Below are 72089 nucleotides of genomic sequence, written 5' to 3' on the forward strand. Positions count from 1 at the left end.
GGGTTTTCTTGGCAGCAAATACTGGAGTGGGTTGCCATTATCTTCTTAAGTGAATCACATTTTGTCCGAACTCTCTGCCGTGACCTGTCTATCTTGGGTAGCCCTACAGAGCAGAGCTCACGACTTCATCGAGTTTCGCAAGCCCCTTCGCCACGATAAGGCAGTGATCCATGAAGGGGGGAAACTTTCTAGAGAAATGTAAAATTGACTTCAGAGGGAAAAAACATTTTCAACTTTGTTTTCCAGCCCGCTGATCAAACCACACCTGTATCGACAAATGAACATGATCAAGAATTGTACAGTTGCTAATTCTTTCGCTAAGTCTTGCGGGCTGCGCCGCTCTAATGGTGGAAGTCCCGTTTTTCCGTATTTGTAAGCATGCAGTTAACGGACTGGGGTTTCGCTCAGGATTTTGTTTATAAGTGATTAGCAGTTCCCGGCGAAAGGTGCGACATCTCCACACCTTGTCTAACATTTGTTCCGAAACAACTGAAATTTTAAACAGTAGTAATCAATTAATATGACGAATTATTCCAGCCTTTCGGATAACCAAATATAATATCTGAAAATTTTACATATCCTATCAATCGTTTTCTCGTACCTTGAGATAAAACAAAAAATAGGCTTTTTCTTGTTGGATGGTTTGCTTGCAGAAACAAAGAAGAAAATCATCAGAACTGCATTTTCACAACCCGATTACCCCATCTCATGCTGCAGCGCTGTAAGCCAATGCAGTCAATGCAGCCAATTCATTTGTACCGGCGCTACTTCCATGTGGTCTAACGCTAAACAGATAATGAAGTCCTCGGCTGAAATCTTTGCAATAGTTGTGTACATTGTTTTTTTTGGCAAAAAATACAGACCTTAGACTGTGCTCTCTCGCCACGTGATGGGTAATCGTCATTGTGGAAGCGGAGTTGGGATGAGACCGAAGGCAGGAACACACCACAGGTTCCTTCCCTCCCGATACATGAATAAAGACAGCGTACCCACACCTATTATCAAACCGACTAAGATTTTAAAGCTTCGTACTATTTGTGCTTGAGGCACATCTGTTTCTCTTTCATATCAATAAAAGCGTTTTTTTTTACGCCTAGGCTGCTCTGCGGTTGTCAACACACGTGAATTCCTTGGGTTCAGTTTATTGTGTCCTGCTTCTTTTTTCTTTGCTTTTATTTAGACGATGTTGTCATGCGTACATACTGCAGTGACGATTCGAATAAAATTACAGTTTAAGTACGCGCCCTGCTGCCGTCTTTGTTGTTCATATTATGATCTCCTTCGCGCTCTTTCATGATTCAGAATGCTTTCACCTAGGCGCCATCAAAATAATTCCCCTCATGGGAAAACATCAGCGGTTTGACATTCTCCGTAGTTTCTCAGCCACTTCCTCTGTTTCAACCCGCCGTGAGGACAGAGAAACTTTATCGCCGCGAGAGTCGTATACATATGAGTGAACCAGTGACTGCATATATATATATATATATATATATATATATATATATATATATATATATATATATATATATATATATATGTTGTTGTTTCTGAGCCGCGAGAGAGATCCGTGAGAGCAAAGGTCTCTTTTATTTCACGCGGCAAGATGACACAAGCGGCGAACGTTAATTTTAGCTCCTGTGGTACGATAGCCATAAGCGGAAAGGATCATTTACTAGTTGGCCCTGATAAGCTCGAGTCAATGCGCAGCCACTGGCCACATTTTGTGCGGCAGTCACGTGAAGAGGCGAAAACGTCCAGGGCTTACGCATCTCGTTGGGAACGCTTGTGGCCACCTAGCGGCCAAGAAAAGAAATCTAAAACTTTTCACCCGCGAAAAGAATGCCCATCGGAGGTTAATAAGATGTTTAACTTAAATTTATTGGCAAGGGGGAAGAAAACTATTCCCGCAGCAAGGAAAGCCCACTGCTTCTCTGCAGTAAGGAGTATTCCAGTCTTATTTACCTTGATTGTACAAATTTCACCTGCATGGTCAAACCACACACGGGATTGGTATTCGATTAATATGTCACATAAGCAGAAATTAAACGACCACCTCTGAGAACATTTGGTGCTATCCTGACGACAAAGAGTGCATAGCGGTACATTCGAAGCTGAAAGATACCATTGCAGAAAATAACTTTGGCAGAGTGCTATTATGAATCTCTATTTTCTCATCGGCTTCCAAAAGAGCTCCCATAGTAAATGCTCCGCACGTTAAATAAGCGCCGAAGTTAAACACGCCTTCTACAATATCGTTTCGAACTCAGCAAGATGGTGACTGCAGCATTACAGTGTTCACAATATTTGTGAGCGAAGTGAGAACCACTTCTTCACAGCAGGGAATTCCGTGTGGTGGATACCTCGTTTTGCCTACACTTCGGAGCAGCAGCAGCCATTTGCTTTATTGTGTACTGCGAAATACCGTCACATTGTTGCCCGTACTTTGCTCGAGCAGATAGAAGCTTATTTCAGGAGGTCGGGCCTGAGAACCTAAATGGAGCCGTTGGAAGGAAATAGCAGGCATTACAGGGAGTAGTTTCGAAAATTCTTAGAATCAGGGTACATATAAGAGAAAGTCTGTTACATACACATTCTCAGCTACAGCAATCATCTGTTAGCGAGAAAATGGTCTAGATTATCCAGCTAATCAATCATTGTTTACCAACTGATTTTTTAATTATAGTCAACTGGTGGTTTGTGCCAATTGCTATAACTAAGGTCGTAGCCATCGATGAGACTGCCATGTCTGCTTTAAAACAAGAAAGAAAATGCATTTTTTTGAGGCGCTGCAGTCTAGACAGATCAGACGCTACCATCCGACCCAAACCGAAACAGAGGACATGAGGCACCAAAAAGCCCAGGGCAAATATAACTTCCATTGACAATGTGTTGCAGGGACTGCGGGTACCAAATTCAAGATGTCTACTTCATTGTGCTCCAGCACGAACCTTTGCTTCGTTGCCCTAATAATTAAAGGCCCCGTAGCTGGCTATTCGAGAGGCTAATAAGTCGAGAGAAAAAAAAGTACGCGTATGGCATGGTAATCGGGCAAATGGCTTGAGTTTTGCGCCGCACGTTCCCAAAGGACCTAATTTTAGAACTGGGTTTCCTGTCTGCCTCCAGCTCTCAGTTTTGGGTTTGTGTGGAAATAAGCGCATGATTTTGTAACGCTGACCACACTATGTCGCTAAAAAAAAAAGTTAATGCGTTATTTTGAGCAATTTATAAAAATAATTTGCATATTTTAATCAACTTGCGATTACCATGAATGAGAGTGTGTTCCTGAAATTGTTCTCTATTTCAAAGATTTCATTCGGAGAATTTCTGAAAGCGTTTGCTTAACCACCCGGTATATATTTCATGCATCTTTCTTATACTTGCCTAGGTTATGTGGAAGATGCATGACATGCTGGCAAGCCTCCGTTTGACGATGATTTTTGATAAATTTGTGGTACAAACTTCTAACCTCTGCACCGTGTCCTAACAAACGCGTAATTTAAAGGCGCTGCTAGAACAGAGCAGCGGGGTTCGCAAAAGAGTCAGCCAGCTCGGGACACTAGCGCGAGAAATGATCATAGGAAAGAAAACTCATCAAAATTGACTTATAATAGTTTGCACTCTCCTCGCCAGTCATATCGCGTTGTAGGCGCTCAGCCGGTGAGCATGGCGATAGAACGGATTAAAAAGCGAAGGCGAACTTAAACCAAATTTCGAAGGTTTGTGGTTAATCACCATGCCTGTATGCTGCGGTGCGGTAATTATTAAAAATGCAGTAATTATTAAAACAGTATTAAAAATGCTGCTATTCTTTTGTGGTTTTCTTTTTTTTCCGCGCTAGAATTGCGCCTACCATACCCCAAGAGCTGTTCCTTAAGGGTAAAAAGTACTTATTGCACTAGGGCACACAATTTTCATCACAGCTGAAAAAAGGATTGAATAGGCTCATTAAATGTAAAATGTAAAACGTGTGCTCGAAGGCAGAGGATCTTGATAAATATGAACTATACAGGAATGCGAAGCGCCATCAGAAATCACCGATATGTTTATTGTTCCTCGTCATAATCGTACTCCCACCGGGCGCCACAACCCAGCCTCCTCCTGCCATTACCATGCGACGTGAACCGAGCAGCTGCCGCCAAGATAATGAGGATTGCACATCGCATTCTACCGCGCTAACGTTCCCATTTTTTGCCTATGCTCAGTGCTCGCATGTCAATCCAGGCTTCACCTCACCTGATTTCTTTTCACTTTCCAGCCAGTGCCAGCATCCTCTTTGGAAACAAGCAGAAAGCGAAGCTAACGACTGAACCGTTTTTGCATAGCCCAAGCCCCGTGCGGAGTAGCTCAGCTCCGCAGACAGGTCCTGCGAGGAGGCCCTGCGCTCGCCGAGGCCGTCTTGTTCCGCTTCCTCTGATGATGCTGCTCTCCGGCTGTTGCGTGCCGCTTTGTGTCTTGCTACCTGCGCTCTATTTCAAAGAGAGAGGCGCGATGTCCTGCGCCCCTCCTCGCACTATCTGTCCTTGCCCTCCAGAAGAGGCGCTTTCCGGTAGCATAAAAGGGCCCGGTGGCTCGGTCGCTGGGCATAACGCGGCTTGCTCTCTAAGCAAGGAAGAACCAGGAGCAGCATGAAGTCCACGGTGAGTTCGGGACTGAGCGCCGAACGGGAAACCAGAGCGGCTGCTGCTCGAGTGGCCGCACCTAGTCGCGTTCGTTGGTCCAACTGCGCGAGGACGTGAATTTGTAGTCAGGCGCAAGTCATGCGCAGGAGGCTCGGCCCTTTTTAAGAGCCGGAACGCCAAGCAGGCCGGAAGAGAACACGCAAAAGGGGAGTCTGCTTCCATGTTAGCGGCTCAAGCCAATCTTGAGTGCCGAGAGCCTACAGTTATCTACATTCGGAAAGCAGTAGCTATAGCGCATGTCTGTGCCGTGTCATAAACAGCTATGAACGCAGCCTGTTTTGAACTTGGAGGAGAGCATATCTTTGACGGGAGAATAGCAAAAGGTGAACAGCGTTATTCATCCACTTAAATCGGACCCACAATTTTTGAATTTTCGAACTGATGTTCTGCGACTTTGTGTACAGCGATGCATTTCGTGCCGAAGTACGAAGTGCGTTAACAGGCGACAGTGAAGGGAGTAATTGGTATTGAGTATGTCTGCTCTTCGGCTGCATCAGGAAAGTTACCGAACAGCACTCAATAGAACAATATTACCTTTCATAAATCCCGTGTTTTGGTGAAGATCGCGCAATCCCAATGAAGAGGTCTCTGCGGTATAAATATAATGTGTTGCCTGAAGAGCAAGGCAATGTATAATAAACAGCACATATATGACCATATGTGCTGCTTATTTTCGCAGCGCCTAGTTAATTTGCAATAATTTTTGTGTCTTGGCCAAGGACAAGCCTGCAGTCCAACCCCTCCATAATGTTCGGCTCAAAGTTTTATGGTATTCTCGCCATTTATTTTGCACTTAATTAGCGGAGACGCACAAATGGAATAAGAGGGAACCGACCAGAATCTGTTACTTTAAGGAAAATATTGTGCTACCTTAAGAAAGTTCGGTATGGAAAAATGTGCAGGCCGTTGATGGTGTCAAGGGTTGTTTCTAGCGGGCACTCAAAGTTCATTGCCTTCAGCTTCAACAGCAGTCATCGCGCTTGGAACATAACAGTTTGCTTCATTTACTGTCACCGGTACGTGTACTTGCGCATATAACGAAAAACCAGTTGCCCAAGTGCGAGCTCACGTCATAACCATAATATTTGTATAAAGCGAGGTTCTTGGAAACACCGCTACAGCTGTCGCAAAATCATTTGTAGAAAAGGTGGCGCGCTGCAGCACTGCAATACAGTAAACTTCACAGGCGCAGGCACTGTTTTGCGGTCTCCTGCTAGTCAACGCTGTCAAGGCTGGCTTCCTTGGAGGAGGTGGCGGTGGACTCGGAGGAGGTGGATACGGTGGCGGTGGATATGGAGGCGGTGGTCTTGGTGGCTTGGGTGGTGGCTTCGGCGGCCATGGCGGAGGCGGCTACGGAGGTGGCGGAGGAGGCTACGGCGGCGGAGGCCACGGAGGTGGAGGCCTCGGTGGTGGAGGCTACGGAGGAGGGGGTATCTCGTACTCTTACCTGGTTCGCACGGTTAGCAAGTCGTCTGGTGGAGGCCTCGGTGGTGGAGGCTACGGAGGATACGGCGGTGGCTTAGGAGGTGGAGGCGGCGGCTACGGAGGTGGAGGACATGGTGGATACGGCGGTGGACAAATCGGCGGCGGCGGATATGGCGGCGGCGGCTACGGCGGCGGCTTGGGAGGTTTCGGAGGGGGAGGATACGGTGGTGGAGCCACTGGTGGGGCCGCCAAGGTGATCATCATCAAGAGTGGAAGCGGAGGAGGACTCGGAGGAGGTCTTGGAGGTGGCCTCGGTGGCTACGGAGGACTTGGAGGAGCCAGCTACGGTGGCGGTGGATATGGAGGTGGTGGTTACGGTGGTGGCGGATATGGCGGCGGCCACCACGGTGGCTGGAATTAAGCGGTAAGCGTGAAGAATCGGTTCATTGAAAAACTTCGCGGCTTATGAGCGAAACTAGAAACTTTATCATATACTTCTCACCCACTTTTAAAAACTAATGCCTAATTGCAGACTTAGGATACAATGAATGCAATAACTATCACCTGCAAGCCTACTCGCTGCGTCCTAAAGAGAAGCCTTTACTCAAAATACTGGCACTACTCATTCGTAATACCATTCGCTCGGTTAGAAATGCCCTGTTTACTTTAGTTTTCACGAACTGTCCCACCAGGAACAAGTGGCTTTGAAAGATGCAGTGCTTGATATAAGGCTCAATAAATCTGAAAATAGGAATTTTGGGGAGCTACTGAACATAATAAAATGCAATATGTTTTCACCTATTTAACAACTGTTATATTATAATTTTCCTTTATTGAGTAAATCGGTCCGCACTGATTTTCATGCCTCCAACTTTTACAACCTTTGTCCTCCAAACCCGCTCATGTGATTGTACTCTTCTCCCATTTCACAGCTTTCAACGAGACGCTATAACGGAACAGCCATCTAGGATTCGCGTTTTCCAAACAACTGTGGTAAGACCGGTCACTACGAAGGCGGAGTGAGACACACTTTGCGGTAACCACCAGCTTGAAGCGTCCATCACCTTGTTGTTTTTGTTTTTACTCTTTGTTGTTGATGCGCCCAATCCCAGTCATCGTTAACGGGTTCTACCACTTATATTAACTGTACAGCTGCTTCAGCATATTAAATTTAACAGAACACACAGCGGAGTTTTCACCCGACTAAAGGATGAAAGCCTTACCTGTTGAATTGCATATAGCCACATGTTGAGATGTGTATGATTGTGATGTTGAATAAAAGAAATGGTAAAATATTGGTGGCTACGAGACTTTTGCGTATGTTGTTGCGTTAGTGTGTATCTGTAAGTATTTTTAAATTTGGCTTCGTGTCAGTCCAACTCGCCTGGGTACCACCAAGCCTTGAATTTAGCGCGTGCTAGATTTCCTGAAGCGCTGCATTGTTCATGTCCCGAAAACATCAGATCCCTGCACGCCAGTACTTGCCAAGAAATTAGGGAGAGAACAGTCTCACCCAATAAAAAAGAAAATGTATAATGTGGATGAATTGGAAAGCAGCTGAAATTAAAGACGATTAGACGAAGTTCATGGGCGTTAACAGAATCCCTCAAGACGGTGTATGTAGAGTGCTTCACCTCTGCATAGACTGTTTTGAGGGATACAGCTAAGACTTGCAAACTAAAGCAGGCTGACGTGCTAATAAAGAATAATAAATTATTTTACCTATTAGAGCTAGGCCTCTTATTCATAAAGAGGTTTTTAGTCTACAGTAAATAAAATCTATATAAGATTTTGGATTCCCGAAAATATTAGCTGCGCATCTGTAACGTAGACCGTTGGCCGTTAGTAGACAGGAATGACACTCGGCACCCGAAGGTGCCACAACAAAAGGTCAAACAACACATCATCCAATCATCATCCGAAGCCCCCGGAGAGTCCTAGCGCCTTCTGTTGTTTTTTATTCGAGGCAAAGGAAGGCGAAGATCGTACCCGGAACAGGGCCGCGATGCGCCATGAAGGCGGTCTCGGACACTGGGGTTCCCTCTGGTTCGCGGTCGAGAAGTGACTAAGCTGAGCTTCCTGCAGGGGGCACCACCACATATTGGACGTAGGGCTGAGGTTTCCAGGAAGTCATCACTAAAGGTATTGGACATGACCATTAATGGAAAGTTTATTAAATATGAACGACCTGCCATTTCTCTAACGGTATCACTCGAGCATCGAGAAAACGGCCACATAGTGCCGAACGGCTGTGGCAATGCGAAGCGACGGAACATGATTCAAACGGCAAGCACTTTACGCCCATATGAGTGTTCCGCTTCACTTGATCATAGGCCGCTGTGCAATAGTTATCTACGAGGCGCGTACGGAATGTGAAGATACGAAGGCCGGCACTCGTACAGATAATTCTTATTTAACGGTAGGTTATCCGAAATGGGTCATAATATATCTTGCAATTCTTAAAATGGTTCCTGCCATTATGCAAACTATTGTACTGTCTGGAAACCAACATTTCCATATTGCGCTCATAAAAGTATCCCGCCTGCAGAAGAAACTATGTTATAGTTTTTTGTGTAAATCCACTGTTATTCGCCAACCGTTTTCCCGCACTATGTTTCCGAGATAAACAAAAATATGAATCATTGTGGTCTAGGTCCGTGCTGTCAGGGGATTCTTTTAAAAACCTTCTCTTGATTTTCTCCAGACTCAAGGTGATCGTTTGCCTGGTGTGGGCCAAGCTTCGCCCGAAACCAAGCTTACGCCGCCTGTCAGATGTCATATCTTTGCATTTCCATATCTTTGCATTACCACACTCTGTGCGCTTTGAGAATTACTTCAAGCCACTTCCTTAGCGACACATGCGTGTTCCACTAAATTTCAGCTTCAGTTCAATCAGCAAGACTTTATATCGAACATGCCCCCTCGTACTGCTTTTTTTTTTTGTTATGAAATTGAGTTCTAGCTCATTATACTTCACGCAGCCCTTTCACCACACTAAGTTGATTTGCAACGCCACCATAAACAACTCAAACCTATATGTGAACCTCCGCTAGTAGCTAGCATCTAGCGCGCGGGCAGCATAGCACGGATCGCAGCTCGCATTTGGCAGTACTCCGGGTCTGCGGAGATATGTTTGAGCCAGGCACAGGCGGAGTTTCAACGTTCATGGCAGTGGGGCCATACATCCAGTAGCTTCGCGACGTTTCGGCTTGCGGGCACTGTATTCTTCCTTTTCGGAGTAGCCTTATAGCAAGGACTAAGCATTTAAAGGCCCTATGTAACCCTCCGAAAATGTAGAAAATTGGTTACGAGTATGGTCAAAACACAAGATTATTGATGTCCGTGCTTCTTACCTCTTTAGTGATAAACACAGGCAAAGTATGTGTGACGAGGGACAGAAGTAGTGCTATACTAAGTTATAAAACACCTAGTAATAGCTGACAGAATATGACAACTGAAGAATATAACGTTCAGACCTTCCCATTTTTTTTTTTATTAAAGGGTAGAAATTTGCTAATTATGAGTAAATAACATTTAACACAGCGATGCAATATCTCTAGATCCAATGAATGGAAGTGATTAAGGAAATACATGCCTTGTTGAGCAGAAAGGAGAGCAGTGATTTTGAAAGAATAGAAATAAAATTCACTCGTACTTTCACCCAGTTGTCATCCTAGATGACAGTCTACTCGCAATATGACAGTCTACTCGCAAAAAAATTGCTGGAAATAGCACGTACAATGTGATGCTGAGCTGCACTGCCGCTTCTCACTATGGACTATTGAAAGAGCATGGTTCTTTTACAGGAGCTAAACGCCGCCACCTAAAATCGCGGAGAACATAATTTGCCAAATTAGGCGCAAAAGTGCTAAAGGAGTCTTATTCTTATCTATGCTACTTTGGGCCGTGCCATTGTGTAACTAAATGCTTGTGAAAATGCAGATGCTAGAAACCAATTCTAGCATGCCTATGCAACACAGCGATTAAATAAGCTACTGAACGGGCGGCAGATGGTAGAAGAAACTGACCTGAAACATACGCCTTTTAAGCCTCGAGTTTATCTTCGAAACGTACGAGACATTTGGGCAGAAACAAACATTTACCTGCCTTTTTTGTTGAAAGAGGAATTGTGGGTTGTCTCCCATGTGCAGACCAGGAAATGGTGCGATATTTCTGCAAGTATTTATTTGGTTATTTTTTAATATCTTTTTGTTCCGCATCGTCCGTTAAACAGCTTTACCTGCATTACAATAACAAAGTTCAGAAAAACAAAAACAAATAAATTAGATTCGCAGTCCGATAAATACCAGTGTAAGTTAAATACTTCTGCGGATGTAAAGGAAAACAGCCATTTTCTATGTCAAAGAAAGCCTAATATCATCATGTCTGCCACTGAAAAAAATTCCCTGAGCTACCGCAATATAACACAACAGGTGTTTTGTTTAACCCAATATGTTCAAGTGGAGCATCAAGTCATTCAGCCCACCCACTCAGTGCGCGGTCATAGCAACCAAGCCGTCTTAGGCGGAAAAGCCAATGAGAGGCTTCTTTCAAGCATTGCAAACTATAGAACAGAGCTCGTTACTTCTTCCCTTCACGTGGAGCCTATCAGCTCATGTCGACGGCGAAAAGTATACTCGTTTGTCACGCTGGCGAATCAGCCACACGCGTCAGGCAACAGCCGTCTGAAACTCGTAGATTTACACTCCAGTGCATAAAGTAGTGAGAGGAACTGGTATACTGAAATGTCGCCACGCTTTCAGCAGACAAACATTATCTCTGCTTCAAAGCCGGCTTCGTTGGCGCAAGGCGTATCTTGTTCACGTCCCGAGCCAACGTCACGACATCGAATCCGGCCACAGTGGTGACCACATTTCCGTAGCGGCGTAAATTAAAAGACGCCCGTTTGTTCTTCCATGTGAGCGCCCGATAAAGGGCCCCAGGTGGGAACTGAATCTGGAGCTCTCCATAAGCAGCCCTTCGTCAACCATGTCGCGTTTGGATGCTGCACCCCATCATGCAACATTAGCAGGGGCGTACAAATAGTGTTTTTTCCTAAATTAATCGAACATGAAAAGTGTACTTTCGCTACCGGATCAAATACGGACTCTTAAGCTTTTTAGAAATGGAAATGCAATAAAATACAAATAGAAAAGATATTTCGATTATTTGCTACTTGAGCTACTTGCTACTTTGCTACTTGAGACAATTCCAAAATGATTAGGCCATAACGAAATCGTATAAATGTTTTTAGGTTTTCGTCCTTTCTGCGAGCTATTGCAGGATGGAATTTCTCCTGGATGAGACAGTGTGCACATCCATATTTTAATCTGCCATAGAAAACTTCATATGAATCTTTTACACGACAGTTCCGGTCTAATGTTATATGCATGTGCAATCTAATTTCTATTTAGATATTTCACGCTTGGTACTAAATGCGTTGTCGATCAGCTTTATTATGATACTAGTTTATTATGATGTAGTCGTATTTGAAAAAGATGAAACTACGCATAGACAGACGATGAAGAAGGTTTTGGGGTTCTTCGGCTGTCAGCTGTCGCGGCCACTTGAAGCTCGAGGTGCCTTTGTCGGAGCCGTTCTTGAGCTTCGTAACCGAATCGCCTTACGCCGCCGGTTGCCTACTCCAGTCCTCCGGATCTACCCATAAACCCCTCTTCAGTACAACTAATTTGCCGCTGCCGTTCGTGCACATTTCTTTTTAAAGTTTTGTGTTTGTAATAACCTCCCTACGATAATGTCCAACGTGAGCTGCAGGTACTTGTACTAAACAGATAACTAGGAAATTTGCCTTTCGCTATTGTTGACAGCCGAGAATAAACCGGAGCCATATCACATTCCAGCAGAAGGGTGAGCTGGATCTGAGATATGACCTCTGATGTCGGGCCGTCAAGGCACAGTTTGCTGATGGGAAATCTCATCGAAAACTGTCATGTAAAATTCATCATCATCGTCATCATCATCATCACCACCACCACCATCAGCCGGACTATACCCACTGAAGAATAAGGCCTCTCCCATACTCTTCCAATTAGCCCGGTCCGGTGCTACCTGCATCCACTCGAGCCGTGCGAACTTCTTTACCTCATCCGCCCGCTTAACTTTCTGCTGCCCGCTGTTACGCTTTCCTTCTCGTGGAATCCAATGATTTCTCAACTTAAGTGCAACCATCTCCGTTTACCTCCACGTTCCAGCCCAATAGGTAAGTACAGGTAAGATGCAACTGTTGCATACATTCCTTTTGAGCGATATAAAATTAGCGGGAACTTTATGCAGCGAACCCCGTGTCACCTCTTCATACGCACCGATGCTGCTTATTGGCATTAGTGAGTAAAGCTACCTCATTCGTAAAGGTACACCGCCATTCTAGTGAGAGCAGTACCGATGTAAATATAATATTCGTCATTATGTTATAGCCTGCCGCATTTAGCAAAATCCTCCCTGGCTCTTTGGAGTGTTTTTAACAAACTGTGTTTTTTGATTTAAACAGTTTGACTTGCTAGTACAAGCTTCCTTCACATATACGAATCGATGCTGAGCTCAGTTTGATTTCAATTAAGCTTCAGAAAACACTGCACGGACATTAATTTGCGCATAGTATTAATTTGTAGACAACGATCATGGCACTCACTGACTAGACAAATTCTGAAGGGGAGGGGTGCGAGGAGATTGGCCTCCTATTTGGCCAAGCGAGAAATTTAAAAAAAAAATTATGCAGAACCCGCATCTTTTCGGCGAAAAAGTAAATGCACAGTTCAAATGGGTGCTACATATATCCGCCCCTGTGCGTGTTTGTTGTTTTGGAAATTGTTACCAACTTTACGGCTGGAGATGCAAACAAGCAATATTTTTTCAGCCAATCCATAAACGGAAGATTTTGTCTGTGACTTTACTGACACACCTGCGGTTCGCCTTCGAAAATTATATCTATACTTGGACATTTTTTTCACTCCAGATGAGGCTGTTTTAATAATTAGGCGCTATTGTTCCTGTCCGTCATCACAGTTGTGTCTTTGCAAGTGCAGTGGGTAGCCGTGCTGCCGCTATACCAATTCTGAAGAACTTTTTTCTTGCATTTTCGCTTGTTTTTGTAATACTTGTTATGTACTCGTCTGTTCATCTCAGATAAGCTGCTTGTATTTGGGCTCGTTCGTTGACGCAGTGTAAGTTAAAACAAAGAAAAAAAAAAGGAAATTTAACCTCGCCATATCTGCCGTGGTCAGGCAAAACCGCTGTACGGGAGCTGGAAAAAGTATCAGCCACAATGTGGATTACATTTACTTCCTAATAAAACATGATCGGTTGTTTATATACGAAGTACTACCGTTATCACGTTACTTGAGAAGTGGGAACCCCTATGTGGACCCAAGAAATCTGCCCCATGCTGATGCTTTGTCATGCCTGGAGGTGTACAAGAAAACCCCAGCACGGAAAAAGCAAAGGCAGCTCCACCATCGTCGTTCGGGCTGCGTTATGATCTTCAGTGATGGGCAGAGACAATGTTTGTGCAGATACTTTCGCTGACATAGTCAAAGATAATTTACTTTTTTCTCTTAACAGAAAGAGTAGATAGGAGACATGAACAATTCCTATTACCATGATCTTGTCAATTTTCCTCTTTTCGTTTATCAACCAATGAAAATGCGCTGAGAGCTCTGCGCTGATACTCTTCGAATTTGTTAACATTTGTTTGTGGCATGTCCATTTCGCCTAATAAAATCACTCATTTCACAGCTCAATCAATACCGCATGGTCACAAAATCTGCTATCGGCTTCATATAAAAGTCGAACAAGAAAAAAAAAATAGAATTTGTGTGGAAACGTGTGTGGAAACGAGCATAAACGTAATATTTTTTTTTTTAATTTCAAAAGCCTTGTAGCAGTTTTTTTTTCTCGCATTCATGTTGCACCTGACACGGCCGCTTTACGTATTTTCTCAGCATTGTCCATTTCCTGGTCCGCCTAAATACATGTGTTTCTCATCGGCGTTTTCGTAAACGTGAGATTTCCTGATTGTGGCGTAGTATGACAAGACCGTGTTACCTCTCACAGAAATTGCTTCTATGGCCAATGTAAACAGATTTAGCAGCAGTCCGGCAAGCTGCAGTGACAAAGTTGCAAAAGGAATGGCTTTCAGTTATCCGGATTCCTTTAGGTGCAAATAGAAAACTACATACATGGTCGTGTCCCCTCACACTCATCAGGTATCGAGGTCAGCTAGGTATTGGCCCCGCAAGTTCGTGGTACGCAGAGAAAGTAGACCACCCTAACGAACGAGCCATCAGAGGGATTCAGTTAACAATAGAACGCTCTCTTAGTTGTCGGTGGCTTATCTTACAACACATCACACTGTGTTTTTTTTTTCGATTGTATTTAACAGTTTGACAGTATTGGACTATTGCCTTCAGATGTTCAAGGCAGGTGCGGTCAATCGCATTGAACTTCCTGCGCTGAGAGAACGCTAACAGGAAATTTAATTTTTCTTCTTTTCACAGCCTCCGCAGCATGTCGGGAGAAAGGCATGTATAGTACAATATTTTCTAAGTCAATTATATGCAGCAGCTCCGACGTGTTCAACAGGAGCATTGCCGCATATGTAAAAATGATGCTGAGGTGATATTACTCATTTGGCTTATATTATGATTAAGTTTGATAGTCTCAAGGCCGGGTTCAGTGAGCTATTGTAGCGTAATTGTGCAGGAAGTCCTGGAAGTATATGTGTGTTTGCTATTCCAACCATAAATAGGATCTTACTTTCGTCTTGCGTGTTTATTTTTCTCATTTTACAGCTCTCGTTGCAAGGTTGAAACTGGAATGTCATTTGCTATTATTCTACTCTGAATCGTTTGAGCCTATAGCTATTACCAAAAAAGACAGGTGCAGCATCTTTTTCATTTTGTATGAACGCTGACCATTACAACTACCACTACTACGGCGCCACGGCTACACGGCTCGGCGGTATTTGATCTTCAGGCAGATTTCGACTAGACCTAATATAAGATAGACGCGCAGTGCAGGCGCAATTCCCGTCTTCGAAGTCGCCTCAACAAGTGCCTAACGAAGGTGTTCCTAGCGCATGGTGAAATCACGCGCGTGGCATTTTCGAGTATATAACAAAAATACTATGCGCCGGGCGGTTTCAAAAAAAAAAAAAGAGAAACACGCACGTCTTTTTCAAGATTTCCCGGTCAAAAAGACTTCTTGCGATTACTCAAAGCAGCTCAAAGCTCTCAAACGCACACCGCAAAACGACGGGTAGGGACAGGCTCAAAAACGCCTCGCAGAACGAAAACGACTGCACCGCTCAGCTGCCTCGCCCCTCCCCTGTTTCAGCACTCCGCCGCGGGCAGCGCTGTTCCACCGAGGCGACGGTGGCGCCATACAACGGGCGCCCGGTTCCTATAGCCGGTTCAAATGGGAATGGCCTCCTTGCCCCTCTTCTCCTACCTATCCCCCCCCCCCCCCCCCTTTTGAATCCTCCCCTGGCACTGATGTACTGCAACAGTGGAGCATGTCAGCAGTATCATGAACATGCATTTGGTTGTCCTAAACAAAGACTCCATTTTCTTCCCGATGTTTAATCTCGTGATCACACTCAAGCTTCCGGCTCATGCTTCATCCTATGCGTGCCAGTGATTAAATCTGTTCATCGACACCTAAAACGTTTCCAGCGTTGAGAAAACTTTCTTAGATATTTCTACAGTCTACAAGGTGTCTATATACACTACTCTGTACCCATATATTGACTTGGTTTCAAACGGATTAAAACTGGTTCATCAGTAAAGTATCTACAAATCATTCTCCCTTGTAACTTGCCTTGGAATATACACTTTCATGACGTTGCCAAAAATCTTAGATGCATAGTCATGTTATGCAAATTAAGTGTTTAATAACCTAGCTAGCTCTTTCACGCCAGGGTTATTGTTTATAATGCTCTATTCCTATCCAACATTCCCTACTGCCACTAGGTGTGGGTCATAGCAACATGGTCAAATACTAAGATGTTTTAGAAAATACTAAAGAAAGCTTTTCGTATCATTACGAATGTTCCGTTTGAGGCTCATACTTAACCTCTCTTCGCATCATTGGACATCTAACAGTTAGTGCACCTTATATTTATTGTGTTCTGTAAAAGTTATGAAAGAAGCTGGAAAAATCATTACACTTTGTATGAAGACCAGTGAACTTAGTCTAAAAGTGTTTCTTACTCAAAACGTAAAATCGCAAATTGCGACCTTTGTGAACTTTTTATATGAAGCAATGAATACTAGTTGTGGGGGAAATAGGGACCGCGATACAAACAGGACGAAGACGAGAGTGGGCAGGACGAGCGGTATTGTGTTTGTGTCGTGGTCCCAATTTCCCCCACAACTATGTGGAACCAACTGGCCCAAAACTTCTCACCAAGATAATTTGTTGGACGAGTTGGTAAACATCCATTGCTAATTTAAACAGCGTGAACAGGAAGACAAAGGACAAAATAAAAGGAAGCCACAGTACAAGCGCTGACTCACAACTCAGCCTAAGCCTTTACTCCAAGGCCCAGAAAACAACCAACATGAAGAAAATGAAGCAATCACGTGAAACAACCCCTAATAAATACTACTTTATTTACTCTGTCTCTTATTCAAGAATTTGTTCTGCCTTTTTTGCATTTCTGTTCTTTTGTGTTTTTGCCGTCATCACTTATGCAAGATATTTTATTTTTTGATAATGTGTAACTGTGTACGATAATTCGTTTGGCTTTGTTCTGGTTTTCTTGTTTCCACCCATGCTCTGTTGCCGCCGCTTTTCCTATATCTAAAGGTGTATCCCTCTCCCAAACCATGTCCCAGGCTTTTTTGATGCCACTCTATCATCCGTAATGATGTTAAATAAAGGTATTTGCTCATGTATAATACTTTTCTTACGAAGCGCTACCACGATTATCCCGCGAACATCATCCATCTTCGCTCTACCATGTGCTTATGAACTTATCGTTCATTAAAAACAATGCACTTTGTACTCCGCGTAACTCCCCTCTCCGCCTTTTTGTAGAAGCCACTGAGTGAAAACAACCGGATGTGAATAAGGCAGCGCTCCACGCTGACATCTAATCTGTAGCCAGATTGAAGAATTCTGTTTGCCAGATGGTATGCAACCAGGAAAAATTGGCGCAATGCCATACATATTTATCAAACTCAATTAATTGCACTTATAGCTTTGTTGTTTACTGACATTTAAGGTGGTCAACGGTTCCTTTATAAACAGCATTTCTTTGAATTATCGATCCATCATTAACTGATTGCAGAAAACTTCATTATGCATTTCGTGTTCGGACGGATGTTCTAACTCGTACCTTTGTGCAAACTTCTGAGAATAGCCTCTGGCTACTCTTGGTCTAAAGACGCTATTTCATGTGCCGCAGTCTCCTCAACGAGCTTGTAACACCTTGCATGTCATATATACCTAACTTATACTTTTGCCTGTTTTTCTCTATTAATTTTGTATTTTGTACAAGCTAGTACGCTTATCCGCCTAGCCTGCATTAGCCTGTCAAGTTTGATAGCTGTACTGCACTAAATAGATATCGAACAAATGTCGAGCAAAGAGGCCTTGTGAAGGTTATCTTTGTAGTTTTGTTTATTCAACCTATATAAAAGTGACACATCTCTGTACATTCGGCACCAGAAAATTCAGCAGCTTATGACATCTCATTTTAGTCGCGTAATAACTACCTAATCGCCAAATGCTAAATTTTCTATGCATAAAAAGGTGGCCATTAAATGGATGAGGTATAGAACGCCGCGGTGATGACTGCAGGCTTCGGACCCATACAATAACTAGCAATAACAAAAGAAACAACAACGTGGCAACCAAGCAATCTTCGAAGTGGGTTTTGGGCCCGGTCTGCTCCAGTAACGTCGAAGTGACCACTGTTACAGCCGTCGGAAGGGAAATGCTATGACTTTAGTGGCTGCTGCATGGTGACTTCAAGCTCAGGGCTGTGAATGGCAAGGAGAAATAAAAAAGGACAGGACAGTTTTCCTGGAGAGCACGAAGCACCAAAACTATAGAAGTAAAATTCTTCGTGGTGATTTCTGGCTGAAAGCTGCGAAATGCGAGGAAGGAAACATAAACGGGGGGTGAGCTTGAAAGAGGGCAATTAGTACCAATGGGAAGGAAACAAAAAAAGAATTCATCACGGGTAACTTTCGACCTCGCTGTATTTCGCCTGTGACGTTCAGTTTGAACGAAGTTATGAGCAAAACAGTGCAAACCCCTCACCATCAATGCGTAACAGCGTTAGGTAAATGTTTATTTAGAAAGGCTCTCGAAACAAAATTCTTTTAGCGAAAAATGTTTTGTGCACATAAACTTATAATCGTTTTTTAGAGCCAGACATAGCTAGCAGGGAGTGCAAGTTAGCTTAGCTGTCTTAGTGCCGCTACTAATTGACGTCGGAAAGTAGGGAATCGCTTACTCATACACGTAAAGCCTTTAAAAGATATGAACCGTTCGCAGGCGAGAGAGCAGCCATTTACAATCTCCTCAGTAACATACAACGATGTGCATTACTTCTGTCAAAGAAAAAAGCGAAAAGTTTATTACGGTAAGTATACCAGAAAGGAGTGCTTCCAATCAGCGCACTTTCATGTCTTCAGGTTTTGGGGATACTTGGAAAATAATTTCGTGCAAAAGGTGCTTAATAACAAGCTTCAAACGCTATTAATGATGACTAATTGGTAAAGCTTATAAATAAGCAGTCTGGAGAAGGTTTCTCTGTTCTTCGACCGCAACTTCTCTGGGACGAATCGTTTTCTTTATTTGTGGTAGCGGCAAGGATTAGAGGCATCTTCGGTGGAAGCAATGGGATAACTATAGACTACGGTTACATTTATACTGTGTGCAGATGTGTATATATTGAAAAATAGTAACTCAAACTGAATTACTTTGCTGAGGTTTAGCAATCCAGAAAAAAATCCTCGGCGCTAACGAGAACTCAAAACAAAGGGTCATTCTTGACATTCTCTGCCCTCTGTAGCGCCGCCATTTCCCTGCTGGTTTATTTCTGGTGGCATGCAAAAATGTGCCACCCTCTCCTAGTACTCAAGTATCCTTCATAAGTTTTTATAAAGACAGTTATATTTAAACCTAGAGCCAGAACGGCATCAATGAAAACCATATTCAATTATTCAATTTTCGGTAAACGAGTACTCCAGTGGCATAGCTCATTCTTCCATTCAAACAAAGTACACTGGCTGTAGGATGCAGGCTTTAAGCGTAAATAAACGTCCTGGGGCATTGCAAATGGGCTCCCAATCGGTAACTTACCATTTGTTCTAGCCTACATGGTGGGCACCTCCGTATCCACCTCCTCCATATCCACCACCGCCGTATCCTCCGCCATCGCTGCCAAGTCCCTCTCCGAATCCTCCTCCAAGTCCTTCGATGCCTCCACCCTTGATAATGATAACTTTGGCCGCGCCTCCAGAGGCTCCACCGCCGTAGCCGCTGCCTCCGAAACTGCCCATGCCACTGCTGTATCCTGCATATCCCCCACCTCCGTATCCTCCACCAGCGTGTCCGCCCAAGCCACCGCCATAACACCCGAGACCCCCACCAGACGTTTTGGTAACAGTGCGCACCAGGTATGTGGATGTGAGCCCACCACCACTACCTCCCCCTACGTAGCCGCCACATCCGTAGCTACCACCTCCGTCGCTGCCGCCTCCATAGCCACCGCCACCTAGACCATCATGACCACCGATGTCACCAACTAGACCATCGAGGCTTCCACCTACATATCCACCGCCGCCGTATCCACATCCACCAAACCCACCGTCACCTCCACTCCAGGATAAGCACCTCCATTGACCAGGATGAGACCGGAAAGCAGGGCCTGAACAAGTTCAGTCAGTTCAGTCGTTCAGTCGTGTCCGACTCTTCGTGACCCTATGGACCATGTCACGCCACGCTTTCCGGTCTCTCACTATCTTTCTAACATCACATAACTTCATCTGAAGTGCCTCAAGGATGCCATCTAACCATCGCGTTCGCTGCCTACCCCTTCTCCGGCGACCCTCAACCTTTCCCAACATCAAATCTTTCTCCAGCGACTCCTCTCTTCTCATCAGATGACCAAAGTAGCTGAGCTTTAAATTTATAATTTGACCCTCCAATGAGCAGTCAGGGTTTATGGTCGACGATACAGACTGATTTGATCTTCTGGCAGCCCAAGGAACTCTCAAGAGTCTTCGCCAGCACCACAATTCAAACGCGTCAATTCTTCGGCGGTCAGCCTTTTTCACAGTCCAACTCTCGCATCCATACATCACAACTGGAAAGACGATAGCACGAGTTATACGGATCTTGGTTGGCAGATTAATGTCTCTGCTCTTTACTAGGCGGTCAAGGCTAACCATTGCTCTCTTTCCCAGAAGCAGGCGTCTCCTAATTTCATGGCTGCAGTCTCCTTCCGAGGTAATCTTGAAGCCCAAGAAGAGAAAATCTGTCACAGCTTCCACTTCTTGTCCATTGATGCTCCAGGACTTGATAGGGCAAGACGCCATGATCTTTGTCTTTTTAATGTTCAGTTTAAGCCCAAACTTCTCACTCTCTTCTTGTACGCGCATCAGAAGTCTCTTGAGTTCCACTTCACTTTGTGCCAATAAAGTGGTATCATCCGCATATCTAAGGATGTTGATACGTTTTCCAGCAATCTTCACTCCAGCTGAAGACTCGTCCAGACCGGCCTTCCTCATGATGCACTCCGCATATAGGTTAAATAGGCAGGGCGACAGTATGCAGCCTTGCATCACTCCTTTCTCAATCGGAAACCAATCAGTAAGACCATGCCCAGTTCTGACTGTGGCCTCTTGTCCTTAATACAGGTTCCTGAGGAGACAGATGAGGTGAATTGGAACTCCCATCTCTTGGAGAGCTCGCCACAATCTGTTGTGATCTACGCAGTCAAACGCTTTCGCATAATCAATAAAGCAGAAGTAGATGGGTTTCTGGAACTCTATTGCTTTTTCCATGATCCAGCGAATGTTGGCAATTTGGTCTCTAGTTCCTCTGCCCTTGCGAAGCCCAGCTTGCACGTCCGGAAGCTCCCCATCCACATACTGCTGCAGCCTACCTTAGAGGATTTTCAACATCACCTTGCTAGCATGCGAAATAAGTGCGATCGTGCGGTAGTTGGAAGAATCTTTGGCACTGCCTTTCTTTGGAATGGGGATGTAAACTGACCTCCTCCAATCCTGTGGCCACTGCAGGGTTGTCCAAATCTTCTGACATAATGTATGCAGAATGTTAACAACGTCAAGGTTGAGGTTTTGAAGCAACGCAGCTGGAATGCCATCAATTCCGCTAGCTTTGTTCTTAGCAAGGCTGGCTAAGGCCCATTCAACTTCCCTCTTCAGGATGCCCGGCTCGAGATCAGTAATCACAACCGTCATATGTTGGGTTTGCACATTCGGGTCCTTCTTGCACAGTTCTGTGTATTCCTGCCACCTCTTCTTTACCTCTGAGGCTTCAGTGAGGTCCTTGCCTTGTTTGTCCTTTATCACGCCCAGCTTAGCACAGAAGCTTCCTTTGATATCTTTGATTGTCTTATACAGAGCTCTTGTGTTCCTTCATTGACTGTTGTCCTCATCTGCTTGGCACTGTATGTTCAGGAAGGCATTCTTATCTCTCCTTGCTATTTTCTGAAAATCCGCATTGAGAACCTTGTATACCTTTCTCTTTCCCCCATAACTTTTGTCATCCTCCTTTCCTCAGCTATTTGCAAAGCCTCTTCAGATAACCAGGTTGCTTTCTTGCATTTCTTTTGCTTTGGAACTACCCTAGTAGCAACTTCTTGTATTATATCACGAACATCAGTCCACATCTCTTCGGGCTCTCTGTCTTCTAGATCTAATTCTTGAAATCGATTCCTCACTTCCACACCATATTCTAATGGAATTTGATCCAGATCATACCTGAAAGGCCTTCTAGTTTTCTGCGTTTTCCTCAATCGAAGCCTAATTTTGGCAACAAGAAGCTGATGATCGGTGCCACAATCGGCCCCAGGCCTTATTTTTACTGCTTGTATAGCGCTTCTCCATCTCTGCCGGCAAAGAATATAATCGATCTGATTCCTGTACAGACCGTCCGGTGAAGTCCATGTGTAGCTAGCACCTCCGTCGCTGCCGCCGCCATAGCCACCGCCACCTAGACCACCATGACCACCGATGTCACCACCTAGACCATCGAGGCCTCCACCTACATATCCACCGCCGCCGTATCCACCTCCGCTAAACCCACCGTCACCTCCACTAATGAAGCTGGCATTAACAGCATTGACCAGGATGAGACCGGAAAGCAGGGCCTGAACAAAGCCCGCGCTAAAATGATTACGCGAACGTTTTCAAGTGTTTTCTTTTCACCTTCCCTCCAGGTTTCCTTTGAATCAGGCGTTCTGTGCGACATCAAATCTTTATGTGATAGCGTGTAAAGTTCACTTCGTCAAAAAGGAGTCACCGTGACCAGGAGTCGGGCCGAAAAAAAGAGACACATTGAAAATAACTCTGACTGGTCTATAGGGTCATGAATGCCTCGCGCGAGAATTTCGAACACCCCGCATTCAAGAATTTAAAAAAGGTGTTATCACGTCTGTCCTTAAGGCGAAGCTGAAGCGTCCTCATAATTTTACGTTTTAAAATACCCTTGAAGACATCTGAGCATGCCTCCAACTCAGCTTGCTACGAGGCGAGATGATCCGTAGGAACCTGCACCACAGCATTGTGTCGTAGTTAATCGAGCCGAATTCATTTGTCTTTCGTTCGAGAGTGCCGAGACGGTTAGAGATGCTTGTTAATTTATTTATAATAGTTTATAAGCCCCTTTCAATTCAATAAGGCACGTAGAAGACGAGAATGTTAGCCATTCTTTCTTGATGGCGGCTCCCATGACTCCTAAAGATGCAGGAAAGTGCACCAGCGTGCTGAACACATGGTTCTTGTCCTGCGAGTAACAGACCAGCTTACCGCTGATGCCTTCGGAGTCCATCAACCGTCTGTCATCCATTTCTTTTAAATAGTTCTTGGGATCCGGTTGCCCTCTTAAGAGATCCTTTGATGGTTTTGTTTTGTTTAGTTTGGTTGGCAGGGTTTAACGTCCCAAAACGACTCAAGCTATGTAAAACGCCGTAGAGCACTGCACTGATATCGTGCACTGATATCGCACAACAATGATTGCCTAGCTTTTTGCCTCTATCAAAGAGCGGCAGCCATGGCTGGATTTGATCCCGGAATATTGGGTACAGTAGTCAAGCGCCTTAAAGGTCCACTGAAAGGGGTCACCAACAACGCCATAACACTGTTAGTTATTGAACCACCCATCATTCTCCCGCAAAAATTTTCGATCTAGCTTCTGCAACACGAGATATCGGCGACTAAAAATGACCCTTCCAATTTTCCCTCTGAACTCGTACGCCGAAGGGAGCCATAAAAAAATAAAGAATACAAGCAAGTGCAAAGCTCTGCCCAGACATACGTCGCTTCGACGAACTTCCGGTTGCTGTGCGCTCGCTCGCTGGCGTACTCGCGTCAACCCGTCCTCACTCGCACACGCCTAAGTTCGCCAGTTCGCGTGCGACGGCCGCGAACCCGTGGTTACCCTATGTTACACGGCGGACCGAACCATGGTTACACCACGTACCGCGGTTATCGCAAACCGAGCTTGACGACCTCGGTTTGCGTCGTTAACCGAGGTTATGACGGAGCAGAACGTCACAAAATGCGCGGCCTTAGCTATGAAAGTAGACGAGTTTGCAACGCTTGCAGCACGGGATTCCTCCAGCAGGCTGAGGTACGTTACACAATTACCGCTGGGGTGGGGCGCGCGAGCGCGGCGAACGACGGCGCCGTGAGTGACAGTCCCCTGCCATAGTTAAATAATTATAGGAATAACTCTGCCGACGCATAGCTAGTACGAGCAGATCGGATCAGCCGAAATGCACCAGTGGCAGTTGGCTTGAGCAGAAACTAGCTTGTATCACGGCTATCGCTCTTACCAGCAATTTGCGGCTGGTCAGCGATCCCCACGAGGGCTTCATACTTGATATTCGGCTCAGTATTCCATACGCCAACGAATTTTAGCACGCTTTATTTTGGACATCGGTGCTAACGATCCGCCGTGTAGTTCGCGAACGGTATGCGGGAGGAGGGGCCACAGCGGCGGTGTTTACGGCGGTCGAGGAGGTGCTGCCATCGTGCGGTGCTTGACCGTGCTCTTGACGCCTCGTCGGACGACACTCCGGTATTCCTGAAACTACGTTATATAAATAAGATATTTGTAAATGCAGCTTCGTTCTGCCGATCCCTGCGTCGCTGCGGTTGTTGTACTTAATGGGCAATGGCCACCTAACCGATAAGGGCGGCGAGCTGTGTAACAGCCCACACAGAGTTCGAGCAGCGCACGAGCAGACGACTTTCGCAGCTACCGGAAGTGTGTCCGTGACGTCATGGCTGCAGTGGCCGCAGCGAATGGCAGCTTCTAGCAAGCCTTGCCAGTCAACTTACTCGTGACGTCACGGGTCAAGGAAATAGTTCCATGCGACACCGCCAAGCGACATTCTCTCTACCCGCGAATTTCAAAAAACGCTGTTTTTAAAAATTAATAATAAATCGCTGGCTTTGTTCCAACGAGTTATACTTTGCGTTAATGCTCAAAAGGATGTATTCTACACACTCAACACGTTTGTCAGTGCCTTCTTGGGGGCCGTTTCCGTGGACCTTTAACCATTCAGTCACCGGGGTGGGGCGAAATATCTCTCTAAAGCCGTTTAATTATTCCGTTTGTTTCTATTATTATGTGCAGCTGGGCTATCAAATGGGTTTGTTCAGGAGCCAACGCCGTGTGTGTGAAATGTGAATGTGTAAGGTTTGCCCAGGGTTAGACGTAGCACCGCCACAGCACTGCAGAAGCAGCGAAGCATCAAAACACAGCCACAGCACTGCTGGACATGAGAGCACTAATAAAGAGCGGATATAAAGATTCTGGAGAAAACATAACAGGTCATGCTCTGCAAGAGCAAGGTCTGAATGCATTTTCGAGCTGTTTACCGCTCTAATGACTGCTTGGCTATTGTTCAAATAATTGCAAATGCCGTCTGTTGGCCATTGCAAACACCCTCTTCTGTTCACTCGTTGAAAGACCCGCGAAGATTTCATGCGCGAGCACGAGGTAGTTTTCCACATTCTCAACGAGTCTCCGCCCTTCTTCAATGCTGCTGCTATCGCTGTTGCTAACGGAACTTACGAAGATTGTCACGCGTGATCACCGCCGAACAATTTCATAGTTATTTTTTTTCTCATCAAGGCCTCATATCACGGGATCTCACCTTTAGAAGATAATACCTTTATTATTACACCATTTCTCCTAAACCTCTGGCCCCCCTCCCTTTATTCCCCTGACTGCCCACATTGCGGTGAGCGGGCAACGCTCTACCACATGGTTTGGGCGTGCCAAGTTACCCCTTCTCTAAGCCCTCTCCTCACCCCTGCATGGAAGATTGGGAGGCCGCCCTACAGGACCCCTGCCCGGAGCGCTAGCAATGGCTGGCTCGCCGCGCTGTTACTGCAGCCACGGCCAACGGGACCCTGAACTGAGGGTCCCCCCCCCCCCCCCCCCCCGCGATGACTAAATAAATAAAGATGTTTTGTCCTCCTCCTCACCTTTATCTCCCTCACTACCACACTGAAATTAGGTTAACCTCTATGCTTCTAGTAACGCGACGCCTTAGGGGCTAGGAGGCTTTGGACTTATTTACCACGAGAAAATCTTGTTTTCGGATCCTCTCCAAAGAAGTCTTCTTTCCAGGATTTTTTTGTTTTGCGTCTTCTTTACTGCAGGAAGAATACAGGCACATAGCTGATATTGCTCTTCACGGCCAGTACTGCTAGCGCATTACTAAAGGCAGGCAGTTGCGCACACGGGCAGCGTCGAAGAGGAGAGTGCAATCTATACTGCTCCCCACTCCGATAATGCGCTTAATTCAACCTTTACATAAGACCGTAGTTTCTTTTGCGACATACAACAAGATGTGCGAATGCCCTTTTGTGCTATTTGGTACAGCGCTTTGGTGGAATTTGTGTCTCACCGCGCATGGACAGAAATAAGTGTGTATATTTATGATGGCGCATTTTGAGCACGTATAGTTTTCTCACCAGAGTAGCAGCGCGGTGAAGTGTATCCCACGGCGAGAATAGTTGCAAGAAGAAAACCTTTGATAAATTATTATCATGCATGTTATCATGTAAGATTGAAAACTTGAAATTGCAGAGATACTTAAAAAAAAAATCCACATTATAGTTTACCATTTGTTTCCAGCCCTTGTGGCTTGCTGGATAAAAAGTAAAGCAACCGGGCCTTGCACAGGAATACAGCTGATTGGCTGTGAATATATATATATATATATATATATATATATATATATATATATATATATATATATATATATATATATATATATATACATCCATCCTCAGCTCTAACTGAGGATGGCGACATTACCCTAGAGGCAAGGAACAATAATTTCAGAGATATCATTACTGAGTGCGCGGTAGAAGTAGGCGGTATGATAGTTAGAGAGGATACCGGTAAGCTGTCTAAGGAGACGAAAGATTTGATTAAAAAACGTCAGAGTATGAAAGCTTCCAATCCAACAGACCAGATCGAATTGGCCGAGATATCAAAGCTAATCAATAAACGCAAGGTGGCCGATATAAAGAAGTATAACATGGAGAAAATTGAGCATGCTGTAAAGAACGGGGGAAGCCTTAAAGCGGGAAAGAAGAAATTGGGCATAGGCAAAAACCAGATAAGGAACAAGGCGGGCAACGTAATCACTAATATGGACAAGATAGTCAAAGTAGCCGAGGAGTTCTATACAGATCTCTACTGTAGTAAAAGTAGTCAGGACCGTAATGAGATTGGCGGTAGGGAAAAACAGTCAGACGTTCCACCAGTGACGAAGGACGAGGTCAAGAAAGCACTAGAAACTATGAAAAGGGGGAAATCAGCTGGAGAGGATCAGATAACTACAGATTTGCTCAAGGACAGGGGGGATATCGTGCTAGAAAAACTGGCCACCCTGTATACGCAGTGCCTGGTGTCATCGACGGTACCGGAACCATGGAAAAATGCAAACATTATCCTCATTCACAAGAAAGGGGACTCTAAGGACCTTAAAAATTACAGACCAATCAGCTTACTGTCTGTTACGTATAAGGTATTTACTAAGGTAATCGCTAATATAATCAGGACAACCTTAGGCTGCAATCAAGCAAAGGATCAAGCAGGGTTTCGGAAACGGTACTCTACTATCGATCATATCCATACCATCAATCAGGTGAAAGAAAAATGCTCGGAATATAACCAGCCCTTATATATAGCATTCATTGATTACGAAAAAGCATTTGACTCAGTTGAAACCTCGGCGGTGATGCAGGCATTGCGAAATCAGGGGGTAGACGAGCCGTACGTGAAAGTGCTGGAAGATATATATAGTGGCTGCACAGCAACCATAGTTCTGCATAAAGAAAGTAACAAAATTCCCATAAAGAAAGAAGTTAGGCAAGGAGACACAATCTCCCCAGTACTATTCACAGCTTGCTTAGAGGAGGTATTCAGAGACTTGGAATGGGAGCAGTTAGGGATAAGGGTAGATGGAGAATACCTCAGTAATCTGCGATTTGCTGATGACATTGCCTTGCTAAGCAACTCGGGGGATGAGCTGCAAATACTGATTGATGACCTAGACAGAAAAAGTAGAAAGGTAGGCTGGAAAATCAATATGCAGAAGACTAAGGTAATGTTCAACAGCCTCGGGAAGGAACAGCAGTTTACATTAGGTAGCGAAATACTGGAAGTAGTAGGCGAATATGTCTACTTAGGACAGGTAGTAAGCGCAGATCCGGACCATGAAAAGGAAGTAACAAGAATAAGATTGGGATGGTGCGCATTTGGCAAGCGCTCGCAGATTATGACTAGCAGCTTACCGGTATCGCTCAAGAGGAAAGTATACAACAGTTGCATCTTGCCTGTACTCACTTATGGGGCTGAAACGTGGAGGCTAACCAAGAGAGTTCTACTTAAGTTCAGGACAACCCAGAGGGCTATGGAACGAAAAATGGTAGGGGTAACATTAATAGATAGAAAGCGTGCAGAATGGGTCGGAGAAATAACTCAAGTTACCGACATTCTAGTGGAAATTAAGAAGAAGAAATGGACATGGGCAGGACATGTAGTGCGAAGAGAGGATAACCGATGGTCGCTGAGGGTAACAAACTGGATTCCAAGGGAAGGAAAGCGTAGCAGGGGGCGGCAGAAAGTTAGGTGGGCGGATGAGGTTAAGAAGTTCGCACGGGTCAAGTGGATGCAGCTAGTACAGAACCGGGTTAAGTGGAGAAATATGGGAGAGGCCTTCGCCCTGCAGTGGGTATAATCAGGCTGATGATATATATATATATATATATATATATATATATATATATATATATATATATATATATATATATATATATATATATATATATATATATATATATATATATATATGTTCTTGCAAGCACCAACCGTGGCTCAGCTTCGTCGTCTCGCACTCTGTTTTTTCCATCGTCGTCCTCTTCCGTGGCATATACGTAACATTACCCCGCCGCGAAAAGCACACGACCGGGGAACTACATCTGGAGTGGTAAGGCTTCATGCGAGCGACATGAACGATTTCGCAACGTGGCATATCGAACTGTCGGCGTGGGTGCACAGGGGTGACCTCGTATGTCACAGAAGTGATAGAAGTGGATGGTAGGGGCCTGTGTACCCCGGCAAGAGCTTCTCACAGAGCCCAACTCTACGGGCGGAAGTCCAGAGCAAGACCAGACAGTCCGGAGAGTAGTGGACATCGCGATGTCGAGAATCATGACGCAGTTTTTGGGAGTTCTGGGAAGAAGCCAGTCGACGGCGAGCAACAACACGGGCGGCGTCAGCTCGGGATATGGCGTCACGAACATAGGAACCTGCATCAGCGGTGTGAGGCCGTACGCTGTCAAACGGAAGAGATGGGTCACGGTCGAACAGAAGATAAAAGGGCGAGTAGCCCATTGTATCATGACGGGAAGAATTATACGCAAACGTAACAAACGGTGAAGTATTATCCCAGTCACGGTGATCAGCCGATACATACATTGACAGCATTTCCGTGAGTGTTCGATTGAGGAGTTCGGTGAGGCCATTCATTTGTGGATGGTAAGCGGTGGTGAAGTAGTGCTTAATGGAGCAGTATCGGAGAATTTTTTCGACTACTCGAGCAAGAAAGCAACGGCCGGGGTCATTGAGCAACTGGCGTGGAGCACCGTGGAGAAGGATAACGTCGTGGAGGAGAAACTCCGCCACGTCAGTAGCATAGCTGGGGGGTATCGCTCGTGTAATGGCATAGCGCGTAGTGTAGTCCGTAGCCACCGCAATCCATTTATTCCCCGAAGCAGAGGGAAAGGCCCGAGGAGATCAAGGCCGACTCGGTAAAATTGATCTATAGGGATGTCCATCGGCTATACGGATCCAGCAGGCATAATCGAGGGCGTCTTCCGTCGCTGACACCTGTCACAAGAAGCCACGTAACGACGAACAAAGCGGTAGAGGCCTTGCCAAAGGAAGCGCCGGCGGACGCTGTCGTACGTACGAGATACGCCAAGATGAACCGCAGTGGACTCGTCATGCCGCTGCTGAAGAACGGTAGCACGCAGGTGGTCGGGGGCTACGAGCAGAAGCTCAGCGCCATCTGTTCGCCGGGTGATCAGTGCTGAGGCGGCTTATAAGGCCGCAAAGCTTGGGATATAAGCGCTGCTCATGACGAATGTTTAAAAAGTCAGATATGGACAGCACACAGGTGTCATCGTCACACTCGCTTTCAGGCGGCGGATCTACCGGGTTGCGGGACAGGCAATCGGCATCAGTGTGTAGCCGGCCGGACTTGTGAACGACAGAAAAAGTATTTCTGAAGACGCAGCGCCAAACGCCCAAGACGACCAGTAGGGTCTTTCAGCTTAGAAAGCCAACATAAGGCGTGGTGGTCTGTGATGACGGAAAACGGGCGGCCAAACAAGTAAGGGCGAAATTTTGTAATGGCCCACACGAGGGCTAAACACTCACTTTCTGTGATCGAATAATTCCGCTCAGCTGCTGAAAGGAGGCGACTGGCATAAGCAATGACGCGAGTGCGGCCCGTCTGCTGTTGGGCGAGAATGGCGCCAATACCGTGGCCACCGGAGTCGGTGCGTACCTCCGTTCGTGCTGAGGGGTTGAAGTGGGCCAGGACTGGCGGGTTAGGGAGGGCTGCGATGAGCGCAGAGAAGGCTTGAGATTGTTCTTGGCCCCAGCAAAATGGAACGTCGTTCTTCAGAAGCAGTGTGACTGGACGAGCCGTGTCCGCAAAGTTGGGGACAAACCGCCGAAAATACGAATAAAGGCCAAGAAAACTACGAACGTCACTGGTACAGCGGGGTGTAGAAAATGTACTTATAGCACGAATTTGTCGGGGTCGGGTTGAACGCCGCGGGCGTCGACAAGGTGTCCGAGCACTTTGAGTTCACGTCGGCCGAAGCTACACTTCTTTGAATTCAGCTGAAGTCCAGCTCTTCGGAAGACTCCAAGAATGGCATCAAGGCGCTGAAGATAGTTCTCGAAGGTCGAAGAAAAGACAATGATGTCATCGAGATAACATAAGCACGACGTCCATTTGAAACCACGTAAAAGAGAGTCCATCATACGCTCGAATGTAGCGGGCGCATTACACAGGCCAAAAGGCATCACCTTGAATTGGTACAGGCCATCGGGTGTGACGAAGGAGGTTTTATCTCGGTCCCATTCGTCGACCGCGATCTGCCAATAACCGGAACGAAGATCCATCGAAGAGAAATAACTGGCATCATGCAAGCAGTCGAGGGCATCATCTATCCAGGGAAGTGGGTAAACGTCCTTCTTTGTAACTTTGTTGAGGTGTCGGTAATCAATGCAGAACCTCCAGGTATTGTCCTTTTTAGCAAGCACGACAGGGGACGCCCAGGGGCTGCTCGAAGGCTCTATAATGTTTCTTGCCAACATCTTGTCCACTTCATCTTGTATGACGCGACGTTCAGAAATGGCGACTCGGTAAGGTCTCTGTGAATTGGGATGGCGTCTCCAGAATCGATGCGATGAGTAACGAGGGTCGTTTGTCTCAAGGGTCGGTTACCAAAGTCAAAAATGTCACTGTACGAAGTCAGAAGGCGCGTAAATGCTTGAAAACGATCAGGACACAAGTCAGGAGCTACCATTCCTGATATGCGGGCCTCCGTAGGCGGGGACTGTGCAGGTCGTGTGGATACTTCAGCAGGAGTGTCAGGTAAAAGTGCAGACACATTAAAATCAGACAGTGGGGTTAGTTCGGCGAGACAATTGCCCTCAGGAAGAACTTGTACAGAAAAGCTGAAGTTCAGGATGGGAATATAAGTGTGGTTATTCGCTACGTGGACGATATTGTGCGGGAGAGCTATGCTACGCGGCAGAGTCACGTCGGTTACGGGGGAAACCACGTAGTCGCCATCCGGAATGGAGGGAAAAGGCGACATGAGCACATACCCAGCGGCTTCAGGTGGCAGACGAGTAAATGCAGCGGAGCGAAGACGGAGCGTTGAAGTTTCATGAGCGAGTTCGTGAGGACAGAGCGGCAGTTCTAGATAAGCAGTACAGAAGAACAGTCAATAAGAGCGGAGTGGGCAGTTAAAAAGTCGAGGCCTAATATAACATCTTGAGGGCAACTGGTGAGGACTGTAAATAACCCGGGGATGTCGCGGCCGGCAATGCTAATTCGTGCAGTACACATACCAATAACAGTAGCTGCGTTGCCATCCGCAACACGGATGGTAGATGAGGTAGCGGGTGTGAGGCCTTTCTTGAGGCGTCGGCGGAGCGATGAACTGAGGAGAGAAATGTGGGCGCCAGTGTGAACAAGTGCCGAAATTGGGACTCCATCCACAAGAATATCAATGAGGTTACGTCTAGGTGCGTGGGTTAGTACCGAATCGGCAGTCCGGGTCGGTAATGCAGCGTCACACCGGGGCGCTGCATTCGCTAGTTTCCCGAGTAGGTGCCGGCGTATGATGGGGTGAGCTGCGACGAGGTACTGGTGAACGGGACCGACGAGCGCGGGGAGATGGAGACTGGATCGACGAACAGTTGCGACAGTTTCGGTACGAGGCTCATCCGGTTGAGGAGGAAAGTATCCAGGGCCATCATAGGCGGGGCGCTGCTCGGCTGGTTGGGCAACAAAACGTCGAGGTCCATAATAATACCGACGGTCAGCGTTGTAATAGGAGCAAGAGGTGGGGAAGTTACGGCTACGTCAATAACGCGAAATGTGGCCGGCGCGACATCAAATAAAACAGATTGGCCTGTCGTCTGAGGTGCGCCACTCTGCAGGATTGGGACCAACGTAGCGACGTGGGGAGGTTGGGCTGGTGGTTGCAGCAGCCACTAAAGGAACAGGATGCGATGGTGTCGGGGGCGGCGCGGGGCTGGAAGAGAGGCCGACGTTTGCAAGTTCCTGACGGACAACGGCTTGTATCATGGCCACGGTGTCGGGCAGTAGAGACGGGAGTGGTGCGGGAGTTAGGGCCTCGAGTTCTTTCCGGACGATCCGAGTGACGGTCGTGGGATGGGAGGGCTGATGCAAAGGAGCCAGGTCATCGCAGGATGAAGTAGCCGGCGTGTTTGGAAGACGGTCAAAGCGATGCACGAGACGTCTGTGTTTGGCCTGCTCGAATTTTCTGCAGACTTGATGCACTGAGTCGACAGGGGAGCAGTCCGTGCAGTACAGGATGTGGAACGCATCATCCGCGATACCCTTGGGGATATGCCCTACCTTGTCAATTTCCGGCATGGAGCTGCTGACCTTGTGACACAACGCAAGCATGTCCTGAATGTAGGCAAGGTAGGAGGACTCCGTGGGGGATTGGACACGAGAAGAGAGTTCCATTTTGGCAGCCAGAGCCCGCCCAATGGGCTTCCCGAATAAGTCCTGAAACGTTTGCTTGCAGATGTCCCAAGTAACGAGCTCTTGTTCGTGATTTTGGAACCATGTTCGAGCTGTTCCCACCAAATAGAAGATGATGTTAGCGAGCATGATGGTTGCGTCCCAGTGGTTGTTCCTGCTGCAGCGCTCATACTCATTTAGCCAGTCGTCCACGTCTGGGTGGTCGTCACCATTAAAGATAGGAGGGTGGCGAACTTCCATGAGTACTACTAGCTGAGGCGATGTTCCCGTGGTGGTAGGGGCTGTCTCGGAGGTCATTGTGGCTGTTTTTGACGTCGTTGTGACGCCAGGTAGGTGACGGCCGCTGCGCAAATCCAGCTTTTGGCAGTGTAAGTGGGTTAATCTGTGCGAACGGGGATCTTGATTCACCTCCACCAAGATAATACGTGGCAGAAGGCTAGTTCAGGGAAAACTACCACAGCTGTCGTCGTCCTCTTCCGTGGCATAGACGTAACAATACATATATATATATATATATATATATGTGTGTGTGTGTGTGTGTGTGTGCGTGCGTGCGTGCGTGTGTGTGCGTGCGTGTGTGCGTGCGTGCGCGCGTGTGTGTGTGTGTGTGTGTGTGTGTGTGTGTGTGTGTGTGTGTGTGTGTGTGTGTGTGTGTGTGTGTGTGTGTGTGTGTGTGTGTGTGTGTGTGTGTGTGTGTGTGTGTGTGTGTGTGTGTGTGTGTGTGTGTGTGTGTGTGTGTGTGTGTGTGTGTGTGTGTGTGTGTGTGTGTGTGTGTGTGTGTGTGTGTGTGTGTGTGTGTGTGTGTGTGTGTGTGTGTGTGTGTGTGTGTGTGTGTGTGTGTGTGTGTGTGTGTGTGTGTGTGTGTGTGTGTGTGTGTGTGTGTGTGTGTGTGTGTGTAGCAACGCTCTTGGAGATACTTCGACCACGCAGCTAGCACTGCGACAGTCAGGCTGTCAAACGAGTCAGCTATATCTAAAGTACAGGCGGGAGGCTAGTCAAGTGGAAGCGAATGTTTCATCAGAGCATTGTGGTGCGCCATACTTAAGCCCTTCCTCCCCAGTCACACTGCGCAAGACGATCAGGTTAGTCAAAGTGAGACCAGCGGCACTAGAATACAACCAATATGTTTAAGCATAGAATTCAAGCTCAGGACTATCTCTGAACACAACGCTCTTAAGGCGAGTGTAAAGGGTACGCTGTCAATCTGCCCCTTCAGCTGACAGAGTGAAAACCTAATGTGATCGATGGCCTGCGGCGAAGCAATTATGTCTAGAATTCAAGAAATGTCTCTACGTGTCCCATATTCTGTGCGATGTTCGTTCACGTTAAAACCATAAGTAGTCCAAATTTCTGAAGGCATTCCCTACGACGTCTCTCATATCTTGTGTCGCGTTGGGAAGTAAACCTACAAACAAACAAACGTGTCTAACAAATAGACAATATTTTTCGCGCGAAGTAAATTTCGTAAGAAGAAATATGCTGCATGCTTTATTGCCAAGTAAGCATGACTATTGATGCTAGGCTTCCCTCCAAACCGTGTTCGTGATAGCCTTCGATTATGCCATAAACTAATCGACTGAACAATGAAAGGGCTTTTTTTATTACAGCAGAGCGCAGTTTTAGATAGAAAAAATTCGGTAGGACTCATATATGCGCATTGCCCCCATCTTGAGCTAAGGAGGTATTACATATAGCCCACAAGCTGCTTAAAACAATATTACAGGTAATTGTTGAGCTAGTTGGTCTCTATACATGATGCAGCATCGCCCTTTTCTGTGTGCACATGTATGCGTTTTTCTTCACTGCATCAATGTTTGTTCTGCTGCTTTTTCATCATGGCTGCTTTGTAACGTTAAGCAACAAATTCTAGAAGAATAGAACAAACATGTGCTGCTGCAAAACAATTCTGTGAATTGCTGAAGTGCAAATGCAAAATGAATCAGACGATTGCGTGAAAATTAGAGACGGAAATGACAGCACCAAATCATGAAATCTGAGTCGGAAGGCGGCACGGTGATACTTTATAATGACTTCCTTCCGGCGTAGCAGTGTACATTATATGGCGATCAGTTTAGGAGGACCACTTTAAGATATCACCGCAGCCTTATTGCTTCTTATCACTGTGATGATACTCCAGCTGTGCGCCGGAACATATTAATATAGTCAGGGAGGTTATGCATGCGGCTGCAACCATTAGTGCTACGCATTCATAATGCGTTTATACAGCGCTTGCGTTCTCATTGGTTTATGTTCCCGTCCGTTTGTTGATTTCGCGCTTCACCTCACCCATTCTCTTGTTTTCATGGTGCCAGTATCTCCTCTGCAGAGAAGCAGAAAACAAAACTAACGCCTGAACCGTTTTCGGATGGCACAAACACCGTACGTGGCAGCTTGGCTTCGCAGACAGGTCCTGCGAGGAGGCCCTGCACTCGCCGAGACCGGGTGCTGTTTTGGTTCCTTTGATGATGCTTCTCTGCTACTCTTGCGTGCCGCTTTGTGTCTTCCTACCGGTGCGTTCTTTCAAAGGGAGAGGCGCATGTTCTGTGCTCCTCTCACATACATATGTCCTTGCTGTCTATATGAAGGGTTCCTGGCCGTATAAAGGCGCCTAGAGGTTCGACCGCCAGGCATAAGGCACCTTGTCTCAAAGCAGGATGCAGCCAGGAGCAGTGTGAAGTCCACGATGAGTACGGAGCTAAATGCCAGACGGGGAACCACGAGCGCCTTGAGCTCGAGTGGCTTCTTCTCGTCGTGCTAGGCTGCCGAGGACTCGAAGCCGGAGTGTTTCGCATGGGGCTTGATACGCTTTATCATACGAAAAATAGAAACAGTAATTGGGCACATGAAGGAGGAGATTACCATGTCATGTGCTCCTCCTCTCACACACATATGTCCTTGCTGTCTAGATGAGGGGCTTTCTGGGGGGGGGGGGGGGGCACCTCGTGCTCTTACCTCGTCCGCGCCGTTACTAACTCGTCCGGTGGAGGTGGATTGGGCGGAGGCTTCGGCGGATACGGCGGCCGCTTGGGAGGATATGTAACGGCTACGGAGGTGGGGTACATGGTCGATACAGCGGTGCAAGATTCGGCGGCGGCGGGTATGGCGGTGGTTTGGCAGGTTTCGGCAGGGGTGGATACGGCAGTGGAGCCGGTGGTGGGGCCGTAAACGTGATCATCATCAAAAGTGGAAGTGGTGGAGGCCTTGGAGGAGAATTTGGAGGAGGACTTGGTGGCCACGGAGGTCTCGTTAGAGGCAGCTACGGCGGTGGAGCATACGGTGGCGGATACGGCGGCGGCCACCATGGCGGTTGGCACTAAGTGGTAAGCTGCCGCTTGCGAGCCTGTTCGCATTGCTTCAAAGAGAAGCTTTCGTTCTGGCAGCATATATTCGAAGCTACATCCGCTCGGTGAAAATTACCGACCAGCAGGTTTGGTCTTCCGCACTGTACTATTGGAAACAGATGGCGAGGAATGTGTAGCTGTCTGTAAGTGTCTTAGAGAATATCAATGGAAAGTATTCTAACGACTACTAAACATTGGAAAAATAGTTCTGTTCTCGGCGTTAGTAATAATTTTATATGTGTACATATATACGTAACGATACAGTGTGACTGTTGTGTATCATTAGCTGCTTTATAATTCTTTCGCTAATAATGCTCTGGAAGTTAGCTGTTATGGTCTTCATAGTAGAAGGAGATGCATTGATCTTCATGACCTAAAATTGCATAGGTGTCTAGTCTTCCAAGCCCAGTCATATGAATTCTTTCTGGTCGCATTTTACAGCTCTGGACTTCAAGAAAAGATGCACCATTCACCCTGGTCATATCGTTCCCCACCTGACTGCGGCACCGGTGGCCATTTCGGAGAAGGTCGAGTAGGCTACACCTCAAAAGTCACTGCGAAAGTGAAGCTCTCATCACGTTGTTTTTGTTAGTCGTTAATTTTGTACCATCCTAGTCATCATCACTGGGTTTCACTGCCTACATGAAATACACAGCTCCTGAATGAAAAAGTTATGAGACCTTTTGTAATTTCCCCACCCAAAAGATAACACCTTAAGCTGCTGAATGTCATGGTGCTGCATGGATAGAGACATGTGATCGATATCAGTGAGTAATTTTCAACCAATTCTTGCACTCACGTCGCAGCTAGAAATCATAAGCTTTCAGTCTAGCGGAAGCTATGGGGATCGAATCCCGGCCTCGGCGGCCGCTTTTCCATGGAAGCGAAAAACAAGGCACCCATGTGCTGTGCGATGTCAGTGCACGTTAAAGAACCCCAAGTGGTCAATATTTCCGGAGATGCATCCACCACGGCGCAGCTCATAGCCTGAGTCGCTTCAGGGCGTTAAACCCCATAAACCATAAACCATAGCTCAAGCTATGTATCCGCGTGAAACGCTGCGCTAATAGTGTCCAAAATTTATTTTAATCGAGTGTGTCAACCCTTGCTGCTACATCGAAGAACGATGAGTTCCGCGGTGTAGAAATTATACAAGACGAAAGTCGGATGAAGTCCCTAGAGCGTGTGCACCAGAGATGAAAAAAGTTTATTTAGAAACTGTTGAACGGATACGTTTAGAAATAAAACACGCGCAATGCACATGAGGGATACAAGAGATCCTCATAAAGTCATGACTGGAAAATCCGAACCAATACCAATGTTATCTCTACGCAGGTAACGTGATGAGCGCTGGCAGGACTGCTAACACTGAACGCACTTTCTATACAAAAAGGCACAAAATCTTGCACAAAGAATCGAACAAGAAAAAATTACCGACATTACATTATTTGCTAATGCGTAATTTGAGCGCAGCTCAGCAGCTGTTTCCCATTTTCGATAGATTGAGGCAAAGAGTTCGATCAAGACACGTGTGTACAATTACAGACAACTTTCTTTGATTTTTCACACGTATTCCTTCTAGAGTCATTACACTAACAGTTCTTGGCTGTCATAAAAGAAGCCTTGTGGTCAGAGAAATGAAGAGAGTAATTAAGTTATCGGTAGGTTGCGGGAGGCAGCGCGTGGACCCATAGGAACGTTGCGCGACGAACAGATAGCAGCGACTGACTGATACTGCTGACGCCGCTAGCGAGTGAAGAGAACGTGACTCTGCGTTTCGGTATCGGCAACCTGAGAGCACCCTCGCCGCCACGCAGGAAGAGGGGATGGGGAGGGGGGGGGGGAGCAGCGGCGAACGGGAGAGCGCGAGCAGCATACAGATAACACGCGCGGACAGCGCCACGCAGAAAGATGGGGGTTGAGCTGGGGGGCTTAAAGAGGGGCGGATCTTGTTACGAGGCTGACGCCGACGCGAAGCCCAGGAACGGGCGCCAAAGAGCTGCGCTCTAAAGCTATGTACACGCCTGGAGGGTTCACGACTGCAGAATGGCGACCAAAACGGCATGGGAAGGTCAGCTTTTGGTGAATGTTTTGCTGTGATTCTTTGCCATCCGACTGACTTCCTACATGCTTTCGTTACCGTTGAGGAAAGACGGGTGAACCAGCGTACTAGAAAATGAAAGAGAAATCGAAGTGTCGAAGAATGTTTCTTGACAACGCTCCAAACAGAAAACTGCGATTGTGTCCTTTGGAGTGTGATTGGACGGCCTTGCCGCAGGCAAGAAAACCTACCGGGGGACTATTTTCTAAAGGAGAAAAAAGTTACAGGAGCGCATATATAGCACGGTTCGAAAGCAGTGCCGAGGAGAAACAGGGCGGCGATGACTGACACGAAAAAAATAAATAAAAGAAAAGCTTCGTGCGTTAGATCGGTTGCCAGAATGGCAACGTTGCACGAAGCAAAGCTTTAAATTGCTTCCTGATGCCTCTGCCTTGAAAATTTCTGTTTCATATGCATTTCTCGGAAAGTAGAGATAGCGAAATAATTGTCGTTGCATGAAGATGACCAGGCTAGCTCTCACTGTTGCTGGTCAGTATTTTTCTGTTTTTATAAAAAGAAAATGGGGGGGGGGGGGACGCTTCAGTACACATATGAGTTAATGCGATAACATTGCCGTGTGGACATTATAAGTTTTCTAATAATGATGTTAATTATTACCGCTAATTACTAGCACTAAGCAAGAGGACTAAGCAGCAGTAATGGTTAACATCACAAAGTAGTAGATGCCAGTATTTGTGGTGCTTAGTAATGTTAATAAGTGGTCTAAAGAAATTTGCCCTAAGTGTCGTTGCAATGCGATGTGAAGTTTCTGTCCCGTGCAATGAACCAGGCTGTCTTATGAGGCCTCTAAACTATCGCACGGAAAGAAAGCTCCTCTAAGGTAAATTTGGCTGGGAAAAGAAACGGCAGACGATCGATTTCCGCTCGACCGGTGTTTATTCTCAGCAGAAAAGCTTTTTTTTTTAAAAAAAAAAAAAGACACTTGTCAAGAGCTGTTGAATGACGCCGTGACATGTGACGTCATCACTGCCTTGTCCAATCAGGGAATTTCGTTGCGAGCTAAAGTTTGGCGGGTAACGTATGTTCTAAAGCTATTGCATTAATATTGCGTTCATTACATCATGAAAAAATTGAATCTGGTTTAAAAGCCTAGCCACGCATGGAAACCTTTTAGAGAAATGTATAAAATGGTCTCAGAGGGGAAAAAATTTTTCAACTTTGTTTTCCAGCACGCTGATAAAATCACACCTGTTTCGGCAAATGAACATGATCAAGAATTGTACAGCTGCTAATTCTTCCGCTAAGTCTTGCGGGCTGCGCCGCTCTAATGGTGGAAGTCCCGTTTTTCCGTATTTGCAAGCATGCAGTTAACGGACTGGGGTTTCGCTCAGGATTTTGTTTATAAGTGATTACCAGTTCCCAGCGAAAGGTGCGACATCTCCACACCTTGTCTAACATTTGTTCCGAAACAACTGAAATTTTAAACAGTAGTAATCAGTTAATATGACGAATTATTCCAGCCTTTCGGATAACCAAATATAATATCTGAAAATTTTACATATCCTATCAATCGTTTTCTCGTACCTTGAGATAAAACAAAGAATAAGCTTTTTCTTGTTGGATGGTTTGCTTGCAGAAACAAAGAAGAAAATCATCAGAACTGCATTTTCACAACCCGATTACCCCATCTCATGCTGCAGGGCTGTAAGCCAATGCAGCCAAGGCAGAAAATTCACTTATGCGGGGCGCTACATCCGTGTTGTCTAACGCTAAACACTGTGCAGATAATGAGGTCCTCGGCTGAAATCTTTGCAATCGTTATGCACATTGTTTTTTAGTAAGAAATACAGACCTTACATTCTTCTCTCTCGCCACATGATGGGTAATCGTCATTGTGAAGCAGAGCTGCGATGAGACCGAAGGAAGGAACACACCACAGGCTCCTTCCTTCCCGATACACGAATAAAGTCAGGCTGCCCACACCTATTATCAAACCGACTAAAATTTTAAAGCTTAGTACTATTTGTGCTTGAGGTACATCTGTTTCTCTTTCATATCAATAAAAGCGTTTTTTTTTTTTTTATTTCCGCCTAGGCTGCTCTGCGGTTGTCAAAACATGTGAATTCCTTGCGTTCAGTTTATTGTGTCCTGCTTCTCTTTTCTTTGCTTTTATTTAGAAGATGTTCCGTGAGAGCAAAGATCTCTTTTATTTCACGCGGCAAGATGACAAAAGCGGAGGACGTTAATTTTAGCTCCTGTGGTGCGATAGCCATAAGCGGAAAGGATCATTTACAAGTTGGCCCAGATAAGCTCGAGTCAATGCGAAGTCACCGGCCACATTTTGTGCGGCAGTGACGTGAGGAGGAGAAAACGTCCGAGGCTTACGCATCTCGTTGGGAACGCTCGTGGCCACCTAGCGGCCAAGAAAAGAAATCTAAAACTTTTCACCTGCGAAACGACTAGCCATCGGAGGTTGATAAGATGTTTCACTTAAGTTTAGTGGCTAGGGGGAACACAACTATTCCTGCAGCAAGGAAAGCCCACTGCTTCTGTGTAGTAAGGAGAATTCCAGTCTTATTTATCTTACTTGTACAAATTTCACTTGCATGGTCAAACCACGCACAGAATTGGTATTCGATTAATATGTCACATAAGCAGAAATTACACGACCACCTCTGAGAACGTTTGGTGCTATCCTGAGAACAAAGCGTACATAGCGGTACATTCAAAGCTGAAAGATACCATTGCAGAAAATAACTTTGGCAGAGTGCTATTATGAATCTATTTCCTCATCGGCTTCCAAAAGAGCTCCAATCGCAAACGCTCCGCACTTTAAATAAGCGATGAAGTTAAACATGCCTATACAATATCGTTTCGAGCTCAGCAAGCTGGTGACTGCAGCATTACAGAGTTCACAATATCTTTGAGCGAAGTGAGAACCACTTCTTCACAGCAGGGAATTTCGTGAGGTAGATACCTCGTTTTGCCTACACTTCGGAGCAGTAGCAGCCATTTGCTTTATCGTGTACTGCGAAATATCGTCACATTGTTGTCCGTACTTTGCTTGAGCAGATAGAAGCTTATTTCAAGAGGTCGGGCCTGAGAACCTAAATGGAGCCGTTGGAAGGAAATAGCAGGCATTACAGGGAGTAGTTTCGAAAATTCTTAGAAACAGGGTACATATAAGAGAAAGTCTGTTAGGAACACATTCTTAGCTGCAGCGATCATCTGTTAGCGAGAAAATGGACCAGATTATCCAGCTAATCAATCAGTGTTTACCAACTGAATTTGTAATTATAGTCAACTGGTGGTTCGTGCCAATTACTATAACTAAGGTCGTAGCCATCGATGAGACTGCAATGTCTGCGTTAAAACAGGAACAAAAATGAATTTTTTGAGGCGCTGAAGTCTCGTCAGATCAGACGCTACCATCCGACTCAAACCGAAACACAGGACATTAGGCTCCAAAAAGCCCAGTGCAAATATAACTTCCATTGATAATGTGTTGCAGGGACTGTGGGTACCAAATTCAAGATGACTACTTCATTGTGCCACAGCACGAACCTTTGCTTCGTTGCCCTAATAATTAAAGGCCCCGTAGCTGGCTATTCTTGCACTAATAAGTCGAAAGAAAAAAACGTGCGCGTATGGCATGGTAATCGGGAAGGTGGCTTGAGTTTTGCGCCGCACGTTCCCAAAGGACCTTATTTTAGAACTGGGTTTCCTGTGTACCTTCAGCGCTCAGTTTTGGTTTTGTGTGGAAATAAGCGCATGATTTTGTCACGCTGACCACACAATGTCGATAAAAAAAAAAAGTTAATGCGTTATTTTGAGCAATTTATAAAGATAATTTGCATATTTTAATCAACTTGCAATTACCATGAATGAGAGTGTGTTCCTGAAATTGTTCTCTATTTCAAAGATTTCATTTGGAGAATTTCTGAAAGCGTTTGCTTAACCACCCGGTATATATTTCGTGCATCTTTCTTATACCTGCCTAGGTTATGTGGAAGATGCATGACATGCTGGTAAGCTTCGGTTTGACGATGATTCTTGATAAATTTGAGGTACAAACTTCTAACCTCTGCACTGTGTCTTAACAAACGCGTTATTTAAGGGCGCTGCTAGCACAGAGCAGCGGGGTTCGCGAAAGAGTCGGCCAGCTCGGGACGCTAGCGCGAGAAATGATCATAGGAAAGAAAACTCATCAAAATTGCCTTATAATAGTTTGCACTCTCCTCGCCAGTCATATCGCGTTGTAGGCGCTCCGCCGGTGACCATGGCGCTAGAACGGTATAAAAAGCGAAGGCGAACTTAAACCAAATTTCGAAGTTTTGTGGGTAATCACCGTGCCTGTATGCTGCGCTGCCATTGGAACACCGCATGCTTCAGCAAGTATCTTTATATACTGTCGTCATAGGCGAAGTCAGCGTGTGGCGCGGAATTTAAGTTCAAACCTCTAAAAGCAGCGCATGCGCAAATCTGCCGGCCCATGACGAGCGAGGCGACAAAGCCGAGCGAGCTTCTGTCGCGGCAAAATGCGCGCGCCGACCGAAACTATACAGCGCAGGTCTCATGACGCCATCCAGCACTGTTTATTGTGATACGCCCGTAAAAAACTAATTTCTTCCTAACATCTACCCTCGATTACGAAAGAGGCAGTCGTTCTTTGAAAAGACAGACTTGAAAACATTCAAGAACTTCGCAACTTGTTTTCAAACTAAACGACGATTGGCTTCGCAAAAAAGAGCCTTCCTGTCTTCTGGCCCATAACCTTCAAACGATAGGCGAGAACGTTATTTTTGCTAACGGAGTACAGTATTAAAAACGCTGTTATCCTTTTGTGGTTTTTCCTTTTTTCCGCGCTAGAATTGCGCCTATCATATCCCAAGCGCTGTTCCTAAAGGTTAAAAAGTACTTATAGCACTAGGGCACACAATTTTCATCACAGCTGAAAAAAGGATTCAGTAGGCTCATTAAATGTAAAATGTAAAACGTGTGTGCGAAGGCAGCACCAAAGTCGGTTTGTTGCAGCTAACTACCAACGAGAGGATCCTGATAAATATGAACTATACAGGAATTCAAAGCGCCATCAGAAATCACCGATATGTTTATTGTTCCTCGTCATAATCGTACTCCCACCGGGCACCGCAACCCAGCCTCCTCCTGCCATTACCATGCGACGTGAGCCGTGCAGCTGCCGCTTAGATAATGAGGATTGCACATCGCATTCTACCGCGCTAACGTTCCCATTTTTTGCTTATGCTCAGTGCTCGCATGTCAATCCAGGCTTCACCTCACCTGATTTCTTTTCACTTTCCAGCCCGTGCCAGCATCCTCTTTGCACACAAGCAGAAAGCAAAGCTAACGACTAAACCGTTTTTGGATAGCACTAGCCCCGTACGGGGTAGCTCCGCTCCGCAGACAGGTCCTGCGAGGAGGCCCTGTGCTCGCCGAGGCCGTCTTGTTCCGCTTCCTCTGATGATGCTGGTCTCCGGCTGTTGCGTGCCGCTTTATGTTTTGCTACCTGCGCTGTATTTCAAAGAGAGAGGCGCGATGTCCTGCGCCCCTCCTCGCACTATATGTCCTTGCCCTCCAGAAGAGGCGCTTTCCGGCAGCATAAAAGGGCCCGGTGGCTCGGACGCTGGGCATAACGCGGCTTGCTCTCTAGGCACGGAACAACCAGGAGCAGCATGAAGTCCACGGTGAGTTCGGGACTGAGCGCCGAACGGGGAAAGCCGACGCCTGCTTCTCGAAAGGCCCCACCTAGTCGCGTTCGTTGGTCCAACTGCGCCAGGACGTGAATTTGTAGTCAGGCGCAAGTCATGCGCACGCGGCTTGGCACTTGTTAAGAGCCGGAAAGCCAAGTAAGCTGGAAACGAACACACAAAAGAGAGTATGCTGCCATGTGATCGGCCCAAGCCAATCTTGAATGCAAAGAGCCTGCAGTTGGCTACATTCGAAAAGCGGTAGCTATAGCGCATGTCTGTGCCGTGTCAAAAACAGCGACGAACGTAGCGTGTTGCTATCTTGGAGGAGAACATATCTTCAGCGGGAGAATAGCAAAAACTGAACAGCATTATTCATCCACTAAAATCGGAGCGACAATTTTTGAATTTTCGAACAGATGTCCTGCGAGTTTGTGTAGAGCGATGCATTTTGTGCTGTAGTACGAAGTGCGTTAACAAGCGGTAGTGAACAGAATAATTGGTATTGTGTATATCTGCTCTTCGGATGCACCAGGAAAGTTAACGAAGAGCACTCAATAGAACAAAATACTTTTTCATACATCCTGTATTTCGGTGAAGATTGCGCAATCCCAATGAAGAGGTCTCCGCGGTATAAATATGTTGTGTTGCCTGAAGAGCAAGGCAATGCATAATAAGCAGCACATACACGAATATATGTGCTGCTTATTTTCGCAGCCCCTTGTTAAGTTGCATTATTTTTTGTGCCGGGGCCCAAGGACAAGCCTGTGGTCGAGCTCCTCCATGATGTTCGGCTCAAAGTTTTATGGTATTCATGCCATTTAGTTTGCACCTAATTAGCGAAGACACACAAATGGAATAAGAGGGAACTGACCAGAATCTGTGATTTTAAGAAAAATATTGTGCTGTCCAAGGAAAATTCGTTGATGAAAAATGTGCAGGCCGTTGATGGTGCCAAGGGTTGTTTATAGCGGTCACACAAAGTTCATTGCCTTCAGCTACAACAGCAGTCATCGCGCTTGGAACATAAAAGTTTGCTTCACTTACTGATTTCCTTTTTCTGTACTTACGCGCATAACGAGAAACCAGTTGCCCATGTGTGAGCTTACGTCATAACCTCAATATTTGTATAAAGCGAGATTATTGGAATCACCTCTACACCTGTCGCAAAATCATTTGTCGAAAGAAAAGCACGCTGCGGCGCTGCAATACAGAAAACTTCACTGGCGCAGGCATTGTTTTGCGGTCTCCTGCTAGTCAACGCCGTTAAGGCCGGCTTCCTTGGCGGAGGTGGCGGTGGACTCGGAGGAGGTGGATACGGTGGCGGTGGATATGGAGGCGGTGGTCTTGGTGGCTTGGGTGGAGGCCTCGGCGGCCTTGGCGGAGGCGGCTACGGAGGTGGCGGCTATGGAGGTGGTGGCTACGGCGGCGGAGGCTACGGCGGCGGAGGCTACGGCGGCGGAGGCCAAGGCGGTGGAGGTTACGGAGGAGGGGGTATCTCGTACTCTTACCTGGTTCGCACGGTTAGCAAGTCGTCTGGTGGAGGCGGGCTTGGAGGAGGCCTCGGAGGATACGGCGGTGGCTTAGGAGGTGGAGGCGGCGGCTACGGAGGTGGGCGACATGGTGGATACGGCGGTGGCCAAATCGGCGGCGGCTTGGGAGGTTTCGGAGGGGGTGGATACGGTGGTGGAGCCACTGGGGGTGCCGCCAAGGTGATCATCATCAAGAGTGAAAGTGGTGGAGGACTCGGAGGAAGTCTTGGAGGTGGCCTCGGTGGTTACGGAGGACTTGGAGGAGCCAGCTACGGTGGCGGTGGATACGGTGGTGGCGGTTACGGTGGTGGCGGATACGGCGGCGGTCACCATGGCGGCTGGAATTAGGCGGTAAGCGTGAAGAATCGGTGCATTGAAAAACTTCGCGGCTTTTAAGCGAAACTGGCCTCCACTACTTATTCAGACTTTATCGTATACTTCTCATCCACTTTTGACAACCGATGTCTCATTGCAGACTTAGGAAACAAAGAATTCAGTAACTACCCCCTGCAAGCCTACTCACCGCGTCCTAAAGAGAAGCCTTTACTCATAATACTGGCACTACTGATTCTTAATACCATTGGCTAGGTCAGAAATACCTTGTTTACTTGAGTTTTCACATACTCTCCCACCAGAAACTGGAGGTTTTGAAAGATGCAGTGCTTTTTATAACGCTCTATAAATTTAACATGAGATTTTTGGGGCCTCTGAACATACTAAAATGCAATATTGTTTCACTTATTTAACAATTTTTATATTGTAATTTCCCTCTATTGAGTAAATCGGCCAGCACTAATTTTCGTGCCTTCAACTGTCATAACCTTTGTCCTCCCAACTCACTCATGTTATTGTACTCTTTATTTTTTGCATTTCACAGCTTTCAACGAAAAGCTGTAACTGAACAGCCATCCAGGCTTACGCGCTTTCCAAAAAGGCTGTGGCAAGACCCTCCACAACGAAGGCGGAGTTAGACGTACCTTACCGTCACCGCAGCTTGAAGCGGCCATCGCGTTGTTGTTTTTGTTGTTACTTTTTGTTGTTGATGTGGCCATTCCCAGTCACCGTAACAGGTTTTACCACCTATATTAAATGTGCGCTGTTTCAGCATATTTTAAAGGACGACACAACAGAATTTTCATCCGACTAAAAGGTGAAAGCACAACCTGTTGAATTGCATGGAGCCACGAGTTGAGATGTGTATGATTGTGGTATGAGTTGAATAAAAAATGGTAAAATATTTGTGGCTACGTGTCTTTTATGTATATTGTTGTCTTAGTGTGTATCTGTAAGTATCTTTGAATTTGGCTTCGTGTGGACACAACTCTCCTGGGTACCATCAAGCTCTGAGTTTAGCGCATGCTAGATATTGGCCTGAAGCGCTGCATTGTTCATGTCCCGATTACATCCGATGCCTGCAAGAAGAAATTGGAGAAAGAAAAGTCTCACGAAATCAAAAAGAAAAATGTATTATGTGTATCATGTAACGTAAGAAGAATTGGAACGCAGCTGAAATTAAAGACGATTAGATTAAGGTAATGGGCGTCAACAGAATCCCTCAAAACAATGTATGTAGAGTGCTTCACCTAAGAGTGTCGGAAATTTATTAGGCTTTTTGAGCCTTTTGAGTGCCTTATTCAGCATGATGATATCAGCGATGATGGGACCGGGATACAGCTAAGACATGCAAACTATACCAGGCTGGTGTGCTAATAAAGAATTATTATTATTTTAGCTATTAGAGTTCGGCTCCTTATTCATAAAGAGGTTTGTAAGCTACCGTAAATGATATCTATAAAAGGTTTTAGATTCCCTAAAATGTCAGCTGCGCATCTGTAATGTAGACCGTTTGCCGTTATCAGACAGGAATGACACTCGGCATCCGAAGCTGCACCACCCAAAGGCAACGCAACATATCAGCCAGTCATCATCCATTCGATGCACCCGGAAAGACCCAGCGCCTCCTGGTTTGAGTGGGGGAGGCGGGAGAGTTGTTTTTTTTTTTTTATTCGAGGCAAAAGAAGGCGAAGGTCGTGTCCTGAACAGGGCCGCGATGCACCATGAAGGCGGTCTCGGACACAGGGGTCCTGTCCCGTTCACGGTCGAGAAGTAACTGACTGAGCTAAGCTCGCTGCACTCGCGGCGGCTCCTGGAGGCACCCCCTATTGGACGTAGGGCTGAGGTTTGCTGCAAGCGATCACTGAAGATCTAGGATATCTCCATTAATGAAAATTTTTAATAATTATGACCGCCCGGATATTTCTTTAACGGTATCACTCAGGCATCGAGCAAACGGCCATACAGTGTCGAGCGGCTGTGGCAATGCGATGCGACGGCACATGATTCAAACGGCAAGCACTTTACGCCAATAAGAGTATACTGACTCATTCTGCCGCTTCACTTGGTCACAGGCCGCTGTGCAGTAGCTAACTACGAGGCGCGTACGGAATGTGAAGATACGAAGGCCGGCACATCGTACAGATAATTCTTATTTGACGGTAATTTACCCGAAATGGGTCATAATATATCTTACAATTCTTAAAATGGTTCCTGCCATTATGCAAACTATTGCGCTGTGTGTAAACCAACATTTCCATATTGCGGTCATAGAAGTATCGCGCCTGCAGTAGAAACGATGTTAAGGTTTTTTGTGTAAACCCACTGTTATTCGCAAACAGTTTTCCGTCACTATGTTTCCGAGATAAAAAAAAAAGAGTTAATCATGGTGTTCTAGGTCCGTGCTGTAAGGGGAATCCTTTAAAAATCGTTTTTTTTTATTATTTTTTTCAGACGCAAGGCGATCGTATGCGTGGTGTGGGCCAAGCGTTGCCCTGAATCAAGCTTACGCCGCCTGTCAGATGCCATATCTTTGCATTTTCAACCGACACCGTAGTCGCATGATTATGAACCACACTCTGTGAACTTTGGGAATGAGTTCAAGTCACTGCCTTAGCGACACATATGCTCCAGTAAATTTCAGCTTCAGTTATACGAGCAAGACCTTCAATCGACACATGCCTTCTCGTGCTGCTGTTTTTTGTTCTTGTTGTTTTTTTCTTATAAAATTGAGTTCTAGCTCCCTATAATTCTCGCAACCCTTTCACCACACTACATCGATTTGCGACGCCACCATAAACAACTCAAACCTATATGTGAACCTCCGCTAGTGGCTAGCATCTTGCGCGCGGGGAGCATAGCACGGATCGCAGTTCGCACCTGGCAGTACTCCGGGTCCGCGGAGATATGTTTGAGCCAGGCACAGGCAGAGTTTCAATGTTTATGGCAGTGGGGCCATACATCCAGTAGCTTCGCGACTTTTCGGCTTGCGGGCACTGTATTCTTCCTTTTCAGAGTAGCCTTATAGCAAGAACTAAGCATTTAAAGGCCCTATGTAACCCTCCGAAATTGTAGAAAATTGGTTACGAGTATGGTCAAAATACCCGATTATTTATGTCCGTGCTTCTTACTTCTTTAGTGATAAACAGAGGCAAAGTATATGTGATAAGGGACCTAGTAATAGCTGACATAATGTGACAACTGAAGAATATAACGTTCAGACCTTCCCAATTTTTCTTCTATGAAAAGGTAGAAATTTGCTTGTTATGAGTAAATAACACTTAACACAGCGATGCAATGTGTCTAGAACCAATGATGGGGAAGTGATTAAGGAAATACATGACTTGTTGAGCAGAAAGGAGAGCAGTGATTTTGAAAGAATATAAAATAAAATTCACTCGTACTTTCACCCAATTTTCATCCCTTACGACAGGCGCAGTAAGATGACGAGAAAAAAATTGCTGAAAATACCACGTACAATGTGATGCTGAGCGCCACTGCCGCTTCTCACCATGAACACTTGATTGAGCATCGCTCCTTTACAGGAGCTAAACGTCACCACCTAAAACCGCGGAGAACATAATTTGCCAAATTCGGCGCAAAAGTGCTAAAGGAGTCTTATTCTTATATGTATGCTATTTTGTGCCGTGCCATTGTGTAACTAAATGCTTGTGAAAATGCAGCTGCTAGAAACCAATACTAATATGCCCATGCAACACAGCGATTAAATACGCTACTCAACGTGCGGCAGATTGTAAAAAGAAACTGACCTGAAATATCCGCCTCTTAAGCCTCAAGTGTGTCTTTAAAGGTACAAGAAATTCGTGTAGAAACAAATATGGCCATCTGTCTTCTTTGCTGAAAGAGATATTGTGGGTTGCCTCCCCTGTGCAAACAAGGAAATAGTGCAATAATTTAGCAAGTATTTACTTGGTTCGTTTTTAATATCTTTTTGTTCCGCATCAGCCGTTAGACTCCATTACCTGCATTACAATGAACTAATTTCTGAAAAACAGAAACAAAGAAAGTACATTCGCAGTCCTGTAAATATCAGTGTAAGTTAAATAATTCTGCGGGTGTAAAGGAAAACGGTCATTTTCTAAGTCAAAGAAAGCCTAATATCATCATGACTGCCACTGAAAAACATTCACTGCGTTACCGCAATGTAACACAAAAGGTATTTTGTTTTACCCCAACATGTCCAAATGAAGCATCAGATCATTCAGCCCACCCACTTAGTACCCGGTCACAGCAATCAGTCCGTCTTAGGCGGAAAAGCCAATGAGAGGCTCTTTTCAAACATTGCAAGCTTTAGAACAGAGTTCGTTACATCTTCTGTTCACGTGGAGCCTACCAGCTCATGGCAACGGCGGAAAGTATACTCGTTTGTCGCCCTGGCAAATGAGCCACACGCTTCAGGCAACAGCCGTCTAAAACTCGTAGATTTACACTCCAGTTCATAAAGTAGTGAGAGGAACTAGTATACTCAAATGGTGCGACGATTTCAGTAGAGAAATACTATCAAAGGCGGAAAGGCGCAGTATCTGCCTTACTTCTCGATGGACACCGACACGTAGTACAATTAGCGGCATACAGTTGGATGTAAATATGTTTTCGGTTAGAATCGCTACCCTAAACTTGCCTGCAACTTGGTTAATAGATGCATGGTAAATTGGAATCGAAACGGTAAGACACCACTCTGAATACTGCACAAAGAAAGCTTGCATCCAAGCTTTTACAGAGTCACCTGCCTATTTTTTCCGACGCGTTTTTCTCAGTTCTATATGTTACGGCAACGACGACGCACTTTCGACCGAACGAGCTGAATATGCTATCGCGTAGCATGTGATCATGTGAAACAGTGAGAAACTGGCAGCGGTTCTGCGGTATGACGCTGTTACATGTGGAGTTATAGCTACAGTTGTTAAAAGAGGACATTGATGTCTATTAGGAGATGGCGACACGAAGAGAGTGTACTGTAGGATCGTCAAGTTGTACGCTGATGTCCAGACGAAGGAAAATATTGAGGTTAAAGCTTTTACACGTTATCTACAATGAGAAACACAGGAATCGGCGAGGGCATATATTTTAAAATAGCCTCATGATTGCTCTCAGGGACGAGACACTTCTAAAAAGATTAGGCCGTACCGAAGTCGTGTAAATGTGTTTAAGTTTTAGTCCTTTCTGGCAGCCATTGCAGGATGGAATTTGCTCCCGGATGAGATAGTGCGCACTTCCTATTTTCTATCTGCTATAGAAAACTTCATATGAATCTTTTATACGACAGTTCCGGTCTAATGTTATATGCATGTGTAACTTAATGTCTAATTAGATATTTCACACTTAGTACTAAATGTGTTGCCAATCAGCTTAATTATGATACAAGTTTATTGTGATGTAGTCGTATTTTAAAAGATGACACTGTGCCGACACAAACGATGAAGAAGGTTTCGGAGTTCTTCGGCGATCAGCTGTCGCGGCCAATTGAAGTTCAAGGTGCCTTTGTCGGAGCCGGTCTTGTGCTTCGTAACAAAATCGCCTTACGCTACCGGTTGCCATCTCTAGTCCTCCGGATGTACACATAAACCCCTCATCAGTACAACTAATTTGCCGCTGCCGTTCGTGCTCATTTCTGTTTGACGTTTTGTGTTGGTAATTAACCTCCCTAGGATAATGCCCAAGGTGCGCTTCAGGAACTTTCAATAGACAAATAAATATGAAATTTGCCTTTCACTATCGTTTACACCAGAGAATAAACCGGAGCCATACCACATTCCACCAGAAGGGTGAGAGCTAGATTTAAGATATGACCTCCGAGATCAGGCCGTCAATGCACAGTTTGCTCATGTGAAATCTAATCGAAAACTGCCACGTAAATTTCATCATCATCATCAACACCATCAGCCGGACTATACCCACTGCCTCTCTCATACTCCTCCAACTAGCCCGGTCATGTGCTAGCTGCATCCACTTGAGCCGTGCGAACTTCTTTACCTCAACCGCCCGCTTAACTTTTTGCTGCCCAATCATACGCTTTTCTTCTCGTGGAATCCAATGATTCCTCAACTTAAGTGCAACCATCTTCGTTAACCTCCACGTTTCAGCCCCATAAGTAAGTACAGGTAAGATGCAACTGTTGCATAGATTCCTTTTGAGCGATGTAAAATTAGCGGGAACTTTATGCAGCGAACCCCGTGTCACCTCGTCATAAGCACCGATGCTGCTTATTGGCATTTGTGAGTAAAGTTACCTCATTCGGGCCTCGCCGGAGTGGCACAGTAGTTACGGCGCTCGGTTACTGTGCCCAAGGAAGCGGGATCGAATCCCGGCCTCGGCAGCTACGGTTCGATGAAGGCGAAACGGAGTGGCGTCGTGTGCTGTGCGATGTCAGTACACGTTAAAGAGCCTCAGGTGGTCTAAATATCCGCTTTGGGACGTTAAACCCCACTAACCAAACCAAACATTAGCTCATTCGGAAAGGTACACTGCCAATTAACCAGTAAGAGTAGTACCGATGATAGTACAGTATCCGTCATTATAATATAGCTTGCAGCATTTAGCAAAACTCTCCCTGGCTCGTTGGAGTGCTTTTACCAAACTTTGTATTTTGCTTTGGACAGCTTCGACTTGCTAGTACAAGCTTCCTTCACATATACGAATCGATGCTGAGCTCAGTTAGATTGCAATTAAGCATCAAAAAACAGTGCATGGAAATTTTAGTTTAAGCATAGTCTTAATTGCTAGACAACAACCATGGCACTCACTGACTAGAGCACCATGACGTTACCGACGTAGCTGCAAATGGCATTCGAAAATCGCATCTACTCGGATATTTGTTATCAAGATGAGGCTGTTTTAATAATTAAGGACCATAGTTCCTGTCCGTCATCACATCTTGTGACGTGTCTTTGGCAAGTGCAGTGAGTAGCCGTGCAGCCGCTATGTCAATTTTACGGAACGTTGTTCCTTGCATTTTTGCTTGTTTCTGTAATACTGGTGATGTACTCGTTTGTTCATCTATGAAAAGCCGCTTGTATTTGAATCCGTTCGTTGACGCAGTGTAAGTGAAAACAAAGACAAAAAATGAAACTTAACCTCGCCAGAGCTGCCATGGTCAGACGAAACAGCTGTACGGGAGCTGGAAAACGTATCAGCCACAATGTAGATTACATTTCCTTCCTAATACAACATGGTCGGTTCGAGAGCCTGCATATTTTTTATGTACGAAGCACTACCGTCATCACGTTACTTGAGAAGTGGAAACCCCTATGTGGCCCCATGGAAACTGCCCCATGCTGGTGGTTAGGCATGCCCGGAGGTGTTATGGCGAACAATCATAGACAAAAGCATATGTCCCACGACTTCGAATTAAAACTAACCGTAACTATGGAGGGCCCCATCTACTTTTGGTACTCTGCGGCTTCGCCTATAGTACTCATCGTAAAGTTCGGAATAGGCTCATCCCTGACTCTGATGACATCCATGAGACACTTCACCAGACGTTTAGCTAACCAACTAGACAATAATAGTAATTCAGCGTTGGTCTGTAATAAGCAGCCATATGGTTCCAGCTGACTGTTAGAAGACTAAAAAAAAGGACAAAAGACAAAAAGTTATTCTAGCTCTAAATCGTTCAAATGCATCCTGACACATTGTGCAGTGCATGCATGAAGACAATGCACGCACGAAGACAAGAATACATGGACACATTGTGCAGTGTAGCTGCCTCATTGAGGATATTGTATCTCTTTTTTGTTTTTCACCGAAATGTCTCCAAAGTGCCGCTCACAAGGGACATATTTTGAGCGACGGTGTGGTTTTGTTTATCAATGGCAGCGTATAGCAGCAGCAAGGAAGCGTTTTTGAAGTTTTTCCGACCAGACATATCAAGACCTTCTAAAAAAAACAAAAAACAAAACATGCCCACGCTATTTCACGCGCTGTCGCCAGTAGCGATGTTTAGTCCAGTATGTGTCCTGGATTGACATTAATTTAGCCAGAAGTATGTCAAAATATCTCTGTGTGAACGGTTCAGAACGAGCCGCCCGGCGCAGCTGCAAGGAAGGGCACAGCATAAAACATGAAAACAGAGTTGTTTTCGCTACAGTCGCCAAGTATCGCGAGAAGTAAGCAGAAATTACTAATTTATGACTTCAACAGTTGTCAAACGTGCAGTGCATTAGTGTATTTTCTTAGAATGCGCCGAGTTTAGTTGACTTTTATTTTTTTTTTGTGACAATGGGTGCTGTCGAATTTCAGCTAGCTACGTTAGTTTACCTTGGCTTAGCATGTATAGATAAGAAACCTCAAGAATGCAAAGGAATAGCCGGTAAAAAGGAAATGGCCTCCTTTTCCCGCCTCTACTACTACCTAACCCCCCGCCCCCTCCCCTTCCTTTTCAATCGGTCCCTGGCACTGGTGTGCTGCATCAGTGGAGCATGTCAACAGTATCATGAACTTGCATTTGGTTGTCCTCAATAAAGACGGCATTTTCTTCCCGTTGTTCAAAGTTGTGATAACACTCAAGCTTTCGGCTCATGCTTCATCTTATGCGTGCCAGTGATTAAATCCGTTCATCCACAAATAGAACGTTTCCAGAGTTGAATAGACTTTCTTAGATTTTTCTACCGACAGTCTACAAGGTGTCTATATACACTACTTGCTTTACCCATACATACATACTTGGTTCCAAACGCATTAATGTAGGCTCCTCAGTAAAGTATCTACAAATAATTCTCCTTTGTAACTTGCCCTGGAACGTACTCATCCTTGACGTTGCCAAAAAACTTAAATTCATAAGTATGCTATGCAAAGCTTTTTTTTTTTTTTCATTACCCAGCTAGCTCTTAGTGCCAGGCTTATTTTTTATAATGCTCTATTCCTATCACACATTTCCTTCTGCCACTTGGTGTGGGTCACAGAAACAAATATTATCAGAAAATACCAAAGAAAGCTGTTCGCGTACCATTGCGAATGCCCCCTTTGAGGCTCATACTTTACCTCTCTTCGCATCATTGAACATTCAACCAGTTAGTGCACCTTAGAATTTTTGTATTATGTAGACGTCATGAAAGATGCTGTAAAAAGTATTACACTTTGTATGACGATCTAGCAAGCTTACGTCCTAAAAGCTTTTCTTCTTCAACAAGTAAAATCGCGAATTGTATTCACCATCTTTCGTACGAATTACGGCCATCAATGCCAAGACTTTTTAATTTTCCTAATGAGATTTGAAGTAATGAATACTATTTTACTTACTCGTTCCTTTATTCAAGGATTTGTTCTGCCTTTTTTGCGTTTCCGTTCTTTTGTCTTTCTGCCGTTATCACTTATGCAGTTTCTTGCAAGAGACTTTTTTTTTTATAATGTTAAGCTATGTTCGATAATTCGTTCAATTTTGTTCTGTTTTTCTTGTTTCTGCCCGTGCTCTGTTACTGCCGCGTTTCCTACATATAAGGATGTATCCCTCTCTCAAACCAGTCCTAGGCTTTTTTGATGTCACTCTATCATCCGTAATGATGTTAATAAAGGTATTTGCTCTTGTATATTATTCTTACGAAACGCTACCGCGCAGATCTAGCGAACATCATCCATCTTCGCTCTAATATGTGCTTATGAGCTTATCATTCATTAAAAAACAATGCACATTGTGCTCCGCGAACTCCGCTCTTCGCCATTTTGTAGAAGCCACTGAGTGAAAACAACCGGATGTGAATAAGGCAGCGCTCCACGCTGACATTTAATCTATAGCCAGATTGAAGAATTCTATTTGCCAGATGGTATGCAACCAGGGTAAATTAGCGCAATGCCATACATATTTATCAAAGTCAATAAATTGCACTTATAGCTTTGTTGTTTACTGACATTTAGGCCGTCAACGGTTCCTTTATAAACAACATTTCTTTGAATTATCGATCCTCCATTACCTGATTGCAGAAAACTTCATTATGCATTTCGTGTTCGGACAGATATTCTAAATCTTACCTTTATGAAAAATTCCAAAATTAGCCTCTGGTCTAAAGACGCTATTTCATGTGCCGCAGTCCCATCAACGAGCTTGTAACACCTTGCGTGCCATGTATACCTAACATATTTTTTGCCTGCCTTTTCTATTAAATTTGTATGTTGAACAAGCTAGTACGCATATCCGCTTCGCCTGCATTAGCCTGTCTAGTTTGATAGCTGTAGTGTACTAAATAGATATCAAACAAATGTTGAACAAAGGTGCGTTGTGAAGGTTACCTTTGTAATTTTTTTTATTTAAGGTATATAAAAGTGACACATCTCTGTACATTCGGCACCAAAAATTTAGCAGATTATGCAATCTCATTTTAGTCGCGTAATATGTACTTAGTCACCAAATGGTAAATTTTTCTATGCAGAAAAAGGTGCACAATAAATATATGAGCTATAGAACGCGGCAGTGATATGACTGGGCTTCGGACCATCAACAACAACTAGCAACAACAAAAGCAACAACAACGTGACGACCAAGCAACGTTCGAAGTGATTCTTGGGCCCGGTCTGCTCCATTTTCGTCGAAGTGGCCGCTGTTGTAGTAATCGGATGAGAAGTGCTATGACTGGAGTGGCTGTTGCATAGTGACTTCAAGCTCAGGGCTGTGAATGGCAAGGAGAAATAAAAAAGGAAATGTCAGTTTGCTTGCAGAGCACAAAGTACCAAATCTAATGAAGTAAACTTCTTCGTGGTGATTTCTCGCTGAAAGCTGCGAAATGCGAGACCGGGAACATAAACCGAGAGCATGCGTTTAAAGAGAGCAACTAGTACCATTGGGGCAGGAAACAAAAAACGAATTCATCACGGGTAGCTTTTGACCTCGCATTATTTCGCCTGTGACGTTCGGTTTGAACGAAGTATAAGCAAAACAGTGCAAAACACTCATCATCGTTGCGTAACAGCGTTAGCTCAATGCTTGTATAGAAAAGCTCTCTAAATAAAATTTCATCAACAAAAAATTTTTTCGTGCAAATAAACTTATAATCCTTTCTTAGAGCCAGAGATAGCCAGCAGGACGTGCAAGTTAGCTTAGCAGTATAACTTAGTTCGGCTACTAGTTGACGTCGGAAAGTAGTGAATTTTTTACTCATATAAGTAAAGCCTTCAAAAGGTATGAACCGCTTGCAGGCGACTGATCAGCCATTTACTTTCTCCTCAGTAACATACAACGGCGTGCATTACTTCTGTCAAAGAAAAAAGCGACAAGGTTATTGCGGTGTAAGTACCAGAAATGAGTGCTTCCAATCAGCGCACTTTCATGTCTTCAGGTTTTGGGGATACTTGGAAAATAATTTCGTGCAAAAGTTGCCTAATAACCGACTACAAACGCTTTTAATGAGGCCTAAATGGTAAAGCTTGTAAATCCGTAGTTTCGAAAGGTTTTCTGTATTTTTTCTATGACAGCAACTTTTCTGGGAAGAATCGCTTTCTTTATTTTTGGTAGCGGCAAGGATTAGAGGCATCTTCGGTGGAAGCAATGGGATAACTATAGATTAAGGTTACATTTATGCTGTGTGCAGATGTGTATGTGTTGAAAAATAGTAACTCAATATGCATTACTTTGCTGAGGTTTAGCACACCAGAAAAAAATCGTCGGCGCTAGAAGAGAACTCAAAACAAAATGTCATTTTTGGAATTCTCTGTCTCCTGTAGCGCCGCCATTTCACTGCTGGTTTATTTCTGGTGGCATGCAAAAATTTGCCTCTCTCTTCAAGTACTCCAGTATCCTTTATAAGTTTTTAGAAAGACAGTTATAATTAAACCTGCAGCCAGAACTGCATCAACGAAAACCATATGCAATTATTCAATTTGGGGTAAAAGAGTGCTGAAATGGCATAGCTGATTCTTCAATTCAAACAAAATACACCGGCTGTAGAATGCAGGCTTTAAGCGAAAATCTACGTCCTGTGGCATTCTAAATGGGCTCGCAAAAGGTAGCTTACCATTAGTTCCAGCCTCCATGGTGGGCACCTCCGTATCCACCTCCTCCATATCCACCGCCGCCGTATCCTCCGCCATCGCTGCCATGTCCCCCTCCGAATCCTCCTCCAAGTCCTTCGCTGTCTCCACCCTTGATAATGATAACTTTGGCCGCGCCTCCAGAGGCTCCACCGCCGTAGCCGCTGCCTCCGAAACTGCCCATGCCACCGCTGTATCCTTCATATCCCCCACCTCCGTATCCTCCACCGCCGTGTCCGGCCAAGCCACCGCCATAACCGCCGAGACCTCCACCGGACGTTTTGGTAACGGTGCGCACCAGATATGTGGTTGTGAGCCCACCACCGCCACCTCTACCTCCGTAGCCACCACCTCCATAGCCACCGCCACCATGGTCACTATGGCCACCGATCGATGCCCCCACCTAGATCACCGAGGCCTCCACCTCCATATCCACCGCCGCCGTATCCACCTCCACCGAACCCACCGTCACCTCCACCAATGAAGCCGGCATTAACAGCATTGACCAGGAGGAGACCCGAAAGCAGGGCCTGCGTCAAGTGGACTTTTCAGCATTGCGGCGTCGTAGAGTGAAATCTTTGTGCAAAGAGATTTGATGCAGCAATAGATCGCCATTTTCAAGTGCATCGTCTTGTTCATTAACTATTGCCAGAACGGGCTACCAAATTTATGATTCTTGCTTATCGCTCTCTCCGCCCAAGTTGATTGTCTAAGCATTAGGGCGTCAATGGATTAGTCGACCGTAAACCTGGAGACAGGATATTGCAAGCTTGTTGTCTGCTAACGGTAAAATGTTTCAACAATAAATCGCACACATAGTTGGATACGTACAGCTCATCGCACACTGCATGCCCTATCTGCTGAAACCACACATTACGGGCATTTTATTACGAACGCGCAATCTAGCACAAGCAAATAAATGACAGGTGAATAAAAAGTAGGGCATGACATTTGTACGCTGTTCGTTAAGAAATTTGTAATCTATGAATCTAGATACGGAAACATACTCTAAAACCGAAATTTCTCGGCTGTTTTATTTCAGTGCATAGATCTCATAACTGTTTGCAAAATTTATATATGTCTTCAACTAACTAAGTGCAGTCCGAGGTGTTTTCGCTCGTGCGTTGACCGAATAAGTAAGCGCTATTTTTTTGTAATTTCCCACTCCGCCAGACAGCAGAGCAATACTGATTTGGAGAGCTACTCCGTCATGGGCGCAAGCGACATCATCAGATTTATTTATGCGCCTCTCTAACGTCTCAACCTCGAGCGGCTGCCCTTATCTGCACGCCGCAACAACTCGGCGGCGCGGGACCGCTGAAGCGGCTAGCGCAGATAATCGGACTCACCGTGGGCTTCATGCTACTAGTGGCCGTGGCTTGCGATGGGAGCAAGCTGCGTTATGCCGTCGATCAAACCGTTAGGTCCTTTTATACGGCCGGAAAGCGGCTCGTCTGGAGGGCAAAGACATTTTTGTGTGAGAGGAGGGGCAGAGGACATCACGCCTCTCTTTTTTCAAAGGCAGCGGCGGTGCAGGGCACAAAGCGGCACGCAGCAGCGGAGGAGCATCATCATCAGAGGAAGCGGAAGAGGACAGCCTCGGCAAGCGCAGGGCCTCCTCGCAGGATCTGTCGCTAGAAAAGACTTAGAGGAGCTGCCAGGCATACTGCTTGTGCCATCTCAAAACGGTTGGCCATTAGTTGCACTCTCCACATCTCTGCAGGAAGAATGTTGACGTTGAAAAACAAATGCCCCAGTGAAATCATGAGAGATTAAGTGTGAAACGCTGCAGAGCAAACGTTGCGATAAAGTACAAATGAATTACTTCTGTTGCAGAACGCGCACGAATTGTACTTGTTAAGCTAACGATGCAACTGCACCATCACCTTTGTAGTGGAACGGAGCTTGGTTCCGGTGTCCCGCGCTTCGTGCAATTTCACTTGGAAAAAAGATTAAACGCTGCACTGATTTCTTTTTTCGCACCTTCTGAATAGCTCATGTCAGTATATACTGATGGCAGTAGCTCAAACCGTCGTTTGGTGGATGAAGTTCGCTTTCCTGTAAACGCACTGCAAACCGATGATGAGTAGCACTCGTCACCAGTTGATCTGCGATTTGCATCTGAGGAGCAAAGTTTGTTCATGTAATTAACTTGGCGCAGCTTTTTTACGTCATGATTAACAGTTTGGCATTGAATCTGTACAGATACACGCAATGGCACGAGGACACCATTGCGACGTTTAAATGGCATATATATGTCTCTTTCGCTTTTCTTACTCAATAATTGCAAGAAGACTGGAATAGTGAACGAACATGAGTATTGGGAGGTTCAGAGCGCGGAGTTAATTGCATTGCTGTGCCCTGAATACAAACCGACCCTCATTCAGTGCTGCCATAGGAAAAGGTAGCCCAAACTGTGGCATAGGGCAGGAAACACAGAAACATTGGGCATCTTTTGACGTTGCCTCGAGCTGGTGCCCTTAGTGCAGGTCGATTAGTCTTGCATGGTAATCTGGAATGCCAGCGGCCTGCTTGAAAGGGCAAAGAGCAAGCAACATGGCAGACAAACAGGAGAACAAAGGTTGCGAATGGCCTCCCACTCCTTAAGCTTGCTCTCTTTAAGGTGCTGCGTTGTCGTAAATGAGGCTGTGCATTTGTACGTGCCATAACGAGACACCGTGGGCTGCTACTCGACCACTGCCACCTTGAACACCGCTCGCAGTTGTAGCGTACTCAAGCAGCGCACGGTTTACTTAAATAGCTCGTGCATTTTACATAACTTCCGTGTCTTTTCACCAGTTCTCTATTCTCACCGCGCCTGTTGCTACTCTAAGCAGTGACAAGCCCCCGCCCACTAGAGCATAAGCAAACCTCTGAAGTATCCATCTCATTGTGCAGCCTTTTTTCAGAATACTTGAGAGTGAGGACACGCTAAAGGGGTCTATTTTAAGGCTTCACTTGCCAGTTATTGTTGCGTGCGCCAGAAGAATGGCCTGCACAATTACTGTACATCCCTAGAGTGGTTCGTTTTCCCTGTGTACTGCTAATCCATTAATCTGCTCTCTGCATGTATGGCCGATTTCTGAAGAGTATTTATTTTCAGAATATTAAACTCTAAGAGTATCCAGCCAAACGTTTCAGCGCTCGCTTTCAGTTTTGTTTTTGTTATTCAAAAAAACTCCCGAATGATATACTTATTTGGGCAAAGTACTTATTGGGCAGTCATGTTCGCGACGCCTTGATCTTCAGGCCTGAAAAATATACTCCTACGCCTTCCCTAATTTAATGCGATGAGGGAAACATATAGAAGAAAAATTAAGCCGTTCTATAGAAGACGTTGGTTACGGTCATAAGAGTCAGGCTTGCAAGTTTTACATTTCCATTAAAGCAGTCTTTCTCGCCCAAGTCGCAACGTGCAATACTGTATAACAGAAGGTTGTCCCGGGGCTTTCCCCAAGGATTGAAATTAGAAGGGCGTCTAAATTTTTAGGAGCTGGAGAAGGGGGGAGGGTAGAGGAGAGGCAATAGCATTTAGTGCTCATCAATGTAAAAAAAAAAAGAGTAATATGACACTAATTATTGGGGCGCCTCCTACAAACAAAGGGTGTGGGGTTTACTCATTTATGGAGTGTGTAGTAAAATCACTTGTTAAGCATGAAGGCTGATATTTATCTGTCGCGGAATACGACAAAGTTGGCGGTTCTACGCCGCACCGAAAAACAAAAGCTACATTTGCCGGGGTATAAGCGAAAATACATGGTAAAATATATTACAAATTTATGCAGAACCGCCGAGCATAACTGAACTACATTTCCTAAATCTCGCAAGATGAAACTACTTTATGCAGTAGTGTCGTGCTTGTGATTTTGAATCTGTGATTATGATCCATGTTAGCCTGATAATCTCATTTCGCCTTCTGCCTGGACATTATTGGGCATGTGCGTCAAAGGGTAGACGTTCACGACTAAATTTCGCCTTGCCCTCACCGGCATTACCTACACTTGGTTGTTTAAGTGAGCTCATCGCGAAATTGTAGGCTAGGGAAATTTCCCCCTCGACCTCCTGTCCCAGATTCTACGGTCTTTGGCGGTCTTCCACCGCTAGTGCCCGCTGTGCGAGGCAACAATCAATGAGGTGGACTAGTTCTCATTCCCGTTGCACGGCCGCTCCTCTGTCTTCTTAATTCACTCTCGCTTCGCACTCTCGCCCTCGCACTCTCGTTGGGGCCGGTCCGTTGTTCTGTTTAGCACGGGCAGTGTATGCAGATAGTTCGGAGGCCTTCTGAGGAGCATGAGTGCAGGCGGTGAAACTCAGCTTTTGATCAGTAGCGACCACAATATATTGATAGCGGTCACTAATATGCGGCGAGAAATACATTTCACGTACATGTGCTACGCACGAATGTATTTTACATCTAGTTCTAAACCATCGTTCCTCACAAAGGTACTTGTTGATTAACTTCGTCTATTTTGGCGCACTATAGTTGCCGTGTGGCTAGGCGTAGATGTCGCATATCCCTTTCGCCAACGCTCACTTCAGGTTCACATGCCCAGAAATTTGGTACATTTTCTGGCACTCAGTGTTTGAAGCATTTTTTACATATTGTATGACTTCTTGATAACAACTAATATAATTGAATACCCTCATTAGGCAGGGTTCTAGTTTTTTTTTCTATTTATTTTAATCAACCGTCCTACTGCTTTTATATGGTGGCCATAATTACCCGTAGTGAACCCAGGACAAACTTAAAAAGTAAACTTTTTCCCCACATCGGAAGTTGAGACCATTTATATGATTATGTTCCTAAAACTGTCTTAACAATGTTCTACATTCGCCTCACAAATATTTTAAAAAATTTAACGCACCGCACTGTTTTCTAAAGACTTCCATAACTTGTGAGCGCAGGAAAAACTTCAGACGTAACACTTTAGATACATTTAGTTTCTACAATATGTTTATAAGAAATATCTTACAATATTGCAAAGTTACCTCATAATTGTTTTTAAAAACGCGAAAGATTGTTCTCTATGGAAATTTTAATCTACTCGATGGGAGCGCAGGAAAAGCTTTAAGAGCAAATTTCTGCCTCTCGTAGGATGTTTATGCTTTTCCCGCAACGTGCGCATACCAGTATATATGTTACAATATCCCACTGTGCACAGCGCCGTCTCTGTCACAGGAGTTGTGCTATAGCGATAACGGGACCTTCAAATGAAACTTTTTTATCAGATATTTTTCTGCACAGGTGCCTCCGCTGCTGCTGCTGCTGCTGCTGCTGATACTACTACTAATACTGCTAGCTGCATGCGTAATAGGTATAAGTAATGAGTAATTACTCCGATATTACTAATACTACAACACTTACTACTTTCTACTTCCACTGTTAATAGCACAAAGCCTACCTACATTGTTCCTATAATTCTAGGAGTGCGAGAACGCAGAACGGCACTCGGAGCTTAAATGGCGATTCTTTCTGACGCCAGCCCAACACTGCGTAAGAAAGCGCAAATACAGTTGAATCCCGCCACAACGAATACCGCCACAACGAAATTTCCGCGACAACGAATAATGTTTTATTCCCCGCGAGTATCCTATAAGAATTAATGGCCTAAATTTCTCTGCACAACGAACCATTTTTGCAGAGCGTTTCCGCTTCAACGAAATTTTCGCGTTCAAAATCGAAACCGAAACTAGTTTTATTAGCGAGAAGTCCAAGTCAAATCCAAAGCCACATTAAGCATGAAATCACGTGATTGCAGTTCCGCCATTTTGGCTTTGTGTCGTGGTCGCGTTGTTCACTCGCTGCCTTTCTCTTCGACAACGACGAGTTTTCATCCGCAGGACACGATGGCAACGCAAGTGAAAAAACGCAAAACTCTTTCCCTTGAGCAAAAAGCTCAAATAATCGCCCAAGCAGAAAGCGGAAGGAAGAAAGCGGCAATTGCTGAAGACTTCGGAATTCCTGCAAGTTCGCTGTCAACGATTCTAGGCAATAAGGACAGCGTGAGAATGGCACTTGCTTCAGGCACATCCTCGAAGCACAAAAAGGTGACGCGGCCCCTCCATGAAGAGTTGGACAAAGCAGTGCATGCGTGGTTTGTGGAAGCACGAGCCAGCAACGTCCCCCTGTCCGGAAGCATCGTCCAGCAGAAAGCCTTGAACTATGCATGCCTACTTGGCATTGATGATTTTAAAGCCAGCATTGGCTGGCTAAACCGTTTCAAGGCCCGCCATAACATCGTTGGAAAAGTGTTGTGCGGCGAGTCAATGTCAGCAGACGTGGACGGAGCAGCTGCTTGGAAGGCGAGTAACATGGCCGGAATTTTAAGCAACTTCGCGCCTGCAGACATTTACAACGCCGACGAGACCGGGCTATTCTACGAGATGTTGCCGGCTAGGACGCTCGACTTCAAGGGGCAGCGCTGTCACGGCGGCAAACACAGCAAAAAACGCATCACAGTGCTGCTTTGCACAAACATGGATGGCTCGGACAAGCGTCCGCCGTTAGTCATAGGGAAAAGTGCCAAGCTGCGCTGTTTTAAGGGAACTCGTAGCCTACCTGTGCAGTACAAGGCGAACAACAAGTCATGGATGACCCGCGCTATTTTCACCGAGTGGATGATGGCATTCGACCGCGACATGAAGCGACAGGGCCGTAAAGTTTGCTTGCTTTTGGACAATTGTTCAGCGCATCACTCCGACGAAGTCAAGCTCACTAACACGGAGCTGAGGTTTTTCCCTCCCAATTGCACGTCTGTCTTACAGCCTCTCGATCAGGGCGTGATTCTTAGCCTGAAGCGCGCTTACCGCGGGAGGTTAATTCAGCGGCTGCTTTTTAACACTGAAACCGGCCGAGACACGAAGGTGGACTTGTACGTGGCACTGCAGATTATGTCTGCTGCCTGGAGCACACTGGGGCGCTCAGTAATTGTGAACTGTTTCAGGCACGCCGGATTTGCCGAAGGTCGACCCGTACACTCTGCTGGCCTAACACCAGGCGTTACAGACGACGACGAAGAGGCGTCACCGGCTCCGGGGATCGCGGCCGCCTGGAAAACGCTGGGAGAAATAGGAACCGTGCCGCCTAATCTCGACCTCGACGAATACATCGGCGCTGACGCTTGTGTTGTTGTTCACGAAGATGTGAGTGATGAGCAGATCATAAAAGCTGCCCGGAATGATAAGGACTCTTCCGATGAAGAAGACGACGACGTACAGGAAGCGCCGGCTGCGGCAACCGCCGTACAGGTGATGGACGCTTTTGATGTCATCAGGAATTTCGTTGCTGTCCGAGACGACGATGTTGCAATGGGTTTGCTGACCGAGTGCGAAAATCGCGTGACGGCGTTGCTCGCCGTGAAGCGTAAGCAAACCAAGCTTACAGATTTTTGGCATTAAACGCCTTTGCTGCTGCTTGGGCAATTCTTTCTGCGTTTCACGTCAAATTTTTGCGATAACGAAGTTCCGCGAGAACGAATTTTTTTTCGTGCACCGTGAATTTCGTTATAGCGGGATTCAACTGTATTCGAAAGAGAAATTGCTGGTGCCACTAAGAGTGCTCATGAAGTCGGGGCTACTAAGGACGCAAGAACTGCAGTGCGTATGTAGTATGTATGCTGGCTGCACATAGCTCTTTGCTGCAGACGACAGCACGGATTTCTATAATGTGTAAATTAGGGCCTATTGGAGTTTGGCAAACAGCTTACAGACGGAACCAGGACAAAAATTCCCAAATGAAGCCAATTGTTTCTGCCTTTTTTTACCTGGTTTTGCTCTGTTTATTTGTTTATATCAGTCGGGTATCTCGTGAACGTTTTGCTTTGGCACATACTGGCTCAGTAAGTTACTGTGCAGCACATATGCGCACCCGCTTCCTTTCCTAATTAAGCGCCCCTTCTAAGTGCATTCTAAATTTTTGGCGGGAATGAAATTTAGAACAAAGGTCGTTAGGCGTATCTGCTAAAAGGCCCCATTGTGGATAACTATGGTCTCTACAGAACCTTTAAATTCCGTTTTATGAAGTGGGGTTAGCTGACGTCGGCCCCTATGTGTGGAATGTTTTATATCACACTTGATCGACCACTCTACAAGAAGTCCAGCTCACCTTCTCCTATCCCAGTCGACTCCACGCGATATGATTAGCATACCCTTTGACGTGCGGCGTCATTATGTGTGAATTTTTTGCGGAAGGTAAAACTTCGGCCACCCAATGGCATGCAGGCTGCACGACTCTGTTGCTATTGGGGTGTTTGAAAGGTGCATGCCATGGGGCTTAGACTCCCGTGTGTTGAATGGTTGTATCGCATTTCGGCGTAAACGAACGGAAGCACGTAAACGAACGGACGGATGCCGGATGAGAATGGGTGAGGAAGTGAACGGACTCGAGAGAGAGCTTATAGGGCTGCCGTGCAGCGGGAAGCGTTGTAACTGGCGCTGTGAGCGAGTGATTATGGGCACACCTCTAGCATTCGGACACCTTCCTTAAAGCGGGACGTTATATCAATGTCCGGCGGTCTCTCTTATGTGGCAGCTGACGACTGTATGATATATATGTGTAAGATTATACAGAGGCAGATAATAACGGTTAGTGACGAATGAGTAGCGGAGTGCATAAACTCGAACGCAGATTCGAAAAGGGGGCAGTTCCACACCAAGAGTCATTAATGCGGTCACGTCATACCCTTTAAGTAGGGGTTTAAATGTATCCGAAATTTTTATTTTATGGCAAAGGTTTTCGCAGAAAACAAAGGTGAGTTAGACCAGACACTGCGGCGACGCCGGCAGTGCCACGCGGCACCTTCTTTATAACAACCGAGAACTTGCTGGGATGACACTGAGTATCAATTAAAGGTAGTTATGTGAGAAAATAAATACAATGAAGGCCTTGGCTTTAAGTACAAACGCGCCTTTCCCAAATTCTTTGCATCAGTATATCGCAAAGCCAAAATAATTGAAGGGCTCAGTTCGAATTTCACATTACGTTGTATCATAATCGCCAGCCAATTATGTTTGCTTAAATCATAAATTTATGTCGTACTGTGTACGGTGTTACGTTCTGTACGAGCCCAAATTCTTACGTCATGTAAAAGGGGGCGCCGGGTCAACGCTTGCTAACTCTGTGCTTGTACACATGGAAGACAACTATAGCTTTTAAATTATGCTGATCACCTCAAAGACAGACCTCAATTTCACATATTTCGACAAGGCTCCACACTTTACTGTTTGTCATTTTCTTGTATTAAAGTTTCAGCCCAGCGTGATTTCTTAGTCGTGTATTGTAAAGTACAGTGAGATCACACCATTACAGTCAGGCCACTATAAATCTCAACTATCTACATCTTAATTGTGAAAGTCATACTAAAATTGATTTGCAGAATCTTTAGCGACGAGAGGAGCCCCAACTTAAGCTTTTGATGCGGACCTCCAGGAGAGCTGCATGACCTCTTCACGACTATTTCCAGCTGTTCAGGCCTAAAATTTACATTTCGTTGACGCCCTTACACAGTTTGTTTGAACTCCTATTGTTGTCTTATATACAAGTTCTGCATCCATTTATGTAACCTGCGTCACAGCACCATGCAAATTACGGGTGTACAGAGTAGCCTACATTGTAGCGTGAACCAAAAGTGATAAATATGCAAGTACTCAGTCTCTCGGCCGCATTTGGCTATTACGCAGGACTGCATAGTGAAACATTTACTGCAATTCACAATGCCCTTTTATCGCGTAAGCAGTATGAGCTACATTATGTGAAAGAAGCTTGCAACTCCCGCAGTGAGACGGGCTCGGGAACCTGCATCGACGAGAGGTTACAAGAAAGAAATAATTAGCCATAAAGCCAGCCAAGTAAAGCGAAGTTAACAGGAGCAAGATAATAGGCGCCACTTCCAGGCAATTGTAAGAGCCGAAAGAGAGGAGTATCACTTGGAAAAGCAGCATGACAGAAGCGTATTCTTCTTGCGCAGTTCATTGCATCAAATCACCTGAGCGTCCACCATTTTCGTCTCGAAAGCATCATGCACGATTACATGTTATGTTTGGCTTACATGCGCAAGAATATCAGCGCGTGACAACTACTGAAAACACGACCATCCTTTGCAACGCCAAACGTCGTTCAACTCATGCTGTGTATGTGCGACATTTGTGCCAAGTATTGGAGTTTCAGCGCAGGCATCGTACCGGGAAAGTATATCCCTATGCATGGGAAGATTAACGGCCGCCAAATGCGTGACGCGGCAACGACATCTGCATACGTTCCAGCCCTAAAATAGATAACATGCAGGGCGTTATTGATGACCGCGAGCCTAGCAAGTGATTATAACTTGCGGATGGCTACGATTGTCTGTTAGATACCGTGAATCGGCTCAGCGCTGCAGTAACGCTTAAATAGCCTTTGCATGAACACGAGCTCACTCTGTTCATTCCGGGATCCCATAGGGGTGCATACTCTGTACATTAACGGGCAATGAGCATGAGCTCACATTTAACATCTTGCGCAGCCCGCATCTTTGCACCTGTTCCACTGGCGCGCAAAACGTTTTTGCCCAGCATGCTACCGTTCGTTAGATGGATCAGTTGAAAATTATTTAAGATCATGAGGAGCACCTGCAGCAGAGACATTGTTTGCCTTCTTCACACCTTCACTTTGTTTTCTGGAGTGCATTACACTCCGGGAAAGTGTCCCCTTTAACTATAAACGTGACCTCAGCCACCTTTTTCACCTGTGAATAATACCCCCTTCTTCGGACCATAGAACTGTGTGAAGCAGATGGCATTCATTATTCGAAAAAGGCAAAGCTGTCCATTTGCCCTAACAGCCTCATGACTTGATCAGGTACTGGATGTTTTACTGTGCGCATGGTCCTTCCAGACGGGTGATTCTTTCTTTTCCCGACAGATTGGCATAGACACGCTCGGACATCCGGAGTAGTCCGGACAGCTGCAACCATATTTATTTCTTTTAGGAGAGGAGATTCTCCACCTTAGATACAGAGTCGTATAGTAATAAATTGCAATTAGAATTATAGATTTTATTATGCAATTCTATATTGCCGCGGCGATATATCTTCAGGAATGTCCGATGTTTGCGTAAAGTGCTTATAAAAAATGTGCTTATTCTCAGGGCATGATGACAGGCTTTGTAAATTTTTAAGCCCTAAATAAAATAAAATATCCGCTTGATATCTAGTGTTTTGTCGATAAGTCTAGTGCAAAATTTAATTGTTACATTGAGTAATGGAAACATCTGCGATAATGGCGCATCAGAATGCTTGGCATGCACTCAAACTGCTATTTTTAACAAATGTCGCTTTAAAAGAAGTAAATACGGTAACGAATGACTTTTAGTTTCATTAACGGAGTTAATTCAGTGTGTTAATGCCTGGTGCATTTCTGTAGAGCATCAGCCAGCTTAATCCTAACCAGAAAAGATGTCAGGCTGGCAGAGTTCACCTCTCCGTTATTACTCACCCCGTATTTTCAAAAGGTATTCGGAGAACTGAGCGTTTTGGACAGATGTCAGTGGAAAACGCTCAATTTGCGATTGGCTGATGGCAATGACTTGCAGAGGAGCTCAGGGGACGAAACGTGGACCATGGATTGAGGACACAACTGGCAATGTAGCACATTTTGTGTAAACGTTAGTACGAAGAACCATAAAGCAATTTTAAACACTCTTTGAAGTAAACATACCACTTACAATTGGCAGCAAGGCCTTGGAAGAGACTAGGGGACTGAAATATAGAACAGACATGGAGGACCATAGATCCTGTCTACGAGAGCAAAACCCCTAAGAGAAGAATAGCGAGGTGTGCTCATTTGGCAGTTAAGATTATGAATGGAACTTTACCTGTATCCCTCAATAGAAAAATGCGCCACGCCTGAATTTTGTCAGTATTTATCCATGACCATAAGAAGAAATGTTTAGACTAACGAAAAGCTTCCATGTTATAGAGCACCACGCAGAGATCTATGAAAAAGAGTATGACACGTTTAACGTAAGGAGACTGGGAGAGAACAGAATTGGTTGAAGAACAAACTTCGAGTTCATGACATCTTTTTCTAAATCATGAAAAACATATGGCCATTAGCTGGGCATGTAATGCGAAAGTAGGATAAGTTGTTGTACATATAAGGCAATAGAGTAAATTCATAGAGAAGGCTAGCGTATCAGGGGGGCGGGCAAAGCTCAGGAAGGTAAACGGATTTATTTATTTAGATCACTCTTTCACGTAGAATTGGTGCTGGATGACAGGCCTAAAGGTAGGTGCTCTCTGGTTTACGAGGGTTCTGTCACCCATACACAGGTCGGAAAGTGCAAGTTATGATTTAAATCTTGAACAAATGCTGATCTAAAAATTAACAGTATTAAAAAACAGCACCACAATTATGCAGCCTTTGAACATCTATACACTTCTAGCACAGAACAAGAAAGAAAATAGTCATAGCATAGAATAGGGTAGGATTTAAGTTGTGAAAACTTCTTTAAAGCTCCCAGGGAATCTAAATTGCTGCATGATATCTGGGAAGGATGGGTGAGTGTTCAGAAAGTTATGCATTAACTACATCAGAGTTATCGTACCATAACTTCTTCTAAGAGCGGGTAGTTTGTAGAAACTGTGTCTTGTGTTGTACACTGTAGTGCTGGGCAAGTACACGGCGGATATGCTATAGATGGATTTCGTCTAGTTAGATGTTTGGCAAGCTTAAGCTGGTACAACTGGTGAACCTTAAGCACATTGTGGCTTTGAAACACGCGGGCCGTGTGCTGCAGCCGCTCGAGGTTTTCAATGCAGCGCATGAATCGTTTCTGGAGAATAACAAGACTGTAACTATTAGTCTTTGTGTAAGAGCCCCAGTCTAGCAAGCAGTAGCTAAAGTGAGACTGGATGAATACAACTGTCGCTTAAACCAATCGGGGTTTAAGCACCTAATTTTGTGCAGCACACCAACTAATCTAAATACGCTCGCGTGTGTCCTGTTTATGTGAGGTGTCAGTCTAAATCCTCCTCTAAGGGAACGTCCAGGAGACTTAATGAACACACCGTGTCTATTGCACTGAAACTAAATTTAATATTTATTAATACGTCATAAGGTATGCCTAGATTTAGAAATGACATATTTTATTTCACCGGCCTTTCACTGTAATTGTTCTGCACTCAGTCAAGACAATAATTTGTTCAACCACGTGTTAGCCCCGGCATGCAAGAGCGTCCAAATTGTTGCCCGAGAAAACCAAACTGGTGTCATTAGAGCAGATAATGTCTGGGGTGAGTGGAATATGTACAATATCATTGTATATCATAAAAAAACAACGGCCCCAAGATGGAGCACTGTGGAACGCCGTATATGTTATCTGCTTCACCTGAGAACGAAGTTCATTGAGGCATGTGTACTGGAATCTTCCGTATTAATAAGTGCGGATCAGCCGAAGCGCTACGCCTACAATGCCCTAAAAGCGCCGTTTCTGAGTAGGATATGATGCTTAATTGAATCGAAGGCATTCCAGAAACCTGAAAACAAACCGATAGTAAAAGGTTTATCTCAAAAGTATTGAGCCCTATTTTTTTACAATCGCTAATGTTTTTTCATTAATATTTTGCACGAAAAGCATATTGCTTTCCAGTGAAGATTAACTTTCTTTTTTTTTTTCAGAGAACATAAATAATTCCGTGCCCAGGAGGTGCTCTAATCTTTCGTGAACACTGTCAAGGCTGAGATGGGTCCAAAAGTGTTTATGTCCTAAAATCGGCCTCCTTTATGTATAACCATTACTTTGGATATTCATGCAGTCAAGGAAATGACCTGTAATTAAAGTCTAATTACAAATATGTTGCAATGGGGCACATATAGTATATTGGCGACAGCAATAATGGCCTCCGCTTTGAAGTCATAATCCCCAGCTGCTATGCTTTTGTAAGGACATGAGGAACGAAAAACATTTAACTTCCGTACAAGGACC

General features: G+C 45.3%; 3 protein-coding genes and 1 pseudogene across 3 annotated transcripts; 2 read left to right on the forward strand and 2 right to left on the reverse strand.

Annotated features, from left to right (window-relative positions):
- Positions 1-4625: 4625 nt before the first annotated feature.
- Positions 4626-6525, forward strand: LOC146203306 (uncharacterized). The gene is made up of 2 exons (XM_084588661.1): positions 4626-4637; positions 5872-6525. Exons 1-2 carry the CDS (start codon positions 4626-4628, stop codon positions 6523-6525), a joined length of 666 nt encoding a protein of 221 aa, XP_084444787.1.
- A 12919-nt stretch (positions 6526-19444) lies between these two features.
- LOC146203307 (uncharacterized) lies at positions 19445-36479 on the reverse strand. Its single transcript, XM_084602997.1, has 3 exons — positions 36130-36479; positions 22284-22489; positions 19445-19851 (listed from the first exon to the last, which is right to left on the reverse strand). The coding sequence occupies exons 1-3, from the start codon at positions 36477-36479 to the stop codon at positions 19445-19447; spliced, it is 963 nt and encodes a 320-aa protein (XP_084459123.1).
- Positions 36480-44273: 7794 nt separating this feature from the next.
- On the forward strand, positions 44274-46168 carry LOC146203308 (uncharacterized). The gene is made up of 2 exons (XM_084588664.1): positions 44274-44285; positions 45521-46168. Exons 1-2 carry the CDS (start codon positions 44274-44276, stop codon positions 46166-46168), a joined length of 660 nt encoding a protein of 219 aa, XP_084444790.1.
- A 10428-nt stretch (positions 46169-56596) lies between these two features.
- LOC146203309 (uncharacterized) lies at positions 56597-59490 on the reverse strand (annotated as a pseudogene).
- Positions 59491-72089: the final 12599 nt, after the last annotated feature.

This window comes from Amblyomma maculatum, chromosome 1 (genome assembly GCF_055883805.1).
Source record: "Amblyomma maculatum isolate TAMU_Amacu chromosome 1, ASM5588380v1, whole genome shotgun sequence".
NCBI lineage: Eukaryota > Metazoa > Arthropoda > Arachnida > Ixodida > Ixodidae > Amblyomma > Amblyomma maculatum.

Coding starts and splice junctions, on each gene's coding strand:
- LOC146203307 (XM_084602997.1), bottom strand. CDS start 36,479: ATGGTGGCCGCCGCCGTATCCGCCACCGTATGCTCCACCGCCGTAGCT. Junction 22,490..36,129: donor TTAGTAACGGCGCGGACGAG/GTAAGAGCACGA, acceptor TAATCATTTTAG/CGCGGGCTTTGTTCAGGCCC. Junction 19,852..22,283: donor TGGCGGCGGCAGCGACGGAG/GTGCTAGCTACA, acceptor ATGATGGTCTAG/GTGGCGGTGGCTATGGAGGC.